This window comes from Stigmatopora argus, chromosome 1 (assembly GCF_051989625.1).
Source record: "Stigmatopora argus isolate UIUO_Sarg chromosome 1, RoL_Sarg_1.0, whole genome shotgun sequence".
Lineage (NCBI taxonomy): Eukaryota > Metazoa > Chordata > Actinopteri > Syngnathiformes > Syngnathidae > Stigmatopora > Stigmatopora argus.
This window is the reverse complement of record NC_135387.1, coordinates 28,414,695-28,486,783: the sequence shown is the minus strand read 5'-3', so window position 1 is coordinate 28,486,783 and position 72,089 is coordinate 28,414,695. Positions and strand designations below refer to the sequence as shown.

The 72,089-nt window shown below is 39.2% G+C and overlaps 1 protein-coding gene across 2 annotated transcripts; it reads right to left on the bottom strand.

The window, feature by feature from the left end:
* Positions 1-14,513: 14,513 nt before the first annotated feature.
* On the bottom strand, positions 14,514-66,253 carry LOC144085529 (vitamin D3 receptor A). Of its 2 annotated transcripts, none has more exons than XM_077614893.1 (10): positions 66,181-66,253; positions 65,291-65,467; positions 39,191-39,338; positions 38,289-38,419; positions 29,120-29,304; positions 27,370-27,469; positions 26,071-26,251; positions 19,397-19,548; positions 17,894-18,010; positions 14,514-16,144 (listed from the first exon to the last, which is right to left on the bottom strand). In XM_077614893.1, exons 3-10 carry the CDS (start codon positions 39,334-39,336, stop codon positions 15,891-15,893), a joined length of 1,266 nt encoding a protein of 421 aa, XP_077471019.1. In that variant the 5' UTR covers positions 39,337-39,338; positions 65,291-65,467; positions 66,181-66,253; the 3' UTR covers positions 14,514-15,890. The 2 variants fall into 2 exon arrangements, with proteins under 2 accessions (XP_077471019.1, XP_077471028.1); XM_077614902.1 differs by having other exon boundaries at positions 14,515-16,144; positions 26,071-26,248.
* Between the last annotated feature and the right edge of the window lie 5,836 nt (positions 66,254-72,089).

The window sequence follows — 72,089 nt, the reverse complement described above, 5'->3', positions numbered from 1 at the left end:
ACGAGCAAAAATCTGACTTTGACCCTGAATTGTGATAGCATGCTAACATCTTTCGCCCAGAATACGCAGAGAAAATCCATGCTAGCACAAGAAGAAATCTGACTTTGACCCAAAATCCCGATAGCATGCTAACAGCTGTCGCACAACAGTCCCTACCATTACCCTCTCTGCAAATTCCTCTCAATTCCTCCCGATTTTTCCGCTGTAGTGCTTTTTATAACCTCCGCAGGCTTTTTTTCCCTCATAAACGCCGGTTATTTAAAGCCACGCCGCGTTTATTTGGCCTTTTACTCAGGTGTCATTTTGATTCCAACCAACTGCTGAGCTTTTTTCGCTTTCATTGTTGTTCGAAGATGAAGTGGGAGGCGGCCGAACCCAGGCGGAGGCCGCGGAGGAGCGTCTGGGGTTTGGCTGGCGGTTCCCTTGCGGTAATATTTAATAACAAACATTAAAAATACCACAAAAATCCCTCACCGCATTCCCACGCTCCCAATGTCCACTTTGAGTGCGGCCAGGCCACCCCGCCCGTGTACGACCTCTGGACGGGTTGACCGCGTTTTGCATTGCGCGTATGTAAACCCTGGGAGTATTTATACACGCGACGGGGGTCAAAACGCATAACGCAGGGAGGGACGGCTCATGTTTGGACGCCATTGAAAGCACGCGGCGAGTGGCGAGTGGCGAGATGACCCCACAAAGTGGGGAAAGCGTTAAAGGAAGACATTTGGTAAAAGGATTCCGCAGCTTCGTTCTTGATTGATAGCGACAATTACACTGTGTGTGTGTATGTGTGTGCGTGTGTGTGTGTGTGTTCGTCATGTCGCCAGCGGCTTTCTGACCTCGTCTCGAGGTTTACTGATCGCAGCCAGAGATTCTTTTCCAAAAGCCTTCCCTCCCTCCCCTTCGTGTTTCTTATGTGCGTCAGCAATGATACCGCAACCCCCCCCCCTCCCGCGTCCCATGATCCTCTTTGGTTTTCCAACATCCCCACCCTTGGCTTTTGGGACCCCACCCTTTGCTCACTTTAAAGATTGTTATGTAAACAGGCAGCCTTGTTTCTTAGGCCGTTTAGTGTAAATAGCACACAATTTGTGCTGGGGCCCACTCTGGGTGGGCAAACTACGGCCCGCGGGCCATATGCGGCCCGTTAGGCTTTTTAATCCGGTCCGCTGACGTTGTCTAAATTACAGTGGTACCTCGTGATAAAACATGCTCGTGATACAACATGCTCATGTTACAACGAAAATTTCGTTTGAATAATTCGCTCGCGATATAATTAAAATTTCGAGATGTGACGAAGCCAGGTGGCCATGACATGAGAGGCTGTTTATCATTGTAGCGCACTGTCATTTTTTTGCCGCATCTCTTTCGTGTATAACTACTATATCTACGAGGACTGAATGATTTATTCAGACGAGTTTCGACCAGGAAACGCACAACGCGCATGCGAGTGAGGCACGGCTAAATGCGTTCTTTTCGAAGGGACCAGCATGCATGTTTTGGGGATGTGGGAGGAAATTGGAGTACCCGGAGAGAACCAACCCAGTGCTAGAGCCTATCCCAGCTAACTACGGGCACGGGAAATTGGTGGAGCACCCGGCAAAAACCCACGGAAGATGGGGGGAATATGCTAACTCCAGTGAGGAGGAGCCAGACCTGGGCTCGAACCCTCGATCTCAGAAATGTGAGGCCGTTCAGAGTATTCAGGGTGTTGTCCCCCCCCCCCCCCCCCCCAGCCCGGTGCCCGTAGTTGGATAGGGATAGGCTCCAGCACCCCATGTGACCATAATGAAGATAAGCGGTATGGAAAACAAATGAACATTTTATTTTTATGTAGTTATAAATAAACATACAAAGCAATAAAATGTTAATTTAAAAAACTAAATGAAATTAAAATGAATGAAAAGAAAAACACTATTTACGGTTATGTTTTTGTCATTTATTGTAATGCACATTTGCATTCGCAAAGTGTCTTTCATTGATTCAATTTGTGTACCGCTAATCCTCACTAGGGTTGCAAAGCGTCATTCATTCATTCATTTTGCGTACCGATTATCCTCACAAGGGTTAAAGGAATCAAAAATCAAGTTTCCTCTGTTACAGAGTTACGACATACTGTAGCATTCCAGTAAATGTGAATGCGTCACAATGAGCTGGATGTGCGTGTGCAGTGTGTGTGTGTGTGTGTGTGTGTGTGTGTGTGTGTGTGTGTGTGTATGTGTGTGTTGGGCGTGTGTGTTCACGTCCGTGCATGCCTCCAGTGTATTTCTCAACAATCATGCAGAAATGTGACTAGGAGAAGACTTGATGTGCCATCTTCTGTCACAATTAGGATGCTAAACTCGATTTTGGGAGTGCATCCAAGCAGAAGTGCACGTTTTATTAATTTTTTTAACATTTTGATAGGGAAAACAATACAATTTGAGTACATCCTGTCAATCGTGACCGGACGTTTGGTCGCCCGGACCCAAACGTCCGGCGACCAAACGTCCGGCGACCAAACGTCCGGCGACCAAACGTCCGGCGACCAAACGTCCGGCGACCAAACGTCCGGCGACCAAACGTCCGGCGACTAAACAAGGTAAAACAACACAGTCTATGCATGCATAAAAGCCAACAATGGCCATGAGCAGTTTCACTGAGCCGACATGTGAGTGTAGAAGAGTTTGTATGTACATGCGCTGTCCCTTTAAGAAGCTACGTCAGTCAGGGTCTTAACAAGTTCTCCAACAAAAAACAATAAAAGTCCGGGAAATTTGGAGCTTTTCTTTAGCCTAATAAGTAATAGGGCATTAAGTATGACTAAATAGTAATTTGCAGTTTGTATTTAGGGAATTTGAGCAACAATTTTAAATGGTAATTATCAATAACCTTCCGGGCGACCAAACGTCCAGCGACCAAAAGTCCGGCGTCCAAAAGTCCGGCAACCAAACGTCCGAGTACCCTTGTCAATACCTCCATCAAGTTGTTCGAGGGTTGTGTGTTTGGGTTTAGAGGAAAAGTGGGGAAGGTGGGTTACTCTTGCTGTTTTGTGGGCTGTTGAGGGGGCCTGAGAAATATTCATACATTCATTCCTTCAATTTCTGACCCGCTTCATCCTCACTAGGGTCGCAGGGGATGCTGGAGCCCATCCCAGCCGAGGTGGGGGACACCCTGAATGAACCAATCACACTCATACCTAGGTGCAATTTAGAGTGTCCAATCAGACTACCATGCATGTTTTTGGAAAGTGGGAGGAAACCGGACTACCGAGAGAAAACCCACGCAAGCCCGGGGAGAACATGTAAACGCCATTTAAGTGTATTATAGGCTAACCAACAACATGTGAACTGCATTTTAAGAAGTGGGTTTAATCATTGTGCCAATTCCAATTTTTCATTTTCATAACTTCTCATTGAAATTCTTTAAATAAGAAAAATGGGCCTGTTGGCACGGTGGATGAGTGTGTAGCGCATCCGGCTCACATTTCTGAGATCAGGGGTTGAATCCCCGCTCACTTCTTTCACCTTCCTGTGGGGAGTTTGCATGTTCTTCCCGTGCCTTTGTGGGTTTTCTCCCACATCCCAAAAATATGCATGCTAGGCTAGCTGGTTGAACACTCTAAATTGCCTAAACCTAGCTATGATTGGTTGTCCGTCTCATTGTGTCCAAGTGCCGACCAAAGAGAAGGAGTGGCGTGAAAAGTAAGTTGCTGGGATCAAAAGGGGGAGGGAAAAAACAACTTAGTTTTATGGCACCAAGATGTCCATTTCAAAGATGTCAATAACGCCATAATTCTAGCTTTAAAAGCAGTGTCGGACTGGAGCGCCCTCTGCTGGTCAATTATTTTTAACAAATGAACAATTTACCCAATTTTTGCATTGCGTTGCATAGCAACATTTTTTAGATATAATAAAACACTGAAGGACAGAGTCATTTAAAAAAAAATGAAAGCAAGTTCATCAGATTATCGCGATAATAACAATGTTATTAAAAATGCACTTTGGAGAAACATCCCTACTTATTTATGTTGTTGACTACTTATTTATTATTACTTATTAGTTATTGTTATTTATTAAGTATTTATTTGTCTGTTTCGGATTATCGCGATAATAAGTGTTATTAAAAATGCACTTTTGGAGAAACATCCCTACTTATTTATGTTGTTAACTACTTTATTATTAGTAATTATTTATTGTTACTATTTATTAATTATTTATTTGTCTGTTTCTTATTATCGCAATAATAACAATGTTATTAAAAATGCACTTTTGGAGAAACATCCCTACTTATTTATGTTAACTTCTTTATTATTATTTATTTGTCTTTTTCTTATTATTGCGATAATAACAATGTTATTAAAAATGCCCTTTTGGAGAAACATCCCTACTTATTTATGTTAACCCCCTTCTTTATTATTATTTATTGTTATTATTTATTAATTATTTATGTCTTTTTCTTATTATCGCGATAATAACAATGTTATTAAAAATGCACTTTTGGAGAAACATCCCTACTTATTTATGTTAACTTCTTTATTATTAGTTATTATTTATTGTTATTATTTATAAATAATTTATTTGTCTTTTTCTTATTATCACGATAACAAGTTATTAAAAATGCACTTTGGGAGAAACATCCCTACTTATTTATGTTAACTTCTTTATTATTAATTATTATTTATTGTTATTATTTATTAATTATTTATTTGTCTTTTTCTTATTATCACGATAATGACAATGTTATTAAAAATGCACTTTTTGAGAAACATCCCTACTTATGTTGTTAACTACTTCATTATTAGTTATTGTTATGATTTATTAATTACATTTGTCTGTTTGATCGTTGTCGTTATTTGTGCACTTTATGGTGAAGCTTTAAATCTCATTATACTTGTATAATTACAAAAAATGATCAAAAAACATGGCAGAATTCAACAAAATCCTCAAAAAAAAACTGTCATGGATTGTTTATGACCATTTTGTAAAGCTGCTTTATTTGTGATTTGCTCCAAACATATCAGTATGTTCCTTTACTAGTTACAATGCATGGCAAAGTACAATGGACCAAAGGCAGGGACAAAAGCAACAACAAAAAAGCAGGAAGCCAGAGTAATAGAATTGCTATATGTACAAAGTACTTCCTGTTACCATACGTACTGTCGTCAAAAAAAAAATGGAGGCATAGATAGCAATGGCGTGTGGATGAAACGAGGTCTGGCGGGTTTTACTGCACGGGTGGACTTATCTTGGGATGCGACAACTGCGTTACAACTGGGGTACTGCTGGGAAGGGGAAGGTCAAAGGTCGCATTTAGCAGAGCTTACCAATGAGAAACTTGGTCAGGGGTGGCCAACAACTTTGACACAAAGAGACTACATTTGAAAATGTGAGAGTTAAAGAGTCACACTATGTAAAAAAAAGCCAATCTGCCAAATTGAAGAAAAAGAAATATAATTTATAATTTGTTTTTAATGGGCCCTCATCAATTTGAGTGTCTTTTAAGTGAGAATAAAGAGAAATATGAAATGAGGCAAAGAGCCAAAGTACAGTAATCCCTCGAATATCACGGACAATGGACCCAAGAAAATAAAGGACTTGGACTAAAACTCCCATTTACCTTTTTGAATTTTTTTTTTTACATTTATAACACTGAGTGCAGTATTTAAAGTAGTTACATTTTTTAAATATATACATTATATTTAGATATATGAACTAAAACTTCCATTTACTTTTTGATTTATTTATTTATATCAATGTGAGTGCAGTATTTAAAGTACTTACATTTTTAAATATATACATTATATTTAGATATATGCACTAAAACTTCCATTTACTTTTTTTTGTATTTATATCACTGTGAGTGCAGTATTTAAAGTACTTACATTTTTAAATATATACATTAGATTTAGCTATATGTACTTAATCACTGAGTGCGGTATTTAAAGTACTTACATTTTTAAATATATACATTATATTTAGCTATATGGACTAAAATCCCCATCTACCTTTTTTATTTTCTAAAATTATATCACTGTGAGTACAGTAATTAAAGTACTTACATTTTTAAATATATACATCAGATTTAGATATATGAACTAAAATTCCCATTTACCTTTTTTACTTTTTAAAAAAAATTATATCACTGAGTGCAGTATTTAAAGTACTTACATTTTTAAATATATACATTATATTTAGATATATGAACTAAAACTTCCATTTACCTTTTTTTATTTTTAATGTAAATCACTGTGAATAGTATTTAAAGTACTTATTTACTACATAGTATTTACTATATAGTACTTATTTTTAAATACATACATTATATTGAGATATTAAAATATTACAGTGTTTCAACACGCTGTAATATTTAATATACACTTTGATAATTGTCCTTGTGTACGTACTTGTATTTTTGTATAGGCGCAAAAACATTTATTTTGGTAGTAATAATGCGGGTAATCCTACTTTGCGGTTTTTCGTTTATCGCAGCCATGGCTGGTCTACATTAACCACGATATTTGAGGGATTACTGTAGATTACTGTAGCGACATATGCTAAGAAGCAAAGAGTCTTCTTCATTTTGACTGTGAGCCGTATGTGGCTCGTGAGCCACGTGCTGGCCACCCCTGAACTTAGTCATTTTTTTGTCATCAGGTGAAATTGCGGTTACATATACACACATCTGAAGCAGGTTTTCACAAAACATGTAGCGGGCCGTGCAAGACTCCCAGGCGCGAAATTAGCATTGACGTTAGCACGACAAAAGCGACGTCGTGGTGCGTCAAAAAAGCCCTGATATTGTCCCAAAATAAGGCTGTGGGTTGTAGGCACACCGAGGTACGACTGAGCTGAGCAATTATGTGCATCGGTTGAATGTTTGCTTGTTTATTTTTCGTTTAAAAAAAACGGACATGGAGCCAATAGCTATAGAGATTGTACAAAAAAAATATGAATAAACGTACAAGTGCATCGTTGGCAAAAAACTGCTGGTGAGAGAGAAACAAGTACACTGTGATGTTCTGCATTTGAACAGGTGTAGGCGTGGCCTAAACAGGCGTGGCCTAAACGGGCGTGGCCTAAACGTGCGTGGAATAAAAGCGAGCTAGCGCGTTTCGGTCCAAAAGAGGTAGCGAGACAAGAACTACAGCCATTGGTTACAATTTGCTGCTTAAAAGTTGGGGCAGATGATCACTGCCGGGTTTCCCAGTTAAATGAATTGGACGTTCATTAGCGTTGACGACAGCTAATGAGTTATAACATCTTAAAAATAAGATCTGTATATTTTTTAAATCCTCTTGAAGTCGCAAATAGGCCCAATTTACGGTCACGTGACATCTTTAATGGCGTTTATAAACTGTACAGTTAATCGTTCTTAAATAAATACGTTGTTTTTCATTTTTTTGAAAGCAGCAGTCAGATTTTTTTTTAACACAGACGGGGAAAAGGAATAAACGTTAAAGATCGGAGTCATGCTTTGGGAACATGTTTTTTAAAAAAGGCTAACGGAGAAGGTGTCTTGTTAGCCGTTAGCATGCGAGAATGGGGGGAAATTTTACAAGTGTGTTTTTCACAGTGGAAAAAAAGCACAAAAAAGGCGTGTGTATCGTTGTTAGAAAATAGGAATCTAAATTTCACAATTCAAAAGCAAAGTTTGAAGAAGAATAGGCGCTAAATTAGCATTGGGGAACCCTTAGCCAAGAAGGCTAACGTCTAGCTCGTCCCTCAAATTGCCTGTTTTTTTAATTTTATTTTTTTACCATTTTAAGACAGTATGAAACGTCTTTTGTTTAAGTAGAGCTGCGTACCTGCATATTTATTATTTCACATCAAGACAACATTATGAGCAAAAAAATGTGTTTCAAGAAATGTTATTACTGTACATGATTATTAGCGCTTGCTGGTCTTTTACTTTTTCAGGTTAGTATTTTTTTTTGTTTACATTCACCTAATAAAGTAGCTTTCGAGATATCAGCACCATATTCAACTTTTCCTTTTTCTCGTTATATCTATTTTTGTGATGTTATTTTCCGACCATCTTTTTTAAAAAAAATTGCAATTGTTTGTTTTTCCCTTCAAAGTATTATTTTAGCCATGACGGCTTTTCCGTGCCTTGTATTGGTTAAAAAAATATATGCAGACTTCTCGTATAGAATAGTCAAAAACCCTTGAGTGAAATACTTAATACCACTTGAAATGTGAAATAGTACAATTATTCAAACCACAGTACTGCTATACTCATTTGAAAAATGTATTGAGTGTTCAAGGCAATGTTTATGAATTTTATTTTATTTTTTCAGATCTCAGCCATGTCTTTTAAGGTGCCAAAATGAGTATTTTTCTCCCTCCAATTGATTTTTTTTATTTATTTTTGAGTCTTTTATATTGAAATTTAACTCAATTTTAATTTAATTTTATCATACCTGTCAACCTCAGCCAATTGCAATGATTCTCCTTATAAAGCGATAATAAAATTTACTCACATATGGCAGATCTAAAAAAATTCCCCAATGTGGACGGCGCGCCCAATAAATTGGTGCGCCTTGTGTATGCAATAAATTCAAGATTCTGTAGATGTCACTGTATGACGCTGACAGCTTGACATTGCTTGCTGACTCGCTATATTTATATAGTAAAAAGGCGGGTGCGCATATATCATGCTTAAAGCATGACAATATTAGTTTTTGTCTGCTACCAGTGACCGAGATGATCCGGATTAGAGCCGAAATGGGTAAAACCAGATTGGTTTTACAAAAAAAAAAACGTACTTCCAAAAAATCCCGCACACGGCATACACAATTTGAAATGATAAAAAAAAATCGTATAAGTTGACAGGTATGCTTTATCAGATTCATTTGGACTTTTTGATAGAAGCCGATGTTCGCGGCAAGGAATTTATGTTTAATCCTTACGGAGAACTTCAATTTTGTAAAGAAAAAAATCTGGCAAATTAAGACATTCGTCACGCGGATCGACCCATCCGAATTCGGAGGTTCTCAAAATTCATAAATGTAGTGAGATTTGTAAGCTTATCTTGTGAGTGTGATATGTTGAGGTAAATAAAAAAAATCATCCAGCATTAAAAAAAGGCTCAAAAAGAGAAAATGACTGCAAAAAATACTGTATACTGAATGTAGTATGTGCTGAAGGGAGAGGTAGTATGTATGCGTGTCTGGTTAACGCAGAAACAAGTGATGATCCGGTAATGAGGATGAAGCCGGAGAAACAGGGGGCGAGAGTGAAAAACATCTAAACAATGCGGCTCACTGCGACCAGTCGAATGGCAACTGGCCAAAAAACGGTCATCCGGGACAAGAGTGTTTCATGTTTGGTTCCCTTCTAAGCTATTGACACCAAAAGTCATCTGTACACGTTTGAGGTATCCGGTTTTGGTGGTGTATAGTGAGAGGTTTTTGGTAAGGGTGCCTAAACGACCTTAGTTGGCTTTCTTTAGTCCCAGTGAGCTTGTAAACCAGTTTCCGGCCCCAAAGTTGACCCTCGCAGTGAACTGATCTATTTCGTTTTTAATTTGCGATTCATTTGCTCAGTGCTGCCACTAGCAGGTCGTTGTTGGAACTGCAGCAGAAATGATGAGAGGAGGGGAAAGCTTGAATGTGGGTGGTGGAGTTTTGGTTGTGTTTCATGTACTTGATATTTTGGTGAGATCAGTTGAATTTTTGGAAAATGGGTGTGCAGTAAAACCTCGTTTATTGCGGTTAATTGATTGCGAGACTGGTCGGAGTGGGCGAATAACTGTGATTAAAAAGTGTTTTTTTATGATGTCTATTTAATAGGATTTAGAGCACATGTGTCAAAGTGGCGGCCCGGGGGCCAAATCTGGCCCGCCGCATCATTTTGTGTGGCCCGGGAAAGTAAATCATGAGTGCCGACTTTCTGTTTTAGGATCAAATTAAAATGAAGAGTATAGTCTGACACGCCTAATTTAGACTTTTAAAACCCGCTCTGTACTATGAGTTACATCCCAAAGGTAGACAGTGCCCTCTAGTGGCCAGTTAAATACTCTCAATTGTGACATGCGTAATTCATGTTTGTATTATTGTTCCTACAGTAAAATACTTCGGCCAATTGCTCCCCTTGTTAATGATTGCAATTCCCCTTATTAAGCGCTAATAAACTGCTAACACAATATTTACTCATCTAAATTTTACCTCAATCAATCGGTGAGCCTTTTTGTATACACCAAATTCGAGATTCAGGAGCTGTTGCTGACAGCTCGACTGTTAGGGTACATTGCTTGCTGACGCGCTATATTTATATCGAGAAAAAGTGACATATCATACTCAAAACATGACACTATTAGCAATCGACATGACGTTTTCGTCTGCTACCAGTGACCGAGACGATCTGGATTAGAGCCGAAATGGGTAAAACCAGATCACGGACAAAAGTTGTTATACGGCGTACACAATTTGAAATGGTCAAAAAAACGTATAAGTTGACTCGGACGTTTCGTCGAAAGACGTTTGGTCCCCGAATGTTTGGTCGACCGGACGTTTGGTAGAACGGACGTTTGGTCGCCGGGTTGTTACTGTTGAAACCAGCTCTCAAAATTATAATCATGAGAGAGAGATTGAGTTTAATATCTAAATATCTAATATCAAAATATCAACAGTAAACTCTGTCATAATTTGACAGCGAGCGAACCCGGCGACCAATCGTCCGTTCGACCAAACGTCCGGTCGACCAAACGTCCGTTCAACCAAACGTTCGTTCTACCAAACGTTTGTTCTACCAAACGTTCGTTCTACCAAATGCCCGGTCGACCAAACGTTCGTTCTACCAAATGTCTGGTCGACCAAACGTCCGGGGACCAAACGTCTTTCGACGAAACGTCCGGTCACAGTAGCGAGGTTTTACTGTTCTCCATTTTGATTGTGAGTGGGTGTAAAAGCCAAATTTGTGAAATAATATGGCAAAACTTCTTAATTTCTGACTCTTATTCTGCTACCGAGGGACCAAAGAAAGCCAGGCGTAAAAGCACCCCAAGTAAGGCTACTGAGGTGGTCGGAGTAGGCGAAGGGCTCGACGGTTTTGGGCTTCTTTGATCGGGCTCCGAACGCCCCAAAAAGTACAAGATTTCATTTCCCTGCCTCCCCCAAAAAGTCGAGCTGATCCTTTTTTCTGAAACGTGATGTTTTGTTTTCCTGCAATGTCAACAAGTTAGTAAGACATCGTCACACTTTGGGTCCAACAGGCGACCGGTTATGTAGCCAATCGATAATCCCTCCCGATTTTCCATCCAAGGCCTTGTCAGGGTCCGTCTAAAGGGTTAGCGGGGTTTAGTTCTGGTCTCATTCGGGTATCGTTCGTTTGTTTTCACAGCTGAGCCGATGTTTGTCGTCGGGTTAAAGCTGCGGTGAGTTTGTCGACTGCGGTAATGGTTCCTGAAGATGAAGAGGCGGTTGTCGGTTGGTTAACGCAGTTACGTTGAGGCAGTGGGAGTTGACCGTTACGCCACTGGTTGATATGGCTAGCTTTAAGTCCTGTAAGGATGTATGATGGTAGAAAAAAACGGGTCGTTGAGGTCCCCGAAAAAAGCCACGTACGTTTTGCTTAAGCACATGAAAAAGGCTCCAGGAGTCAGAAATCCATGAAAATTCCCAGCCGGAAAAAAAAGCTATGGCTAGCTCGGGAATGCGGATTAGCTAGCGCAAGCGAGAAAGAACTTCCACAAAGTACGTGTCTGCTGACTTGAAAGAGCATAAATTGTGTCGGAATTCCACACGTGGGGAAAGTTCGGGTTGGAAACTCGGAAATGAAACTTGCATTTTCATTTCCTTCTTCGTATAATCTGCCGACGTGAACATTTTTTTTTTATGTACAGGGCAGACTGAGCAAGTGGTATTTACAAAGCTTGTCCACAAGGGGGAGCGCTAGGCCTGCCAAGATGTTTTTTTTTTTTAATCGCTCGCAAATGCACACAAGTCCTTTTTTTCTTACTTTCCGTTTTCATCGTAAATAAATTGATACACAACGTTAGCTCTTGAGTTAAGTCCAGGTGAATGGAAATGTTCTTTGTAGGGCACAATGGATTTGACGTCTAGCGCCATCTATGGCACTGAAAAATAAGCTTTCAGTCAGTTTTTCTGGTTTAAACTGGATGGCAATCGTTGAATCGTTAAATTGAATTAAGAAGGAAAAAGATACATTTATAAGGGCTTTAGCAAAAATGTTTCCATTCATTTTGATTTCATTTATTGGATTTTAAATATATTTTTTGTTCATTTATTTTTATATTTTTTTATATTTGGTAAAAATACAAAAATAGAAAATGACTAATTGATTTTTTTAAATTTATTTGCGCAGTGTTTTGGATTATTCTTATATTAGTATTATTTGATGCAGATTCCTCTTTATTTTGCATAGTTTTTGAATTATTTTTCATATTAGCTAGTTTCACATATTGGAACATTTTAGTGCAGTTCAGCATACGTCACATTGCCCCTAGTGGTGGCCTCCTGTGTCTGCAGTTATTTTGCTACATATTGTTATTTCTGGGCTGTTTTTAAGTGTACATCCACTTTGTTAAAAATATGACTTTGGAAAATATTTGCATGATACAACATTTTTTTTTAATTAAACAAAAAAATAGGATTTAATTTAAGCACCCTAACAATTTCTATTCTTGATTAGAATCAATAATTTAAATAATATAGCATTATAATTGACACATAGCAGACGTCACATTTTAGGTCATTTAGCCCACACTTCTATGCAAAATTTTATTTAAATTTTATTCTGCATGAACCAAAGTGGGAAGTCTACACATGGTCTTGATGTTTTTTTTATTTTTTTTTTAAAGTTTTGTGGGTTTTTTTAATTTCCAAAAATAGTCATTTCTCCATACATTTGGGTTTGTCATAAATTTCCTGATATTTGTCATTATGGAATTTTTCCATTGCTTAAAAGCTAGTTGTTGGCATGAAAATAATTGGATTTGCTCTCCTAAAATTTAAGGTTTATGCACACTGCACTTAGATTATTATTATTTAATTTTTTTGAAGTCTGGAGGCCTGGACTAATAGGATTAAAATAACGATTTGTAGCTTACAGTGACTGTTATCTGGTACGATTTGAAATCACAGTGATTCAAAGAGCTTCAAAAACGTTGTCTTCTGATTGTAAGCTTACATATGGTCAAAAGCGCGTACACGCCATCGGATCCAACTTTTTTTTCCCTGAGTTAACAGCGAGCAACGATCCGCTGCTCTCTTAGCAGCCCAACTAAAACCTGGTGGGGGTTTTTTGGCGCCTCGCCGCCATCCACCACGTCATGATGTCGTCTTTGTCCGTCTACAAACTTCACAGGCCCCAAAAAAAAAAATTTTTTTTTTTTACAATAATAGAGAATTCCAGGGCCCGACCTCACGCCCCCTTGTGGTCCACCAAAATATTGTCCTACTCTTCACACATCGGTATGGGACTCCCTACAGTGCATTTGTCTTGTCAATGCGGGTTTAAAATAAGACACGGAGAAGAGAAGGGGCCTTCAAATCATATAAAGCTGGCTTTCCCAAACGCGGTCAGTTTTTTTTTTTGGAAGGGATTGTCAGAGTATAATCTTTTTTTTCCCGCATAAATACGTGCAAAATATTCCTGGACTTTTGGGGACAAATTTCTTGTACGAGTACACGTGGGGTATAACTATTTCAAAGGGGGCACCACAGAGTTGTTTTTGTTGAGATAACTTTTTGTTGTTGTTGTTATTTGTGCACTTCTCTACTTATATGTTGTTGACTACCGTATTTTCTCGCATATTAGCCGCCCCTGTGTATAAGGCGCACCCCAAGAATTGCCTTAAAATTGTTAAATTTTGCAATTTCTTGCGTATAAGGCGCACCCCAAGAATTGCCTTAAAATTGTTGAATTTTGCAATTTCTTGCGTATAAGGCGCACCCCAAGAATTGCCTTAAAATTGTTGAATTTTGCAATTTCTTGCGTATAAGGCGCACCCAAAGAATTGCCTTAAAATTGTTGAATTTTGCAATTTCTTGCGTATAAGGCGCGTCCCAAGAATTGCCTTAAAATTGTTGAATTTGGCAATTTCTTGCGTATAAGGCGCAACCCAAGAATTGCCTTCAAATTGTTGATTTTTGCATTTTCTTGCGTATAAGGCGCACCCCAAGAATTGCCTTAAAATTGTTGAATTTTGCCATTTCTTGCGTATAAGGTGCACCCCAAGAATTCCCTTAAAATTGTTAAATTTTGCAATTTCTTGCGTATAAGGCGCACCCCAAGAATTGCCTTAAAATTGTTGAATTTTGCAATTTCTTGCGTATAAGGCGCGTCCCAAGAATTGCCTTAAAATTGTTGAATTTGGCAATTTCTTGCGTATAAGGCGCACCCCAAAAATTGCCTTTAAATTGTTGAATTTTGCCATTTCTTGTGTATAAGGCGCACCCCAAGAATTGCCTTAAAATTGTTGAATTTTGCAATTTCTTGCGCATAAGGCGCACCCTAAGAAATGCCTTAAAATTGCTGAATTTTGCAATTTCTTGCGTATAAGGCGCACCCCAAGAATTGCCTTAAAATTGTTAAATTTTGCAATTTCTTGCGTATAAGGCGCACCCCAAGAATTGCCTTAAAATTGTTGAATTTTGCAATTTCTTGCGTAAAAGGCGCACCCCAAGAATTGCCTTAAAATGGTTGAATTTTGCAATTTCTCGCATATAAGCCACCCCCTGATTCACAATTTTCACCTCCATATTCAGGTTTTAATAGGGAGTACAAATGTGTTACTTTGTGGGAAAATCTCATCGCACAAGTAAGCGAGTTTTTTCACATTTTATGCAAGATATTTTTTTCTTGAATTTCATTTATAGACGTCAAAATATATTTTGTTTAGCGTTTTATCTGTTTATATTTTCTCCATTTTGAAATAAATGACCGTATTGGCCTTATTAATTCAGGTCAACATTTTTTGGGGTTACAAATACGGCTTATATGCGAGAAAATACGGTACTTATTTATTATTTGTTGATTATTGTTATTTCTGCAGTTGGTGACGAAGCTTTAAATCTCATTATACTTGTATAATGACAATAAAAGCATTGAATTCAATTATTTTCATGATTTGACGAGCTAAAATCGAGTGTGGGGTGACGCTAAAATAGTTTTCGTCTAACGAGACAAAGTCGAACACATTTTGAAGTGAGTACAATATAGCTAAGACCGATAAAGCATTTTTGTATAAAACAACAACTGGTGTACCATTTCCCAAAAGGTTGAGGGTTCCTCGCAGACCAAATTTGGGAAAGCCAGCTAGAAATGGACACAAGATCAACAATGAGCTTCCTCTGAAGCAACCTACCGTCTTAAATATATATACACAATACTTTTGTGTTTCTCTATAGTTCAGCTTATACATTATTTATATAGCATGATACATTCCTGGGGAAATTCCCTTTTGATTGAACAGCAAGGAATTCCAAGTGGGGCTCTCCAAGCAGACAGCTTTTTTTCTCCTCCTCCATTTTCCTTTGTTTTTTTTTTCACTGCTCCATTTCCATCAATTCTGAAAGGCTTTTTTCCCCTCTTGGTTCACCCGAAGATCTGCAGAACTGCGCGTATTCTTTACAGATTGCTGTCGTTTATATGTCTGGGCCCGTGTGATCATTGTGGATGGATAAAAAGCCTTTGTATTATTTTCCAGTTGAGTATGTGGACGACGGCATAAGATGGCGGCGTCCGTCCGTCCGAGGCATTTCGTTAAATTAATGTTTCGGGGGCGATTAAAAGCCAGGATCCACGGCAACGGTCAATTCTGAGCTTCATGCATCTCGCCGGCCTACGTGAGGAACGCGGCGTGCATCAAGACCGATCGAAGGCGGGGCTTTTCCAGGGGGTGATGGGAAGGGAGGGTAAAAGATGGAGGCGATCGGAACGTCCCTGCTACGAAACCTCGCCCCCAAAGACCTCCAGGACCAGCGGGGTGAGCTGCATGCTGTGCTCGGGCTGGAAGGAGAGAGAACGGTACTGCTTGGAGTGCTCCTCGTTCAGGCTGCGTAAGTCGGCCAGCTTCTGAATCATCTTGGCGTAAAGAAGGCGCCCGCCGGGGTGGTTGACTCGGATGTAGGCCTGGAGCGTCTCCGACATGTGGTCCTGGAGCTGCTCCACGCGTCCGTGGTCCTGCACGCCGGGACGATCTGTCACGGGGAGGGAGGAGCATAGGTGAACAGTGCGATTGGTCAGTCGAGGCGGGGTGCGGGGAACTGAGATTTTCCTTATAACTTATTTTGTGTACCGTATTTTCACGACTATAATGGCGCATTGCATTTAAAGCCGCAGTGTCAGTAACGAGTGCTATTTCTGTATTTGACACACACAAAGGACGCACCGTTTTTAAAGACGTAGCCAGTCATGGCAAAACATACACCAGCTTGAACATATGGACACACGCTAAAAACACGTTTTTAAGAAGCCAACGGAAGTAAAACTGAGTTCGGTTGTACTTTATTTAGCCATTTTACAATGTACTCACATCATCATCACAAATCCATCAAAGTCCTCATTTTCTGTGTCCGAATTGAACAATTGTCCAAATGAGTCATCGAAAACGCTGAGTTTTATACGTTCGTCCAGGCGGCCACAATCCATTCGCAAATAGTAGCTAGCTAGTAGCTAGCGTAACTATTCCGGCGCTGCCTGCCACGTTTCGTAAAGCTGTGTTGATGTCGATGTCCAGGCCACAATCCATTGGGTGTATTGACAAAAGAACTATATATCACAGCAGTCACTGCGCAGTACTTTTTCTACGGGAAAATAGTAGAGTCGGGGGCTGCTTGCCGTAGTTGTGAGAGCTTTAGAGGATGGTGTACCCTATCGACTGATTTATTTTATTTTATCGTGATAACAATTTTAGTATTGGTCCATATATAAAGCGCACTGGATTATAAGGCGCCCTGTCTATTTTGGAGAAAATTTAAGACTTTTAAGTGCGCCTTATAGTCGTGAAAATACGGTATTCAGAGCTCCCAACTTCTCCGGAATCTCAGGAGTTTACTCCGGAGGAGCAACTCAAAATCAGGATGCACCAGTGCAGGCAACTGGCAAATTCTGAACACATGTCGCCCTGACAAAACATTTAATCGGACACCTGGTAAAACAAACTACCGGTATGAACACAATTCTGAAATGGAATTTAAAATTCTCTAAAGTCTAATTCATCGTCATAATATTAAAAAAAATTTGAAGTCTGATTCATCATCCCCAGACTCATCGAACAATTGATTCCATTCTTCTTAACTGAGGTTAGCCCTCCCTGGGCGGCTGCCCCGCTAACATTTCTCTGGAGCAACTATTTTTATTTTACCCTCCCCTATAAACTTGCCGAAGGCTATTTGGAGAGGGCTGGCTTTTGTTAACAAAAAAATAAATAAATAAATGTAAAAAAAGGTGATTATATCCCCCTGGCCCTGGTAGAATGGGCTCTCGTGCGCCATCTGGCAGACAAAGACAGGTTTTACGTCTCCCATTATAACAGCTGCGGAGGGGACTTTTTCACCGGCGGAGGGCAGTTTTTCCCCGGGATTTGGTCATATTTTGAAATAAATGACCGTATTAGCCGCCTTGTCTTGCATCATGGCGCCATGACGTCATGACGCCATGGTGTTATGGCGTTGTCAACTTCCAGTTTCTTGCATGTCGACTTATTAGAGTCGTACCCTCGATTCAGTCATCATTTTTTTTGTCCGACAAACGTGGCTTATGTGAGTAAATATGGCATGTTTCCTACGGGGACTTCAAGTCCACCAGGTGTCAGTATTCAGCAACACTGTCAATGTTTCGAAACGATACATGATGCCTCTTAAACCCATCACTAGGCTCGAATAATGTCAAGACATGATGAACATTAAAAGATTAAAAAAAAAAGAGGACTGTGAACAAAAAGGTACCTGGCGAGAGCAAGCAGATGGCCATGAGCAACACGTGCTCCTCCTCATGAAGATTGAGTTTCTTCAGGCCAACCTGGAACTTGACCAATGGCTCCAACAGCTCCAGAGTGTGACCCGCTACAAAGCATGACAACAATACTGACGTTATTGCACAAAAACAAGATTCCAAGCATGAAATCTCTCACGTATGCAAACACACTACGTCACCTTTTGCAAAAATCATACCATTGTAGCAATATTTAAGATAAAACCACCTTGCCAAATAAAAGTTCAGAAAATGATTGGTAAGCTCCACGTTTGTCTGATACGCTCTTGTAGATGACTTCACCTGCACAAACCTCTTCGTGTGTACTCAGTTCTTGAGTTAATACAAATAAGTACCGTATTTTCACGACTATAAGGCGCACTGCATTATAAGGCGCACCCTCAATGAATTTTTTAATTTGTTTTCCATATATAAAGCACACTGGATTATAAGGCGCCCTGTCTATTTTGGAGAAAATTTAAGACTTTTAAGTGCGCCTTATGGTCGTGAAAATACGGTACTTTATTTTCGTTTATGGCCGGCGTTTTTGAATCCTCTCCATTGACTTTGTTGCGCTGGTGTAAAAAATGCAAATATAAAAAAATAAGTTGATTTATTTTGCAGTAATTCCATCCAAAATATATATATATATATATATAAACAAAATATATAAAATATATATATATATATATATATATATATATATATATATATATATAAGTGTATATATATATATATATATATATATATATATATATTTTTTTTTTTTAAAGAGTAAAACTTTACTATTATCTTACTCACAGACTAACATATTCCAGGTGTGTACTTCTTAAATTTTGATAATAACTGACAACTAATGGAAAGGTTGAGTTTGTCAGAAAATTGGAATATTGTGGGTTAATGAGCCGCACTCTCGTCAGATAATGAATTCAAACCACCTGTAAAGGCCTTTTAACCGTCTTTTTAGCCTTGGGATTTTTTTAAAACGAATGCTTTTCCCCTTAAGAAAAAAAATGGATATCTACGAACTAAAAAAGGAACATTTTCATGTATTATTCAATCATTTTCTAAACTCTTTATCCTCACAAGGATCACAGAGGGTGCTGGAACCTATCCCAGCTGACACCCTGAATCGTTGGCCAGACAATCGCAGGGCACAAGGACAACCAATCATAGCTAGGGGCAATTTAGAGTGTTCAACTAATTAGCCTAGCATTTGTTGGGGTTGTGGGAGCAAACTGGAGCACCTGGAGAAAACCCTTGCAAGCCCGGGGAGAACATGCAAACTCCACACAGTGAGGACCAACCTGGGATCGAACCCTCGACCCCAGAACTGTAGAGCCGACACGCTAACCACTCGCGCGCCACATTTTCATGTATGATTACATTTCAATTTTGAGCGTGGCTCTCAAGGAATAACATTTGAAAATACGGATTGTTTATGATTCTCTCCCGACGGCCGAGGTAGAGAAACTAACCCTTGGTGACATCGTTGATGCAGTATTTGAAGTCCGGCCCCCCACAGCTCCAGGACATGTCTTCAAGATTGAAAGACTGATTGGAGCGCAGCATGATTATCTCGATGGCACTCGACTTCAGCAGGGCGATCTGATCTTCTGCCGTTAGTTCTCTGCATCACACACACAGTCACATGGTCCGTTAGGACAGGGGTGTCAAAGACATTTTTGTCGTGAGCCATATATTTATAACCATGTGAATTTAATTCTAAAACATGTTGACACACCAGTTTGACACCCGTGCATTAAGGCTCGAGTCCTGTAGCTCTAGAAATACATGAATATGTCCCCAAAAAGCCAACCATTGGCAGCATGAATGATTGCTCTTCATACAGCACTGAGCCATCTGGAACACCCTGGGAACTACGTGAGGATGCTCTTCATTGACTACAGCTCAGCCTTCAATACCATAAAACCGGACATTCTGACTAACAAACTCTCCCACCTTGGACTATCCTCTTCAATCTGCTGCTGGATAAAGGACTTCTTGACCAACCGCCCACAGACTGTTAGACTTGGTCCCCACCTCTCTTCCTCCATTACACTAAGCACTGGCTCCCCTCAAGGCTGTGTACTGAGTCCTCTTCTGTACTCCCTGTACACCCACCCACCAGTCTAACGCCATCATCAAACTTTCGCAAACACGGCACAGATCTGGCCCCACTCCTCATAAATGGAGTATGTGTAGACAGGGTCCAGTCCTTTAAATTCCTGGGGGTCCACGTCACGGACAAGCTCTCATGGTCTACAAACACCACGGCAGTGGTGAAGAAGGCTCAGACACGACTCCATTTCCTCAGGGTGCTCAGGAAGAACAACTTGGGCTCCAATCTTCTGAGAACCTTCTATAGAACCACTGTAGAGAGCATCCTGGCGTACGGCATCACAGTGTGGTACGCTGGAAGCACGGCGGCAGACAAAAAGGCCATGCAGAAAGTGATTAACACTGCCCAGAGGATTGTCGGCTGCTCTCTGCCCTCACTTGAAGACATTGCCAGCCCGCGTTACCTCAGCAGAGCCAAGCACATCATAGGGGACCCTTACCACCCTGGTCACAATCTGTTCCAGCTGCTGCCCTCTGGCAGACGCTATAGGTCCCACAAAGCTCGGACAAATAGGCTTAAGGATAGCTTTTTCCCCACATCCATCAGACATCTAAACTCGCGCTAACATACACACATTCCCTTCTGCGGCATATGAATAGATGTTTGGTTGGTGATCTGCCGCCTCCTAGCTGACTTGAAGGAAGGTAAGTGGCAGACAGTGTGCGGTAATCGAGAGGTAAGCGACCTGTATGTAATCGCGAGGTAAGCGACCTGTATCCACAACAGCGGAATGACAAATTACAAGTCCGTAACTTACACTTATTTAGGTCTTTTGCCGACTAAACGTAGCTTATGGAGAAGCACCATCAATTTCGTCACACGCAGTTTCTGCGTGTGATGACAAGTAGGCTTTTTTGTGTTGTGGTAATGACGACATGGCCTATGTCCGATTATTATTATTATATTATTATTATTATTATTAATACTTGCAAAAATATATCCGTCAACTAAGCTTTACCCACCAGTATCCTTTTTAAATCAATCACTACACGACATGACGACCTCACCATCTGAACATTTCAATTGGGATTCCACCTGAGTCTATACAAAGCCCAGTCCATTTCCACGACAACGGCTTTTCAAAAAGAGATCCGTGATCCCCTTCCCAAGCAAAGCCAAGGAAAAAAACATTTATTGAAACAATTTACAGTGGTACCTCTACATACGAGCTTAATTAGTTCCGGGGCAGAGCTCGTATGTCGATCTTCTCGTAACTCGAACGAACGTTTCCCATAGAAATGAACTAAAAACAAATTAATTCGTTTTAACCCTCTGAAAAAACACCAAAAACCGGATATTGGATTGGAAAAAATGTTTTATTTCTTCTAATTCTCCATCTATTAACAAAGTAACACATAACTAGTGGTTTAATAATAATAAAATGTGTTTAATAGAACTAAAATTAGACGAATTTCGCCGACGGGAGAGAGAGACGCACAAAGAGGGCGGGGTTTTGGGGGGACTTTCCACGACAACGCACTCGTAACCGAACAAACAAATTTAAATTAACTTGGATTAATATATACAAACACACTCGTACGTTTAATGTAACTTTACACAAAAGTGAATTCTAATTTTTTTGTTTTAATTTTTACCTTCGTTCTGGCCGGGTTAGCTGTTTGCCACGCCTCCACCCTCACGTTCGCTATCGTTGGGCTGTGTTTGCTGTTGTATTCCCTTCAAAATATTCCGAAAATGATGCACACAAATGTCCTCACAATAGGATAACGCACGACCACTTGCCAACGAGAAGCAGTCTTGAATGAGCGATCGCGGGAGCTAACAGGCTAAGGAAGGAATAACAGCCTACCCACGTATTGATTGTAGGTAATGAAGTTTTATTCTGATAAAGGGTGCCATTGGCGATCGGTGTTGTGTGCACGAGTATACTTCATTACCCAGAATGCCCTCTTTTTGCCCGCGCTTGCGCGTTGTGCATTTTCTGGTCGAAACCCGTCTGAATAAATCGTTCAGTGCTCGTAGATATCTGTTATACACGAAAGAGATGCGGCAAAAAAAGACAGTGCGCTACATTGATAAACAGCCTCTCATGTCATGGCCACTTGGCTTTCTTGCATCTCGAAATTGTTCTCGTATCTAGAGCGAATTATTTGCTCGAAATTTTCCTCGTATCTTGAGCATCTCATAGGTAGAGCTGCTCGTATGTAGAGGTACCACTGTATAAGCAAGCTCTCAAAGTATTGGACAGAGAGCCAAAAACGCACCACCACTGTCAGATATTAAAAAAACACAAACACCTGAACTGGAACAATACTATTAAATATGCAGATGCCACCTTAGTTTACAAAATCTTCCAACACAAAGCTGCTCCTCCACTGCAAGATTTTCTACCAAAAAATTCCAACATAACAACAAGGGCTGGCTCTAGAGGTGACTGTGTAGTTCCCTTCGAAAAGAGCACATTTATCCGTGCTTCACTTACTTGGAACTCAATGCTACCAATTAGCATATGTAAACTCCCGTCTCTGAAGCTCTTGGCCAATCATCTTAAAGCCTGGCTTTTAGACAAACAAAATTGCCATCAGAACGCTGTCTAAAACTGTGCGTGTCTAGTATGTGTCATCGTTTATCTTCGACCTACACAAGGGACTAAAGATGGAAAATAGCCATCGCCTACAATCTTACACATGTACATATAAGTTCATTAACATGAATATAAATATGTTCATTTATATATGCGGTCCCTAACTAAATGCATCAAACTCACCAAGAAAAACACCAAAAATCCCACCAGCTAATCAACTCTCTATGATGCCACGCATGGACCATATGGTACAAGACATCGAATTAATGGTTCCCCCTGCTGGTTGAGCTCCATTTAGTCAACTAATTGACTTCCATGCCCGCCCCTGCTAACAAGATCTTAATTTATTTGTTTTCCATCTTCAAAGAGGAAAATGAAAATAAATAAAAAGCTATCTTTTCCTCTGTGCGCCAACAGTTTGACTAATGCATTCATGACGTACGAAAGACCAACACCGAAAATAAATCTGAATATGAAGTTGCCTGGACATAATGAATTCATCCTGTGCGTCGTCATAACCACTTTGGTGCACACTATGCTTCGTTCCGTCTTATTTCCATTCGGCGTACGCGTCGCTCGGCTCAGTGGGCGTTCCGCTAGACTATATCATTATGTAAAGGCCTTGTTTGTCCGGAAATCATTACGGAGCCTCTCCTTACAGATGCAAAACAAATGTTGGTGGGCCGTTAAAAGTATTTCAAGGGGATTTGACATCATTTATAATAGGACTTTCCAACATTCCAACCATTGACAGCATGAATGATTATAGGCCTGTTGCACTCACGCCTGTGATCATGAAGTGCTTTGAAAAGTTGCTAGCCCGCCATATCAGGAATACGATCCCTCCCTCAATTGACCCTCACCAGTTTGCTTATAGAGCAAACAGGTCCACTGAGGATGCTATTGCCATTGCTCTTCATACAGCACTGAGCCACCTGGAACACCATGGGAACTACGCGAGGATGCTCTTCATTGACTATAGCTTTAGCCTTCAACACCATAAAACCGGACATTCTGACTGACAAACTCTCCCACCTTGGACTATCCTCTTCAATCTGCTGCTGGATAAAGAACTTCTTGACCAACTGACCACAAACTGTTAGACTTGGTCCCCACCTCTCTTCCTCCATTACACTGAGCACTGGCTCCCCTCAAGGCTGTGTACTGAGTCCTCTTCTGTACTCCCTGTACACATACGACTGTACACCCACCCACCAGTCTAACGCCATCATCAAATTCGGGATGAGTCGGCTTACAGAGATGAGGTCAACAAATTGTCTTCGTGGTGCTCGGTGAACAATCTCACACTGAACACCACGAAAACTAAAGAAATAATCCTGGACTTTCGTAAACACGGCACAGATCTGGCCCCACTCCTCATAAATGGAGTATGTGTAGACAGGGACCAGTCCTTTAAATTCCTGGGGGTCCACGTCACGGACAAGCTCTCATGGTCTACAAACATCACGGCAGTGGTGAAGAAGGCTCAGAAACGACTGCATTTCCTCAGGGTACTTAGGAAGAACAACTTGGGGACCAAGCTTCTGATAACCTTCTATAGAACCACTGTAGAGAGCATCCTGGCGCACGGCATCACAGTGTGGTACGCTGGAAGCACGGCGGCAGACAAAAAGGCCATGCAGAAAGTGATTAACACTGCCCAGAGGATTGTCGGCTGCTCTCTGCCCTCACTGGAAGACATTGCCAGCCCTCGTTACCTCAGCAGAGCCAGGAACATCATAGGGGACCCATACCACCCTGGTCACAATCTGTTCTAGCTGCTGCCCTCTGGCAGACGCTATAGGTCCCACAAAGTACGGACAAATAGGCTTAAGGACAGTTTTTGCCCACATCCATCAGAATTCTAAATTTGCGGTAACATAACACACATTCCCTTCTGCGGTAATATGAAAAGATTTTTGGGTGGTGATCTGCCTCCTACTAGCTGACTGAAGGTAAGTGAAAGACAGTGAGAGGTAAGCGACCTGTATCCATAACAGCAGAATGCCAAATTACAAATCCGTAACTATCACTTATTTAGGTCTTTTGCCGAGTAAACGCAGCTTATGGAGAAGCACCACCAATTTCGTCACACGCAGTTTCTGGGTGTGATGACAAGTAGGCTTTTTGTGTTGTTGATAATGACGACAGGGCCCATGTCCGATTATTATTATTACTTTGGCACCACGGGACTGTAGCATGTATAGAAATCCATACCTGTCAACCTCGGCCAATTGCCCCCCTTATTAAAAATTAAAATTCCCCTTATTAAGTGATAATAAACCGTACAAATGCAACGCGGCATATATTTACTCACACAGGGCGCACTTAAAAGTCAACCATTTTCCCCAAAGTGGACGGGGTGCCCAATCAGACGGTACGCCTTTTGTATGCAAAACATTCAAGCTTCTGTAGATGGCGCTGTATGACACTGACCGCTTGACTGTTTGGGTACATTGCTTGCTGACGTGCTATATTTATACAGTGGTACCTCGACATACGAGTGCCCCAACAATTTGAGATACGGGTAAAATTTCGGGGCAAATATTTATCTTGAGACACGAGACAAATTTTGATATACGAGCAGACAGCGGACGCGAGAGGCTGCTCATAAGAACATCATGGACACTGTCTCCCTCCTCGCAACTCCCTCTTTGTAATGTCTCTGCGAGCACTGGGCGGAGCGTTGCATTTTTTCAGTGTTTTTTTCCCGTTAGTCAGTGCTAATAGCGGATATATATCTATATCTATCTATATCTATATAGAGTATATACTACTACTCGTTTGCAAGTGGTCGTGCGTTATTCTATTGTGAGGACATTTGTGTGCATCATTTGGGGAATATTTTGAAGGCAAGACAAAAGCAAACAACCCTCGATAGGTTGCATCTGAAAGTCAGGGTGGAGGCGGGGCAAATAGAGCCAACCCGGGAGAAGAAAGGTATACAAATTTAAAACAAATTTAGCATTTGCTTTAGTGTAAGGTTAGATTAAAGTTATTTTTGAGTGTGTCTGCATCGTAATCCAAGTTCATTTTAATATGTTTATGTTATGTTACGAGCGCGTTTCTATGGGAAACGTTCATTTGAGTTACGAGTAAATCGACATACGAGCTCAGTCCTGGAACGAATTAAGCTCGTACCTCGATATAGTGAAAGGGGCGGTAATAACTGACATATTATGCTCAAAGCATGACAATATTAGCAATCGACAATGACGTTTAGGTCTGCTACCTGTGACCGAGACGATCCGAATTAGAGCCGAAAATTGGACGAGATCGTTTTTTACAAAAAACGTACCTAAAAAAAAAAATCCTGTACTAAAGTTGTTATACAGCGTAGACAATTTGAAATGATCAAAAAACGTATAAAATCCGGGGAAAAGGTATGAGTTGACTGGTATGGAAATATCACAAAAGACCTTAACATGTTGGTTTGTGTTTGTTGGTGCAAAATTGTGACAAAAAACTGGATGTGCGAGATGTACCTGAAGCCTGGGATCATCTTGGCAAAACCTATGACCTTCTGGATGCTGTAGGATACCAAGTCAGCCAGATGGGGCAGCATTGACAACTTGCTGTCTTCCTCGCTGGAGTCTGGACTGCTCGCACCATCCTGGTACATCATGAGCAGGTTGCTGAAGTTCATCTTGTTGTCCAGTGACTCTGCTTGAGAAGGGGAGACAATGAAGAGGCCAAGCAGAAGGAAATGATTAAAAACAGGCAGTTGGAACCAATAGAAAAAGCGGCGATCTATTGAGCGGATCAGCAAGGACAAACATATTCTTGCTGTTTTTACTGATTGCAATTGAAACAAATATGGCTGACCAAAACTGAGGACTAATGAATTTGGACCTTCTTCAATCCAGGCTGACTGTACAGACGCTCCCCTACTTACGAACGAGTTAAGTTCCGAGCGATTGTTCATAAGTTGAATTTGTTTGTAAGTTGATTCAGTGCTATATTTTGTATTATAATTTATGTTTAAGGCCTATATAAGTATATTGAAGGTTTATACAAGTGCATTTGTATGTTTAAGGCTTGTATAAGTAACATGCATTGGTTTGTACTGAAAAAAACATTTAATAAAATGGAGAGAATATGTACAGTACTGTATAGAGACAGAGAGAGATTTATGTAGTATTAGAAACTGGCCGAAAAAAGCGATCTAACGACAATTGCACAGTTTTCTTATTTTTTTCATCATAAATGATGCGGTAGCACTGTGTGGCATCATTCAATTGATTTGCAAACTTTGTGCAACGTTCAATATTTGGGTCCTGCTGCTCGATCTTTCTGTTTATAAATGGTAATGACGGTCGAACGATTGAAGTTATATGCCCGTGAAACAATCACCACTCTCACGCGCATCAGCTTCGTTATTATTGCCACTCGTTTCAAATGAAATGGCTTGCCTCTTCCTTGCAACTCCCTCAATAGAAGCCTTTCACTTTTTACCAACCATATTCAATAATGGATGCACGAGATATTTAATGATACAAATGAAAAAGGTTCTTTGCCCACTGGAGATACGTTCACGCACTTCCGCATTGCAACGAATTGGACAAAAGAAGGTAGATGCTGGGTGAGCTGAGCCCTCACAGCGCCAGGCGTATTAGCGGCGGAAGGAAGCACTACTCCGAAAAAAATACAAAATTGGACTTACGAACATTTTTCGACTTAAACGCAATTTGCAGACATGTTCGTATGTACCGTTGTTCGTAAATTGAATGTTCGTAAGTAGGGGAGCGTCTGTAATTCCAAACATTGCGCTCTCCAAAACTTACCAGGCGAATGATTGAAGGAGTCGGAGGACGCATCGGACAGAGAGTGAAGCGAGGCGGCTCTGCTGGCGCTGCGTGTTACCGGACCTTCGCGCACTGGAGGCTACGTGGAAAAACACAAACACGACATTTTGATCTAATTCCTCTATAATGGAATCAGGTACGAGGACCTGATGTCATTCTTTTTGTTATCCAAATAGTGTTTGGCTTCATCTTAGTCAACTGAATGCGATTAAATGATTGTTAATGTCAAGTCGAGAAGAATTAGTGGCAAACAAAAGGCCACTTTTTCTAATTCGCCATCTATTAACAAAGTAACAAATAACTAGTCGTTTGATAGTACTAAACTGTGTTTAATACTAATAAAATTTAACATTTCGCAGAGGGGAGAGTACTTTTTGCACGGCAACACGCTCGTAACATAACAAATTAAAAAGAACTTGGATTACGATGCAGACACACTCAAAAATAAGTTTAATCTAACCTTACACTAAACTTAATTCTAATTTTGTTTGAAATTTGTATACCTTTCTTCTCCTGGGTTGGCTCTATTGGCCTTGCCTCCACCCTGACTTTCAGATTCAACCTCTCGAGGGTTGTTTGCTTTTGTCTTCCCTTCAAAATATTCCCAAAATGATGCACACAAATGTCCTCACAATAGGATAATGCACGACCACTTGCCAACGAGAAGTAGTATATACACTCCTCTCCAATGTTCCCTCTAAGCTGCGCGCGTGCGCAATTGCGCACTACTCTCATCTTCTCTGCGCACAGCAAATCATATGGAGCGCAAAAAATAAAATCCCAATTATTATTATTTTTTTAGCTGTGGGGGCGACGCTCGAACCACTCATCCGCCGGGCCGCCCATTCATAGATATTAATCATTACATTTTATCACTACTAAATTATTTATGTGTAGTAGACATGCACCTGCTTATGGCAGGTGTGATACTGGTGTGTGCCCATAGCGAGCAATGATGATGTTGCTCACACCGGTACTCAGTGTGCTCAGGGAGGTTGTCTTTCTGCCCAGACAAACAAAAAATTAGAGGGAACATTGCTCCTCTCGTAACTCTAGTATTAGCGATAACTACGCCATTCGCACTGACTAACGGGGAAAAAAAACACTGAAAAAATGCAAGCTCCGCCCAGTGCTCGCAGAGGCATTAGACAAGGGAGTTGCGGGGCGAGAGACAGTGGCCATGATGTTCTTATGAGCAGCCTCTCGCATCCGCTGTCTGCTCGTGTATCAAAATTTGTCTCGTATCTCAAGATAAATATATGCCCGAATTTTTACTTGTATCTCAAATTGCTTGTATGTCGGGGGGACTCGTATGTCGAAGTTCCACTGTAAAGAAAAAAAAATATTGGAGAAAAAGAAAAAAAATGGAGAAAAAAAACGTGCAGTCCGTAATATTGACGACGCAATCACCGATTGAGGGTCACGGCTCCAAAACTGGAAAAGGAAGTAACCTTGAGAAGAACATCGTTGAATAGAGCTGTGTACGGAGTGTGTGTGATTCATGTGACTGTGACTCATGCTTACCCTGAAGGCCAGATGCTTTTCTACATTGGCCGCAGCATTCTTTACAAATGAACAAAGTGAATCGTTTGTGTAAGGAGAGTTCCATTCTAAAACTCTAGTGACAGTTCTTTAAATTCTATAAGGTGTAATTAGAGGATACTTTGGGTAATGACTGACCTGAAATGGCTTGCATTAGTAAGAGAAGAATATTTAGCGGTGGCCTCACCCTAAAGCGTGAGAAGTCTGTATAAGAGGCATCGTAAGTCTTGTGGTGAGCCTCCACCAAGGAAGAGATGATCTGCGACTGCTCTTCGTTGAGACGAGGCCTCGACGCTTCCTTGGCTGCCTCCTCCTCCTTCCTTTTCAGTATCATTTCCTTCTTCCTCTGGACTTCTTCATCGGTCAGGATGACTAAAATGCAAGAAGAAAATATCATTTGTCTTTTTGTTTTGTTTCTTAAGTAAAAATGTTTTTAGAAATTGGTTACGTTACACCACAGGTGTCAAAGTGGCGGCCCGGGGGCCAAATCTGACCCGCCGCATCATTTTATGTGGCCCGACTAAGTAAATCATGAGTGCCGACTTTCTGTTTTAGGATCAAATTAAAATGAAGAGTATAGATGTATATTAAATTTCCTGTTTTCCCCCTTTTTAAATCAATAATTGTAATTTTTTTAATCTATTTTTTCTGTGTTTTTAGTTCAAAAATCATTTTGTAAAATCGAAAAATATATTTAAAAAAAGCTAAAATAAACATTGTTTTATATCTATAAAAAACTGAATATTCAGGGCTTTTAATCCATTTATATAAAAAAATCTAAATATTATATCTAAAATGGTCCGGCCCACATGAAATCGAGTTGACGTTAACGTAGCTCGCGAACCAACCCGAGTCTGACACCCCTGCGTTACACAATTCTTGTTGCGATTCAAAAGCTGTCTCAAACGTAAATAAACAAGCAAGTGAACTTCCACTCCTTTTCACTAGTTGGCAGCACCCTGCGGCCACAGGTTTCAATCTGCCATATTTTCTCACAAATTGACCGCCTCTGCGTATAAGCCGTACCCTTAAAATTGCCTTAAAATCGTTGAATTTTACGATTTCTCTCGTATAAGACGCCCCCCGACTCGCAATTTTCAGCTCAGTATTCATGGTTTTAATAGGGAGTAAAAATGTGTTACTTTGAAGGGAAAATCTTTATAAAAATGATCGCATGTGGTATTTCTGATCAAAAAGATCGTCTGCTGGATTGCACATTCCCAAAGGGTGTTTGTTGCCTACACTTAGACAAATTCAAAAAGGAAGTCATGTGAGCAGTACAACCAGGAAGTGTGTCCATAGCGATCTCGTTTGTCATCCCTAGGTAAGATGGCGGCACCCTGAGCGAGCAATAGCAGGCACAAGTGAGTTTTTTCGCGTTTTATGCAAAATATATTTTTCTTGAATTTCATTCATAGACGTCAAAATTAAATTTGTCAAGCGTCATTTGTGTATCGGGATTAATTGGGATCAAATCGAAACGTGACATGAATTTTGTGTTTTTAAGTATTCAGATTTAGGTTTGAGTTGTTTGTTTTAACTCGTTTCGAATATCCCTGCATGTGGCTCGTACAGCTGGCGTTGGATGTATAAGTGCCCTTTGCATTATTCACGCAGAAGGAAGATGGTCGAATAGTTTGAACAGTGTTTCGGGTTACTATTTTGAGTTGGGCAAGATGAAGGGCTCTCTGGAGAAACGGCTAACGTGCTAGCGTGCCGTTTCCGCATGGCACACAGTATTATGTTACTCTGGAATCTTATATGCATGCAAACTGAAATATATTCCAAGAAAAGAAGAGTGCTTGATAAAGTCTCATTGCATTGGGAGAACTTACCGTATGTATTCGAGTATAACGCGCACATAATTTGTGACTAAAAATTGGTATACAGTTTTTTTAGTTATTTTTTCTAAGTGTGAGCACCGGCCAATGGAATGGGCTCTTGAGCCCCATCTGGCGGACAAAGACAGGTTGTACCTGTCCCAATTTAACGGCCGCCGAAGGGACTTTTTCAACGGGATTCATGTATAACGCGCACCCGAACTTTGCTTCAGTTATTTGGTCAAAAATTTTGTGCATTATACTTGAATAAATACGGTAAGTAACTACTTTGACAGATGTATTATTTGCCTATTGATTCATCTTAATCAACACATTTTTGCAGTAAAATAGGTCATAAGTTTTTAACTTCGTATCCGTGATTCCTGAAGTGGAGCACTGTATCTTACAAAATATTTATATATTAAAATATTATTTAAATATACACATTAATATCATAATATTAATATTTACATTTTTTCTTCCTGAATATGGCTTTTATATGGACAATGTTTTAAATAGCCAAATGTCCTAAACACAACGCAGGAATTTTATCATAGTGGAGGAATTTGTTCTCAACAAACTAATCAGTCATTCTTTCATTTTCTGAACCGGTTATCTTCACAAGGGTCACAGGGGTGCCGGAGCCAATGCCAACGAACTACAGACACCAGGCGGAGGACACCCCGAATCTCTCAACGATCACTCTTGGCTAGATACCCTTGGGTGAAAGATCCAACCAAACAAGATTATCCTATTAATACAAATATGAAACATAACTTCGTCCAAGTCCTTCCAGTGGATCTGACCCACCCAACGTGCGTCTGTCTCCGTGAATTACTAACACGCTTCACCCCCCAAAGCGTAACGTCACATGAGGTGTTTCCACTGTCACGAGGCTACACTTCCTTATTAATCCATTCACGAGTCTATCACCCCCTCCGGCTTTTGTCACCAGTGATTACGATTATACGCGCATGTACTGTACAGCTGTACTAAATCGTCAACAGCTTGGTGTGAGAACACTGGCTGCATTTCCAAAACACGGATAGACGAGGAATGCCTGGAATCGTTTTCTCAGGCAGAAACGAGATAAACAGAACCCATCGTCAAAAATCGAGTCCTCTCTGCAATGAATTTTGCTACGAAAATGTACCGTGGCAGTGTCGAAGTTGGAGTTGAAGCCATTAGCTTGCCAATAATAAGCCGAAGCGACTTGAGGGATACTAACGACTATCATTATTAGCAAAAAGCCATTAGCTACTAGCCCACATCTCAGTCTCCATTCCTCGATCCTAACAAATTCAGTTTCTTGGTCAAAACATGATCCTAATTGCCCAACATTCATTTTCTGAAGCGCCTTATCCTCAGAAGGATCACAGGGGGTGCTGGAGCATATCCCAACTGACTTCGGGCCAGAAGCGGTGGACACCCTGAATGGGACAGGGTACTCGGACGATTCGCCAAAAGACGTTTCGCCGACGGACGTTTGGCCGACGGACAGTTCGCCAAACGGACGTTTCGCCGAAACGGGATTCGCGCGCTCGCCCCGCCCCCGGATCGTGTGTGTACATGTTTTTCAACCTACTACTTTAAACGCAAGGATAAAATAAAAAATATAAAAAATTGGCAGCACATTGTAGTACATACTTGTATTTCGAAATATGTCCAGCGGGGGGCAGTACATGCCCTTGTTATTCCTAAATGAATGTTATCTGTAACGGGCTGTATGTGGCCCACGGGCCGAGGTTGAAAAAAATGTACACACGATCCAGGGGCGGGGCGAGCGCGCAAATCCCGTTTCGGCGAAACATCCGTTCGGCGAACTGTCCGTCGGCCAAACGTCTTTCGGCGAATCGTCCGGTCACTGGTGGCCAGCCAATTGCAGAGTAAGACAAACAACCAATCCCTCATAACTGGGAGCAATTTACAGTCTTCAACCAGCTCGCTTAGCATGTTTTGGGAGTGTGGGGGAAAACCAGAGTACCCAGAGAAAACCCACGCAGGACCCCAAAGCTGTTAGGCCGACGTGCTAATCACTCAAGCGCTGCGCCGCTTGTTGCCTAACAGTTTTGCCATTCTCCTAAGTAAACATAAACAACATTAGCCTGTCGAGGTCAATAGGTAACAGACATTGCTTAGTGGACAATGCTAGCAGAAATAGCCACTCCTGGGCTTATTGGCTCTGTAGTCCCTTTTACGGACAAATGCACTCACCCCGGAATTCCTAGTATTATCCTTTTGATTCACTGCCACGGTCAGTGTGTCTGCCTGCACGGTTCAGTGTGAGCTGGCGACCCATCGAGCGCTGAACGGCGTGGCCAGACAGATGGAGAAGAACGCCCAAAAAGAGCAAAGCCTTATGGCGATGAGAGCATTGTCTGTTTTGGTTTTAACTGACTTCATGATTTAATGTGACTTTTATACACCATTTTATTTGTGGTTTTATTTCTGCTGTATTTCATTTGATGTAAAGCACACTGAATTACCGTATTTTCTCGCATATCGACCACCTCTGCGTATAAGCTGTAGCCTTGATATTGCCTTAAAATCGTTGAATTTTACGATTTTTCTTGTATAAGACGCCCCCGATTCACAATTTTCAGCTCAATATTCATGGTTTTAATAGGGAGTACAAATGTGTTACTTTGAAGGGAAAATCTTTAAAAAAAACATTGCACATGGTATTTCTGAGATACTGTATAAATCGATTGCTGGATTGCACATTCCTAAAGGGTGTTGCCTGCACGTAGACCAGGGGTGTCAGACGTGGGTTGGTTCGCAGGCCGCATTAACGTTAACTCCATTTCATGTGGGCCGGACCATTTTAGATATAATATTTAGATTTTTTTAAATAAATGGATTAAAAGAACTGGAAGCCCAGAATATTCAATTTTTTTTATAGATCTAAAACAATGTTTATTTTAGCTTTTTTTATGTATATTTTTAGAGTTTACAAAATGATTTTTGAACTAAAAACACAGAAAAAAATGATAAAAAATTACAATCATTGATTTAAAAAGGGGGAAAATCAGGGAATTTAATATACATCTATACTCATATTTTAATTTGATCCTAAAACAGAAAGTCGGCACTCATGATTTACTTTCCCGGGCCACACAAAATGATGCGGCGGGCCAGATTTGGCCCCCGGGCCGCCACTTTGACACACGTGACGTAGACAACTTCATAAAAGGAAGTCACGTGACCAGTAAAACCAGGAAGTGTGTCCATAGCGGTCTAGTTAGTCATGCCTAGGTAAGATAGCGGCGCCCTGAGCGAACAATGCCAGGTACAAGTGAGTTTTTTTCATGTTTTATGCAAGACACAGTTTGTTTGTTTTTCTTGAATTAGATTTTTAGACGTCAAAATAAAATTTGTTAAGGGTTTCATCTGTTTATCTTTTCTCAATGTTGAAATAAATGACCGTATTGCCCACATTCTCTTGCGTTATGGCGTCTTGTCTCCGTCACCCTGCAGTTTCGTGCATGTCAAGTCTAATTTGTGCACATATAGGCCGTGTCGTACCCTTGATTCAGTCATCTTTTTTTTTAGTTAGAAATACGGCGTACATGCGAGAAAATACAGTATTTAAATTGTTAAATTTTGCTATTCATATAATATATTTGCCCTGCCTTACATTCATATGAAGTAAACATTGGATTTGTTGGCTCAAGACAAGCAATTCTACTTGCGGCAAACAATTTTAACCTTCATTTTTTGTTGTTGTTGTTGTTATAATGTTACTATTTTAATCAAGAATCTGAATTCTGGTCTTTAATAGAAATAGTTGAAAATGGATAACTAAATCACAGGCAAGTAATATAAAAACAAAAACAAACCTTTACAGACTAACAAGTAATTCTTATTTTTCTCTCAAGTCCTGTTATTCTTACTAAACAGTCTCTAAACAACTATATTTAAAGTGACTTTTGAATGACGCCACTCTGGACTCGGGAAGCACAAAAGCAACGTTACATAACCACATAATGTGGATGTCAAAAACAAGAACATTAAAAGCATTAAAAAAGGCCCCTGAAAGAATCTAGCCGTCCGTCTATCTTATTTAGTTTTTCATCTCTTTTAACCTGTCATAATTAATTAGGCTTTCACTGCCTAACCAAATTCACCCATGCCAACGGCACACACTAAAACTTGTGCAGTTGGCAGCATTGAAAAGGCACAGTTTGATCAGTGTTTGCCTATTTTAAGGACAACTTTGAGCCAAATGGTTTCTAGCAAAGACCGAGCTCAAGACGGCATTGTTTGGAAAGTGCCGGACAAAAACCAAACCCACATCTTGAGGAAGCCAAGAACCTGGCAAAATAAATGTTTACTTTTTGTAAAGGGACTAATTGGATGCGGTAATGCTCTGTCCTCGACAAGAGAGCTTCATGGGAGGGCCACTGTGGAGGAGGAAAACAACATTTGGAAAAAGAAAAGGGGAAAAAAAACTGGGGGTGGGAGTGACATTTTGTCAAACGACACGTAAAATAAATAATAAAACCGGCAGAAATGTTGACAGTTTTTATTTTTATAAATTTGCCTTCAAACCGAACGTTGCTGTGCAATATGAAATAATTAAAATAATTAACTCAAGACTTATTCACCATTGGCAAGCAGACTATTTTCAGCCTTTCAAAAATAAACTGTAAATTTACCTCATAAATGGCCATTTACAAAAAAAATAAAATAAACAAAGTTGGATGAACTTAACCCAGTTTAAGCCAATATAACAAGTTTTAGAATTTTGCAACGTTTTCATAATATTTACATAAAATGGGGAAACACCTTGATATCAAGTAAGAAAAATATTACTGGCTGTCCGCAAAAGGACAGTGGGTTAAGGACATTTTTCAATGAGTATTAATAGTCGTAATAATCGGTAACTATGAGGCATTTAAAAAAAGGAAAGAAAATGGCTTGGAGAATTCACTTGGATCTTTTAGTCGATTGGCTCGGTGTTGTCCTGCATCTCATAATCTGTTATTTTGACTGTGTTATTGTCCTTTTGCATTCATTTAGCCTCGATTGCCAACATGCTAAAAACACATTTCCCCATCATCCTCTTCTCCTGAGCGTTGGTCTGGAACTAGCGTTCATCTCGCAACAGCGCCACCGTTTTCCTGGTGGTCGTGTGGTGCAATTACAGTTTATAACTCTTGAATTTTTCTCAAAAGTTTTTAATATTGTCGTTCAAAAAAAATATTTCACGGTAATTATTATCGTTTTATCGCCCAGCTCTACTACAACGTTTTCAATTTATTATGCGGGACTGCAAGCAATTTCACTAGTACGGAAATATATTGTTGTTCTGAAAATCTGGGGTGCCGAGTCCAAATCTGACCATAGTTTTATTTCTGCAAGGTCTAGTTTTGTGTTTTTTTTCACAATTCAAGATTTATTGCATAGCAATATTTTGAACAAAGTGGGTATATAATCAATATGATCTGATCCAAGTGGTCCGCCCAAAAACTCCTGAAACGTTTACATCTGTTCACGCAATCTGAGCTGTTTTGATTCCCAATGTTGTTTTCCTCCGAGATGAAAGCCCACCAACAGATAAATGGCCCACGAACTTGGCTTTGTTGCGATTCTTCCTTCCCGAAAACAATGTTCACAAGGAGTTGAAAACAACAACGTTGAAACTTTTGGCAAGCTCCATCGCATAACTACGCACATCAAAACTAAAGCAGAAACGTTGATGCTAAAAATGAGCGTTTAAAAAAAATAAATTCACCACAATAACCGCAGCGTTTCTCATTTTCTGCCCACCATCAGGACACTGTGAAATACTGAGAAAGGACATGGTGCCAATGCATTGCTGGGAAGCCAAGAAGACGCCACAAAATGTATAAAACTTCACCACATCTCGTATTGACAGATGTCAGCACGCAATTGTTTTTCGAAGGCCTGGCGGTACGTATTGTGGCTTCACCCGGACGCTTTGCTTCGCTTCCCATTCGTCATATTCTCTTAACGTCACTACTTGTCACGGCAAGTTCTAAACTTAGCCCAAGTCGCACCTCGTCTTCAGAGACTGTTGTAAATTCATTAGCTTTAGCCAGAGACGCTTAAACAAAGATTTCCCACATTTCCTAGCTCTTACTGTCATGGCAAATCAGGTCCATTTTCACACTCCACTTGATTCTATTGATGTTATCTTCATGGCTCCCTCCCACTGAATGTCTTTAACTTTTTGATTAAACCCCATGCAGGAAGGAAACTCTTTTCCTAACCCGAAGCGTTTCACTGAGCTGACATCCTAACCACAATACAAACCCTCACCAGAGAGTGATTTGTAGGCAAAAAAATAATGTATTTACCGTATTTTGCCGTTTAAATTACCCCCCTCCCCCATTTAATATACCTGGGTATATTAAACGGCAGGGGTATATTAAACGGCAGGGGTATATTAAATGGCGCACAAACGGGAGGCTCAAAAAAGCAAAAATCATTTAATATACCCGTACCAGAGTATATTAAACGGCAAAATACGGTAACAACAACACTTTAACTCTAACACAAACAACAACACTCTAATACTAACACTACCGTATTTTGCTGTTTAATATACCCCCCATTTAATATACCTGGGTATTTTTTTTAAATTATTTTTCGGAGCTGGACAAAAGTGCCGGGAGAAGAGGCAACGCTTCTGACCAACCATTCCATCATGGGATAAGATGGAAGAGCTGTTGGCGCTTACCAGCAACGGAGTCGAGGGGCTCTACTCTGCTACTGTTGTCTTCAGCTCCAGACTACTGAGGAACTGTGCGGATAAGCAACTCTGCATATTCTCTACCTCGGTCACAGTCTGCAGAATTTCCCCATCTTGTGGAAGACTGTGTGTGGTTACCAGTTTTTTGTCCAACTTTACGTCTTTTGAGTCTGTATCCGTTTTTGCTACCGCAACCAAAATGGCGCCGTTCAAGTGGCAGCCGGTGGCGGTAGCTCCGTCCACGCTTGCTCGTTTTGTGTTTTTGCTGCTTTTCTGTCTTAATGATTTGATTTGGTGATTCTTAATGATCCCATTTACCTTGATTTGCTTTGTACTTTGTGCTTTTGCTTTGTTGTTCTGCGGCCTTTGCGACTGTACTGTCTAACATACAACTATGCCTTTTCTTGCTACTGTCACAATGAAATTTCCCGAACACGGGATGAATAAAGTTATCCAATCCAAACGGGAGGCTCAAAAAAGCAAAAATCATTTAATATAACCAGGTATATTAAACGGCAAAATACGGTAGCAACAACACTGTAATTCTAACACTAACAACAACACTAACACTAACAACAACAACAACAACAACACTAACACTACCGTATTTTGCAGTTTAATATACCCCCCACCCCCATTTAATATACCCGGGTATATTAAACGGCAGGGGTATATTAAATGGCGCACAAACAGGAGGCTCAAAAAAGCAAAAATCATTTAATATACCCGGGTATATTAAATAGCAAAATACGGTAAATATTTGTTACGTCCTCTGCCCCCCAAAAATTAATGTGTCAACAAGTCAGAGTTCTGCTCACATTCTTTCATCATGCCAATGTCAATGCAGCGCTTGAGTCGGCAGGCCTGGCAGTGACGTCGGTTATCTTTGGTGATGGTGCAGCTTCCATTGAATGGGCAGGTAAAAGCGGCTTTACGCTTCATACTTCGCCTGTAAACAGAGTAAAACATGAGATGAGTTACACTCCAAAACAGACCATTACTGAGACTGAAAAGCATTCCTGGCAACTTATACATTTTTCCTGTATTTTATACGTTTTTTGATCATTTCAAATTGTGTACGCCGTATGACAACTTTTGTACAGGATTTTTTAAGTACGTTTTTTTGTAAAACCGATCTCGTTTTACCCGTTTCGGCTCTAATTCGGATCAACAAGCAATGTACCCAAATAGCCAAGCTGTCAGCGTCAAACAGCGACATCTACAGAATCCCGAATTTAGTGCATACTGATTAGGCACCCCGTCCACTTTGGAGAAAATTTTATACTATTAAGTGCGCCCTATGTGAGTAAATATGTGCTGCACTGCATTTGTACTTTTTTATTGCTTAATTAGAGGAATTGCAATCATTTATAATGGGAGCAATTCACCGAGGTTGATAAGTATGGAAAATTGTTCAGAAATAAGGTTCAAATTGAATTATAAATCAATTAAATCAAGTGTGTGTCATTACCGACATCTTTGATTGCAATAATACCAGTCGTGTATGGTGATATTCAACACCCATATCACGCCTTCTAAAATTGTACAGGGATCAACATAACCTCTATTTAAATGAATCCCAGCAGAAAGAAATTTGAAACACAATATTTCCCAGAAGTAATTAAAAAAATAGCTGTTATCAGGCATTTTCTAAAATCCTATTTTTTTCGAGATTAAAAGAGAAAGGTATGATACGAGTACATCTATTCTCATGACTTACCTGAAGAAGCCTTTACAACCCTCACAGGTCATCGCATTGAAGTGGAAGCCAGTGGCCTTGTCGCCACAAACCCCACAAATCCGTGGGGCATTGCGATCAAACTCATCTGGTCCCCCCAACGACGTAGTAACCGTCATGGGCTCCATCACTTTAGAAATACAGAGAGAAAAAAACAAAAATATAAAATCAATTCAGAATTCTTCATCCCATTGACAACAGAGCAGCTCACATAATTCAATTTGAATGTCAACAAAGCAATAAATATTAAAAAGTGAACATTTCTACCAGTACTTTTCTGGCAAACATATAAGTACATAGTATGTGCTTGGTCGTTGTTGGGTTCTTTTATAAAAATGTATTGGCACAGTACTGTATTTTCCCGTTCCGGGATGGAGCTCGTATGTCGAGCTTTTCGTAACTCGAGCGAATGTTTCCCATTGAAATGAAATAAAAACAAATTAATTCGTCCCAACCCTCTGAAAAAACACCCAAAACAGGATATTGGATTGGAAAAAAGTTTTATTTCTTCTAATTCGCCATCTTTTAACAAAGTAACACATAACTAGTGGTTTAATAGTGATAAAATGTATTTAATAGTATATTAAAATTGGGCAGATTTCGCGGAGGGTACAGAGAGGGACAGAAGGAGAGGGGAGGGGGGGTATCTTTCCACGATAACGCACTCGTAACTGAACAAACTAATTTAAATTAACTTGGATTAATATATACAGACACACTCAAGCATACGTTTAATGTAAATTTACACAAAACTGAATTCTAATTTTGTTGTAATTTTTTTTACCTTCGTTCTGGGCGGGTTAGCTGTTTGCCACGCCTCCACCCTCACGTTCGCTATCGATGGGCTGTTTGCTGTTGTATTCCCTTCAAAATATTCCGAAAATGATGCACACATGTCCTCCCAATAGGATAACGCACTACCACTTGCCAACGAGAAGTAGTCTTGAATGAGCGATCGCGGGAGCTAACAGGCTAAGGAAGGAAAAACGCAACAGCTCAGCCTACCCATGTATTGATTGTGGGTAATGAAGTTTTATTCTGAGAAAGAATGCCATTGGATATCGGTGTTGTGTGCACGAGTATACTTCATTACCCAGAAAGCCCTCTTTTTTCCCGCGCATGCGCGTTGTGTTTCCTGGTCGAAACTCGTCTGAATAAATCGTTCAGTGCTCGTAGATATGTTATACACGAAAGAGGTGCGGCAAAAAAAGACAGTGCGCTACAATGATAAACAGCCTCTCATGTCATGGCCACCTGGCTTTCTCGCATCTCGAAATGTTTCTCGTATCTAGGGCGAATTATTTGATCGAAATTTTCATCGTATCTCGAGCATCTCGTAGGTAGAGCTGCTCGTAGGTCGAGGTACCACTATACAAAGTAACTGAATATAAAACCAACATACGCAGGCGGTTCTGCTGAAAATTTGGGAAAATTGAGCCATCAAATACTATAGACTAATTTGCTTCACTAATTGTTTCCTTAGAATAAATCCGGACCTTTCTGGAATAAACATCAGAACTCAATCCAAGGGCACAAAGAAAGGGAAAGTCAAAAGGGGAATATTAGCAAAAGTTTTTCCAACATTTCCGGCTGAATAAAACGATCTTGGCACAGAGCGGGCAACATCATAAATAATCCATGTTCGTGACTAAGAGGAGTCATGTGAGGAGAAAATGAGCAAATGGGAGCAAAGAGAGGAGGTGAATTCACGCTATGTACTTGCGTGACCAGCAGTCACGTGCCCACAGCATGCAAGCGACATGCATTACAGCCTCCGCTGAGGCATGTTAAATCAGGACAAAAGCATAAAAGCAAATGGTAGCGAGGATGAAGAAAAATAAGCCATCTCGTGGATTAGCAATCAAGCTACTTTAACTTTAGCGAGCAGGCCGTTCTGAGGAAAAACAATTAGTATTCAAATAATTGTATTTTTTTCCTCGGTACTCTAATCAAATCAAAACAAAAGCCTTTATTGTCATCATACACAGCTGCGTATAACGAAATTGGTGGTGGTACTCCACAAAGTGCGTTTTCCCAGTAAAAACATAAGTAATATAAAAAGTCACGTCTACAGTCGTAGATAGGAAATTTTCAGTTGCCTTTGATTTACTAATTCCGGCCCAACATGAAAAATACAAAATCCTAGTTACGAAATCCCCCAAAATGTAAGAGTATTTAAGCCCCAACAAGTTGGTATATTGCAGCTATTCTTTTAAAAGACAAGAATTGTAGTTGGGAATTTTAAATACAACCAAAGTAAAAAATGACGAGTGGAAGAAAAAAATGTTAAATGCATGAAAAATACAACGCACCTTATCTTTGAAGCTATAGTAGCTTTTTATGCAATTTAACTTCTCAACCACAATACTTCCTCATCCCCTAACAACAGTTACATTTCATAGTGTTCTCTTTTTGAAGGCTTTATTTGTGAGGTTCCACTGCGTAATGGAGTTAGTTCCATGAGAGCATTTAAAATATAGTATTTAAAAGATTTTTTTGGGGATTTCACAAATGTTTCCTTCTCATTTGGCCACTTTTTTTTTACACGTCTCTTCCAGTTAGTGTATATAAATATGTGTATATATATATATATACACAGGTTTATACATATATAATATATAAATATATATATACACATATATATACATATATATATACGTATATGTATATATGTATATATATACACATATATATATACACACATATAATATATAAATATATATATACATATATACGTATATGTATATGTATAGGTGTGTGTATATATGTGTACAGACGCTCCCCTACTTACGAACATTCAACTTACGAACAACGGTACATACGAACATGTCTGCAAATTGCGTTTAAGTCCAAAAATGTTCGCAAGTCCAATTTTGTATTTCGCGTCTTTTTCAGAGTAGTACTTCTTTCCGCCGCTAATACCGACGCCTGGCGCTGTGAGAGCTCAGCTCACCCAGCATCTACCTTCCGCATTGCAACGAAGAAGAAGTGCGTGAATGTATCTCCAGTGTGCAAAGAACCTTTTTCATTTGTATCATTAAATATCTCATGCATCCAATATTGAATATGGTTGGTAAAAAGCTAAAGGCTTCTATTGAGGGAGTTGCAAGGAAGAGGCAAGCCATTTCATTTGAAACCAGTGGCAATAATAACGAAGCTTGATGCGCGTCAGAAAGTGGTGAGCGTTGCACATTCAGTACCATTTATAAACAGAAAGATCGAGCAGCAGGACCCAAATATTGAACGTTGCACAAAGTTTGCAAATCAATTGAATGATGCCATACAGTGCTACTGCATCATTTATGATGAAAAAAAGAAGAAAACTGTGCAATCGTCATTAGGTCGCTTCTTTTGGCCAGTTTCTAATACATAAATCTATCTCTCTCTCTACAGTACTGTACATATTCTCTCCATTTTATTAAATTTTTTTTTTTTCAGTACAAACCAATGCGTGTTACTTATACAAGCCTTAAACATACAAATGCACTTATATAAACCTTCAATATACTTATATAGGCCTTAAACATAAATTATAATACAAAATATAGCACTAAATCAACTTACAAACAAATTCAACTTATGAACAATCGCTCGGAACCAATTGCGTTCGTAAGTTGAGGAGTGTCTGTATATGTATATATATGTATATATATGTGCATATATATATGTATATATATGTATATATACATATATAATATATAAATATATATACACATATATACGTATATGTATATATATATATATGTGTGTGTGTATATATATGTATATGTATATATGTATGTGTATATATATATGTGTGTATATGTATATATATATATATATGTATATATATATATATATATATATATATATATATATATATGTATGTGTATATATATATATATATATATACATACATACACACACACATATATACAGATTCTACCTCAGTACTACGGTGGTGTGGCATTCAAGTGCTCAGAAATGGCACCTCTATGGTTGCACAATTATCTTCTCTTCAATTTCACACTTAATCAGCATGTAAGGCTTATTCTTGAGTTTAGCATGGAAAAATAATCATGTCGAATCAAAGCGGTAGGACATCTGGTTGTGAAACGCCCTTACATTATTTGACTGTCTGTTTAAAATGTTCCGTAACAGTTGAGGCCCAATACCGTATAGCGAGAGCTTAGTATAGGAAGGCAGCAGAGAAAACGGAACAAATAGCAAAAGGGAAGTAGGCCCCATAGGTGGCACAACGGGGAGCATGGCCTACTTTTACCACCAGCTAGCTGCTTTCCAGAGTGGCCTCAGTTGGAGCTCGTCACAATAAAAGCTATACACAATAGCCTGAAAATCTTACCATTAATTTATAGATACTGCTATACAGTGGTACCTTGAGATACGAGCTTAATGCATTCCGGGACTGAGCTAGTATGTGGATTTACTCTTATCTCAAATTAACGTTTCCCATAGAAATGAACTAAAAACAAATTAATTCGTTCCAACTCGCTGAAAAAACATATTTTTTTCTAATTCGCCATTTATTAAGAATAACAAATAACTGTTGGTTATATTGTTTAATAGTCCTAAAATTATTTATTTTGTAGAGGTGAGACTTTTTGCACAGCAACGTGCTCTTAACATAACAAACAAATTTAAATGCACTTGGATTACGATACAGACATTCAAAAATAAATGTAAGCTAACCTAACACTGAACTTAATTCTAATTTTGTTTGACATTTTGATACCTTTCTTTTCCCGGGTTGACTCTATTGGCCCCGCCTCCACCCTGACTTACAGATGCAACCTATCGAGGGTTGTTTGCTTTTGTCTTCCCTTCAAAATATTCTGAAAAATAATGCACACAAATGTCCTCACAATAGGATAACGCATGACCACTTTCCAACGAGAAGTAGTATTCACTCCTATCGTATTAGCGATTGCTCCGCCATTCGCACTGACTAACAGGAAAAAAAACACTGAAAAAATGCAAGGCTCCGCCCAGTACTCGTAGAGACATTACACGAGGGAGTTGCGGGTAGAGAGACAGTGTCCATGATATTCTTATGAGCAGCCTCTCGCGTCCGCTGTCTGCTCTTATATCAAAATTTGTCTCGTATCTCAAGATAAATATTTGCTCAAAATTTTACTCGTATCTCAAATTGCTCGTATGTCGGTGCACTCATACGTCGAGGTATTACTGTATACAAATTTGACCCCATAAATTGTTACGTCAACGGGCAGTTAGGAAAAGGTTTTCATTGTAATGTAGTACATCTAAAATTCCACCTGTAAATGTCATCCATAAAGTCCTTAATTCCAATCAGGTTATCGAAGGAAGGACATCCAAATTAAGATGTACAACAGATTGCAATAAAATGTGAACTTCGTAAATCTGGAAGATCTCGTTGACAGCACACCAGGATGGAGATCAGATGTCAGCAGGCAGCAAACTACACTTCTGACCTTCTTAACCAAGACTGTTTAAGAACAGCAACAGGAGAAGTGATTTCCATCTTGCCATGTCGAAAATTAGATGCGTCATTTTAATTTATAGGGGGAGATACTACTACCAATCATTTATTTACTCTAGATATAATTAAAACCTCACTTACAACTATTCCTGCTGGATGTTTAATTTGTACACCCTTGAAAAAGTTTGGGGCTTTCACCAACTAAATTGACAGCTTCAAACATTTTCTGTAGTACAGCGAATACAAAAAAATAATAATTTTGCTTTAAATATGTGCCTGATATCCCAAACAATACATAGACTCTTTAGCACCTGTTAATTGTCTTTTTCTACTTTTGCTGATTAAACTCATTGAATTATTGGAAGAAAAATCATTGTAAAATGCTAATTGTCGTGTAATAATGAAATTTAGGTCTAAAAATGTCATCTCCAGTTCAAAATAATTATAATTTAATAAATCAGATGAAATATCAGCAAAGTAAAAACAATTATTTAAATGTTTATGTTCATTAATATGTTTTTTTCCTTTTATTAAATAGCTCAAACTCAAACACAATTATAATTGTAATTTATGTAATGTTTATTTTTCCATAACAGGGCAGATGCCACCAAAAAAAATGACTGTCCATCTTAATCATTTTAAAAATGAAACTTTTAAAATATCCTTCTGCAAAAAGAAAACTGCTATGTGGCTTTATTTGTGTTGACATGCCAAAGGACCAAAAAAAAAGAAAAAAGAAATGCAAGTGGGTGAATTATTAACCTGATAAACAGAGAAAACATACGCAGAGCTACTTATATTTGGCACCAAGTCAGTGTGGAGGCGGGGCAAATAGAGCAAACCCGGGAGAAGAAAGGTATAAACATGTCAAACAAAATTAGAATTAAGTTTAGTGTTAGGTTCGATTAAACTTATTTTTGAATGTGGCTGCATTGTAATCCAAGTTCATTTCAATTTGTTTATGTTATGTTACAAGCGCGTTGCCGTGCAAAAAAACACCCCCCTCTCTCCCCTCCACGAAATCCATCTAATTTTAGTACAATTAAACACATTTTATTACTATTAGAGCACTAGTTATTTGTTACTTTGTTAATAAATAGCGAATTAGAACAAATAAAAATGTTTTTCCAATCCAATATCCCGTTATGGGTGTTTTTTCAGAGGGTTGGAACGAATTAATTTGTTTTTAATTCATTTCAATGGGAAACGTTCGTTTGAGTTACGAGAAAATCGACATACGAGCTCAGTCTCGGAACGCATTAAGCTCGTATCTTGAGGTACCACTGTACAGGCAAAAAGTGAAAAAAAAACTATTAACCAGTTGGACATTTTTCCAAATTGGGGCAAATGCAGGAGTAGATTTTTTTGGTTTACATTTATTTATTAGATTTTTTTTATTTTTTTCATATAGCTCACCTACTTTGTGAAGGAAGTTACATACACATGCATTTTCAAGACCTTTTTTTGCCTGGTCTTGACAAGTGAGGCCCCAGGCCTGTAATAGAAAACTCATAGCGTGTGTAATAGAATACGTGACAATCCATCATTTTTTTGCTTGTTTTTTTACATACTCTCGATCTAAATGAAGACACTATGTGCATTTTGACACAGCAATATGGCATACCCCACACTGACAAATAGTTGCATGGTGATGTCCAGATTTGTTTTGACCAGCAAAAAATACTTCAGTCATACATAAATATCACATTTTTATTTTTTTATTTTTTTTGTAAGACTCTGATTTTTTTCAATTCTCTTTAAATGAATACATTTACAAGCTCCAACAGGGGGGAGTGTTACGGAATAAAAATTATATCGTAATAATGTGTCTCTGTCGTTTAATATATAGATCTATAATCCAAAACATGTATTTTTTAATTTATCCTTTTCGCTTAACATCCTAATTTGAACATTTACTCTCCAGCAAAATCCCTGACACATGGTGAACCCTCAGGAAACTATGTCAATAATATATTATATATTCATACACGTATATAGTAAGACCAAGCACAAGCTTTCCGATGTTCTTCTTCTATTAATGCCCAGTTAGTAACAACATAATGTTCTAATAGCTCCATTCATCCTTTTAAATCCCATATTTTCAGGAGGGCTCACTGGTAGCATGTTTTTTTTTCATGTGACGTGTGTGTGCGTGTGTGATTGTCAAATTTCATATTGAAAATGCACTCGCTGTTGACACGATTTCAGGTGTTGCATATTTGCCATTGGAAAATATCAAAAACGCTTATAATTGTTTCTAAAAGTACAAAAACAGAACTTCAAAGGTCTTATTTTGATTTCACAAGAGAAATATGAAAATGAAATACAGTAATCCCTCGAATATTGCGGTCAATCTGGACCAAACATGGCCGCGATAATTGAAAAAATGTGAAGTAGGGTCACCCCTATTAAAAATTAAATTTAAAAAATCTCCTGTGCTGAGTTCTAGTAGCAAGAGTGGCTTCTGGTTAAGAGTTTGAACTTTAAAAAAATAAAAATAATATATTTTTTTTCTACAGTGCTGAGTCCTAGTAGCAAGCGGAAGACTGGACTTGCTTCCACTTGCGAGTTTCAGCATGGATTTTCACATTTTTATGAACTTAAAATAATAATAATAATAATAATAATAAAAGATAAAAATAAATTTCCCCAGAAAAAAATCTGCGATGTTTTGAAGCCACGAAAGTTCAACCGTGAAAAGGTGAGGGATTACTGTACATTCAAATTCTAACAATTTGGAGTATTTAAATGTATTCTTAAAAAAAATAGCTCAATTTTCTTCTTTAATCCATTCATTGTTGATGAATTATTGCATTAAGAAAGTATTCTTTTACCAAGTGTATGTACTCATGTTCAAGCACTTTCCTAATGCTAAAGTTAGACAGAAAGTTCACATGAAAAATGAACATTTCCTACCATTACTTAGAAGCCATTAAAGTGAGAAAATAACAGTGGAAAACAACAGTGCCTCACAGAAAATGTGACTCATCTTGCTCTATTCCACCATCACATCATTCACTCTCTCCCACATTTGTCCAGTTACCGGATAAAGAACATCCTGAACACAAAAACACTTTGCTTCCCAAACAAAATGCTCAGCTTTCTGTGGTGAGACGGACTAATATTTTTTTAAAAAAAATTAGTACCCATGTATATATAATTCCAAAATATAAGATGTAGGGAAAAAAATAAACCTTTCATAAAATTGAGCAAAAAAAAACAAAACTGATGCCTTTACCAGATCATTTTGCACAACAAATTAATATTCATTGCACCAAGCTGTGGCGATACGATAAACAATGCAATGGAACAAATGCGGCATAAATATGAAGGAGCCGCCATGTTTATTCACGACAGGACCAACAGCATGGGAGATTTTTTTTGTGCCTAGTACGCATTAAAAACAAACTATGCTTGCGTCTCAGAAAAGAGAATTTGCGTTGACCATTTTAAAAATGCAATAAAAAAAGCTGTGCATTGAGATGGACCTATTTATTGATTAAACATGTCCCTTCCAAAAAATGAAACATTATCTGCATTTAATCAGATTTTAATCATGTTTTTTTGATAGAATGCACCCCTAAAATGTGGTTAATAATGTGGCAAAAAGAAACAAAGAAGAAAAAGAGATTTTAAACTATTTTGAGTCAGTTATGGTCAGTATGAAGATATAGAGTACCATATTTTCACGACTATAAGGCGCACCGCATTATAAGGCGCACCCTCAATGAATGACACATTTTAATTTTTTTTCCATATATAAAGCACACTGGATTATATTTTGGAGGAAATTTAAGACTTTTAAGTGCGCCTTATAGTCGTGAAAATATGATAAACTTTCTATTGACATTTTACTATCAACAGAATTATCATAATTAGGCCTGTCCCTATAATGCATATTTTGTGAAAAAAAATTGCCAATTTACTAGATTTATGGGACAACCAATCGGCTTCAACATTTCTCTATCCCCACGCAATAGTTCACCAATTGGCTCCCCCTGCCAAAAGTATGTAAGTAATGCATGTAAGACAATGAAAAATAGCAACACCTAATCAACAGACAACACCATTGGTTCCAATAATGTTAATTCAATTATTATTAAATGGTGTAACTCCGTCCTAAAATTCAAAACCACTAGTCAAAAATAGTCGATAATTCAATACCTTTACATTTAAGCAAAAATATGTATGCTTTTGCACTTGGTTACACGGAATAGTTTTGAGTGCAATAACAGGTCCGTTTAATTTTAATTCAAAATAAAGTGAGTAAGGGAAAAGATCGTAATTGTAATATTTTTCACCACATAAATAAAATGTATATTATGACATCATGCTATAAAATGACCCATATTGGGATATTTTCTGTATTGTCGCACAGTTTTGATCATCATGAGAAATATCACACAAATGGCTATTATTTCACGAATTGTATGATTTGAAAAGGAAATAAAACCAAGGACAAACAAACAACAAACACTTTCCGCACCGTGAAAAACACCCGATGAACAAGGTAGACGAAACCTAACAATTTGTAAATCCCTGCTGAAGCCATTACGCCAACATCTGTTTAACATGATTTTTTTCTCTCCCATGAGAGTAGTTTGGTTCACCACATTTGAAAAGTCAACAGCTTCAACTTGGTGACCATTGCAGCCGTGAACACTTAAAGAACGGATGCTTGGTTGCACTAACATACCTGTCAACTCAGACGTTTTCCCATATTTTATGTTTCTTGATCATTTCAAATTGTGTACGCCGTATAACAACTTTTGTACATGATTTTTTTAAGCAAGTTTTTTTTGTAAAACCGATCTCGTTTTACCTATTTCCGATCTAATCTGGATCATCTCGCTCACTGGTAGCAGACGAAAACATCGATTGCTAATATTGTCATGCTTTGAGCATGATATGTCAATCGTGTATGCCTTTTCACTATATAAATATAGCGCGTCAGCAAGCAATGTACCCACACAGTCAAGCTGTCAGCGTCAAACAGCGACATCTACAGAATCTTGAATGTACTGCACCGACTGATTGAGCACCCCGTCCACTTTGGAGAAAATTTTAGACTTTTACGTACGCCCTATGTGAGTAAATATGTGCCGCGTTGCTTTTGTACATTTTTAATTGAACAATAAGGGGAATTGCAATCATTAATAAGGGGAACAATTGGTCGAGGTTGACAGGTATGCACTAAATTACTATGTTGCCATGGACGGAGAACAAAAAAGTTTCTGTTGCTCATATTATCTTCCAAATGTAAATTCTGTAACAATCAACGTTACACAAGCAGAATCTAATAAACGAAGACAAACGTAATAGTTGAACAGACCAAGCTCTACCGCACAGTGACGGACGACTGAATTTTACAACAATAGCAGAGCGTACTGCTTTGTGAATGACCGACACATACTGTAGAAAGGTGTAAAAAAAAAAAAAAAGTGAGAACAATCAAGCGTGAAAAACTGTGGCCTTCAAAATATGCCATCCGTAAAGACCACAAAACAAATTTCTCGCTCGTGTACGGGCAAAAAAAGTATTATGTAGTGGTCTTGGTTGGCTGCAGTTGCTATGAAAACCACGGTCAAAAAATAAAAAAATAAAAAACCATCAAGGACGAAAGATGACGTGTCATACAAGATGCCGACTGCACTTCTTCTCGGTTTTCATGTGGGCCGGACCATTTTAGATATAATATTTAGATTTTTTTTCATGAATGGATTAAAAGCACTGAATATTCCGTTTTTTATAGCTCTAATACAATGTTTATTTTAGCTTTTTTTATATATTTTTAGATTTTAAAAAATGATTTTTGAACTAAAAACAGAAAAAATGATTAAAAATTTACAATTATTGATTTAAAAGAGGAAAATCAGGAAATTTAATATACATCTATACTTTTCATTTTAATTTGATCCTAAAACAGAAAGACAGCACTCATGATTTACTTTCTCGGGCCACACAAAATGATAAGGCGGGCCAGATTTGGCCCCCTGGCCGCCACTTTGACACCTGTGACTAACGGTATCCTTACGTTATGTGGTTCTCGGTACTTTTTTTAATGCGTCGATTCTACTTTTTCATAGCGATTTAATATGTATTGGGCGGCCCGGTGTTGCGAGTGGTTAGCGTGTGGGCCTCATAGCTCTAGGGTCCTGGGTTCAAGTCCAGGTCGATCCACCTGTGTGGAGTTTGCATGTTCTCCCCGGGCCTGCGTGGGTTTCCTCCGGGTACTCCGGTTTCCTCCCACATTCCAAAAACATGCATGCTAGGCTGATTGGACACTCTAAATTGCCCCTAGCTACGAGTGATTGTTTGTATGTCTCATTGTGCCCTGCCATTGGCTGGCCACCAATTCAGGGTGTCCCCCGCCTCTGGCCCGGAGCCAGCTGGGATAGGCTCCAGCACCCCTGCGACCCTAATGAGGATGAAGCGGTTCGGCAAATGAGAGAAGAGACATGTACACATGCATATACACACATAAATATCTATATATACATACATACAGATAGACATCTGTTTTCTTTAAAACCTAAATATATCTAAAGATGTACAACACGTAAGGCTTTTCAAATTCTTGGAAATTTTAAGGAACTGCAAAGTAAAAAAGAACAAGGAAAAATAAAAAAAAACTGAAAAAAAACCCAACAACAACAAGCCTCAAATTTGATTCAGCCTGTGTCCTTCCCAACCTCTTTGTGTTGGCGTGTTGAGGCCCGCTTTAAGGGTTTTTCACTCCGCAGTAAACCCTCTTTCCTGAACACGCTCCATTTCATTCCCCATTCGCTCTTTCCCGATGCTACCGTTAGAGCGGCGAGCCCACCGAGGAGATTGGTTCGAACACAGCAGGTCTCCGGCGTGAGGCTCCGCCCATTGCTTTTTAGGACAATTAGCCACCCGCAAGGGATTCAAACGGCCGAAGGGCTCATCTGCATACATCTGCAAACGGTTAACTATGCTACTATATCCTGCATCATTTCCTAACGGTTTCTCATGGTTAGATCGTGTTGGCTGTTTCGGTGATTCCGAATCGGTTCAAAAGTGGGGGGGGGGGCACTTTTTGCACGGCAACGCGCTCGTAATATAACAAACAAATTTAAATGAACTTGGATTACGATGCAGACACACTCAAAAATAAGTTTCATCTAACCTAACACTTAACTTAATTCTAATTTTGTTTGACATTTTGATACCTTTCTTCTCCCGGGTTGGCTCTTTTTGCCCCGCCTCCACCCTGACTTTCAGATGCAACCTATCGAGGGTTGTTTGCTTTTGTCTTCCCTTCAAAATATTCCCAAAATGATGCACACAAATGTCCTCACAATAGGATAACGCACGACCACTTGCCAAGGAGAACTAGTATACTCCTCTCGTATTAGCGATTGCTCCGCCATTCGCACTGACTAACGGGGGGAAAAAAACACTGAAAAAAATGCAACGCTCCGCCCAGTGCTCGTGTAGAAACATTACACGAGGGAGTTGCAGGGAGAGAGACAGTGGCCATGATGTTCTTATGAGCAGCCTCTCGCGTACGCAGTCTGCTCTTATATCAAAATTTGTCTCTTATCTCAAGGCAAATATTTGTTCAAAATTTTACTCGTATCTCAAATTGCTCGTATGTCGGGGCACTCGTATGTCGAGGTACCATTGTATATGTATATATACACACAAATATATCATGTCATCCAATTGCAAAGTGTTAGTATTTTCTGCTCACTAATTACTGTAAGAAATTCGCAGATTTAACAAAAAGTTTAAGAAAGTAAGCTAATTAAAAAAATAATTACAAAAAAAAGATCCTCCTACAGGGGAAGGTCTTGTTTTTAAACATCTGTGGATTTAAGTTTGTTTCATTTTAATTTATTATTTTAGAAAGAATTTAAAAAACAACACAAAATGGTCATACTCAAAGCGATAATTTGGGCAAGTTAAACAAACAAAGTAATAATTTTCCTTTATTGCCACAGTGTCAACGGAAAAAAGTTGCAATATTGAGAGCACACGTACGCTGAGTGGCGGGCAAATGAACCATCGGAGCTTTTAGTGAAGTAGTAAAACATGGTTTATGTCACATCAAGTTAATTAAAAAGCCCTAGTTGAGCGAGTACTCATGAGAGGTTGACATTTTTGGGGAATGGCACAAGACCTTTGGAATGAGAGTGAATTTCACTATGACTCACAGCAGCGCTAGAAGAAGGACTTATGACAACAAATTCACAGAACCGGCGTCAAAATTGTGGGATTTTTAATTCACAAATACCATAAAATGACAGTACAAATGTTTCCAGCTTGCAACTAGTATAGCACAATAGGTCCCGCTATCATGTCCAATTTTGCTACTAGCACTTTTTTCCTGATCGACATATCTATTGATTTTTATTTGCTTTCTGACCCTTACCCTGCATGTCTTAAAGGGCTACACACACAAATGTGACAGAAACTGATGTAAAGACTGAAATGAGATAGGACACATCAACAAGGGCTGGCTCTAGAGGTGACTGTGTAGTTTCCTGGAACTCAATACCAATTAGCATTCGTGAACTCCCGTCTCTGAACCTCTTGGCCAATCATCTTTAAGCCTGGCTGTTAGACGAACAATATTGCGATCACAATGCTATCTAAAACTGTGCTACTTGTGTGTGTGTGTGTGTGTGTGTGTGTGTGTGTGTGTGTGTGTGTGTGTGTGTGTGTGTGTGTAGTACGTGTCATCGTTTATCTTCAACCTAAACAAGGGACTAAAGATGGAAATTAGCCAGCTACAATCTTACATTGGATTGGATAACTTTATTCATCCCGTATTCGGGAAATTTCGTTGTCACAGTAGCCAGAGGGTGAGGATGCAGAAATAGGAAAGGCATTTTAGACATAAATAGATAGGTAATAAGTAAGTTAATAAATAAATACATGAATAAATATATAAATAAAGTGGTACCTCAAGATGTCGAGTTACTCGTAACTCAAATAAATGTTTCCCATAGGAATGAACTAAAGACAAATTAATTCGTTCCCGGGTTGGCTCTATTTGCCCCGCCTCCAACCTGACTTTCAGATGCAACCTATCGAGGGTTGTTTGTTGGTCTTCCCTTCAAAATATTCCCAAAATGATGCACACCAAAGTCCTCACAATAGGATAACGCATGACCACTTGGCAACGAGAAGTAGTATATACTCCTCTCGTATTAGCGAACAAGCTCCGCCATTCGCACTGACTAATGGAAAAAAAACACTGAAAAAATGCAACGTTCGTAGAGACATTAAACGAGGCAGTTGCGACCAGAAAGACAGTGGCCATGATATTCTTATGAGCAGCCTCTCGCGTCCGCTGTCTGCTCGTATATCAAAATATGTCTCATATCTCAAGATAAATATTTGCCCCAAATTTTACTCGTATCTCAAATTGCTCGTATGTCGAGGTATCACTGTATACATGTTCATTTAAATGAATATGTTCATTAGTATGTGCTGTCCCTTATTAAATAAATCAAACCCAAACACTTTTTGCCAGAGCAGAATTGAGGCACTTGATGCACGTATTACACTAAAGTCCCAATTTTGGTATTACGACGGCACTCCTTGCAACTGCATGATAAATTCACGGATGTGGGATTCTGTGTAATTTTGGCTCAGCCTGAGAAGGGAATGAGATGAATCCCTGTGGCAGCATGTGGGAGCGGCACTCAACGTCTACTCCTGTGCCAAGCTACATCCAACTAGTCCAATTAAACAAAATACCCCAAAAAAAGAATAACTAAAAATTTCAATTAAAAGGTTTGGCAGGCGGCCGAGTAGTTAACACGTCAGCCTCACAGTTTTGGGGTCGAGGGTTTGATCTGAGGTCAGTCCTTACTCTGTTGCATGTTCTCCCAGGCTTGCGTGGGTTTTCTCCGGGTACTCCGATTTCCTCCCATATCCCAAAAATTTGCATGCTAGGCTAGCTGGTTCATTCATTCGTTCGTTTTCTAAACCGATTTATCGAGTCGCGGGGGTGCTGGAGCCTATCCCAGCTGACTACGGGCTAGAAGCGGTGGCCAACCAATCCCAACGCACAAGGAGACGGACAACCAGTCACACTAACACCTAGGGGCAATTTGGAGTGTCCAATCAGCCTATCATACATGTCTTTGGAATGTGGGAGGAAACCGGAGTACCCAGAGGAAACCCACGCAGGCCAAGGGAGAACATACAAACTCCACACAGGTGGACCGACCTGGATTCGAACCCGAAGTATGATTGGTTGTCCTTTGTCTACTCACGCCCTACGATTGGCTGGCCACAAGGTGTCCCCCGCTGGGTACCCAAAGACATCCGGGATAGGGTCAAGCACCCTTGAGGATAAGCGGTTCAGAAAATTAACGAACATTTATCATTCCATGAAAGAAAACTGAGCAAAAATGCCACCATTTCTGTAAAGTCGTCCATTCTGGGCACACGATTTCGCATCGAAGGAACTCAGTAAGACAAAAGAGTGAAATATTAAGATGAATAAATGTAATATTGCCTGTGAAATTCAAAACCATGGCACAAGACAGCAATGGTGCTTTACGGGCACACTGTGTATACTGTTAAGCGTGCTAAAGAGGTTTTTGTGGTGAAACGCATTCTTGGACTGGTGGGAACGGAGCCGCCAACTGGAGCTCTTCCGTTAAAGCTACTCTAAGCGGTCTGCGTGGTCTTTGGCATTGTTCGCCACTAGTCGTCGGCTCCGAGTGGAAGCCGAAGATTTTACAAGTCCTTCACGCATGTCAGCCCGTGTACTTAAATGGTTAGATGAGCCGCTATTTCGGTTTATCTCACCGAGCCCCTTAGAGCGCTTGAAAAGAGACCTAATCCCACCAGCCACAACACTGGAGCTTTAGCTACATTTATGTTGTTACCACACCACCGCCTCCCATACGGAATCCATTAGAAACTGTTCGGAGAGGATTTAGCAGTCACATGTGAATGCAATAATGCTGAATATTATTGCTTTCTCCATTTCCTTATTGCTCAATTATTATTCTCAACGTGGCCTATCTTAGACATCAAAACTTGCGAGTGGACAAATATGTCTGGAGTGGGCGTATGCATTTTACGCATTCTGCTTGGGTAAGGAAGAGAACAAGTGGAAGTTTAAAAAAAAAACAAGAGAAAGGATTTGATATAAACCTGGTCTGGATTTAGTGTTTGCCTCTTTTTATCAGTAGAAGCCTAACCCGACTTAAACCCTATCAAAAAGAACAAACAAAAGAAAGGACTTGATATAAAGCTGGTCTGGACTTTCGTGCATGTCAAGTCTAATTTGTGCGCATATAAGCCATACCCTTGATTTGATATAAACCTGGTCTGGATTTAGTGTTTGCCTCATGTTATTAGTAGAAGGCAAACCCGACTTAAACCCTATCGAAAAGAAAAAAAACAAGAGAAAGGACTTGATATAGAACTGGTCTGGACTTAGTGTTTGCCTCTTTTTATCACTAGAAGCCTAACCCGACTTAAACCCTATCAAAAAGAACAAACAAAAGAAAGGACTTGATATAAAGCTGGTCTGGACTTTCGTACATGTCAAGTCTAATTTGTGCGCATATAAGCCGTACCCTTGAGTTGATATAAACCTGGTCTGGACTTAGTGTTTGTCTCGTTTTATCACTAGAAGCCTAACCCAACTTAAACCCAATCGAAAAGAAAAAAAACTTCATATAAAGCTGGTCTGGACTTTTGTGCATGTCAGGTCTAATTTGTGCGCATATAAGACGCACCCTTGATTTGATATCAACCTGATCTGGACTTAGTGTTTGCCTCATTTTATCAGTCAAAGCCTAACCCGACTTAAACCCTATCAAAAAGAAAAAAACAAAAGAAAAAAACTTGATATAAACCTGGTCTGGACTTTCGCGCAAGTCAAGGCTAATTTGTGCGCGTATAAGCCCTACCCTTGATTTGATATAAACCTGGTCTGGACTTAGTGTTTGCCTCTTTTTATCAGTCGAAGCCTAACCCGACTTAAACCCTATCGAAAAGAAAATAACAAAAGAAGAAACTTAATATAAAGCTGGTCTGGACTTTTGTGCATGTCAAGTCTAATTTGCGCGCATATAAGCCGTACCCTTGAGTTAATATAAACCTGGTCTGGATTTAGTGTTTGCCTCTTTTTATTAGTATCAGTCTAACCAAACTTATACCCAATCGGAAAGAAAAAAACTAAAGAAAGGACTTGATATAAAGCTGGTCTGGACTTTCGTGCAAGTCAAGTCTAATTTGTACGCATATAAGCCGCACCCTTGATTTGATATAAACCTGGTCTGGATTTATTGTTTGCCTCGATTTATCAGTAGAAGCCTAACCTGACTTAAACCTTATCGAAAAGAAAAAAAACAAAAGAAAAAAACTTAATATAAAGCTGGTCTGGACTTTCATGCATGTCAAGTCTAATTTGTGCGCATATAAGCCGTACCCTTGACTTGATATAAACCTGGTCTGGACTTATTGTTTTCCTCATTTTATCAGTCGGAGCCTAACCTGACTTAAACCCTACTGCGATGTTTATTGAGGGTGCCACAAATAACTGCATCTGAATGAAAATAGATGTGGTTTATCTGTGACCACAGCTCTTACACTCATCTGTCATTGAAAGTCTGACCACTTCCCCTTTTACCTTGACTCTTGACTCTTGAACGCTGCAGGAGGGTTTCCATTTCCCGCATAATGGTTTGTAACTTAATCAAAGAAAACACGGCCGTGGAAGCCAAAAAAGGTTTTTCCACCGTTTTCCCCAATTTCTCACTTATACGCTCTTGCATATAGCACGCCGCTTTTGTGTCGGTCCAAACACGCATCACAAGTACCCGATAATGTGCGATACCTCAGGCCAAGATTTGAGGTTTTTAACCGTCCACAAATCTCAAGTGACGACAGCGTACGCTAATGTTCAAGATCAAAGGGATTAGCACTAAATCTATTATTACTTTTATCGTCATTCACTATGAACTACATAAAGGAATGCATTTTACATTTTGTGACAACCCGGTTCTTTTATATTAAATTTATGTGCCACCAGAAATTTGCATTTAAGCGGCTAGTTTTTGACCGTTCAATTGAAAAACTGAATGTCATAATTTGATCATGAATCGTCAAATTTGGATGAGAATTGCAATCAACTTCAAAACTAATGTAAAATTGTCACATTCAATTCACTCGCATATTAGCCGTCTCATATAAGCCACACCCTTAAAATTACCTTAAAATTGTTGATTTTGACAATTTCTCTCGTATAAGCCGCCCCCTGATTCATAATTTTCAACCCCATATTCATGGTTTTAATAGGGGGTACAACCATGTTACTTTGAAGGGAAAATCTTGAGAAAAATCATCGCACGTGGTATTTCTGAGATACACTATGAATCGAAAGGATCGTCTAGTGCACATGTGGTGTCAAAGTGGCGGCCCGGGGGCCAAATCTGGCCAGCCGCATCATTTTGTGTGGCCCGGGAAAGTAAATCATGAGTGCCGACTTTCTGTTTTAGGATCAAATTAAAATGAAGAGTATAGATGTATAATAAATTTCCTGATTTTTCCCCTTTTAAATCAATAATTGTCATTTTTTAATCTTTTTTCTGTGTTTTTAGTTCAAAAATCCTTTTGTAAAATCTAAAAATATTTTTAAAAAAAAGTTAAAATAAACATTGGTTTGGATCTATAAAAAAACTGAATATTCAGGGCTTTTAATCCAGTTCTTTGAATCCATTTATTAAAAAAAATCTAAATATAATATCTAAAATGGTCCGGCACACGTGAAATCAAGTTGACGTTAAAGCAGCCCGCGAACCAACCCGAGTCTGACACCCTTGGTCTAGTGGATTGTACAATCCTAAAGGGTCTTGCCTGCACGTAGATAAATTCGAAAAGGAAGTCATGTGACCAGTACAACCAGGAAGTGTGTCCGTAGCGGTCTAGTTTGTCATCCCTAGTTAAGTTGGCAGCGCCCTCAACGAACAATGACAAACACAAGTGAGTTTTTGACGCTTTATGCAAGATACTTTTTTTTCGGGAATTTCATTCATAGACGTCAAAATAAATTTTGTTTAGCGTTTTATCTGTTTATCTTTTCTCTATATTGAAATAAATGACCATGTCGGCCGCATTGTCTTTCGTTATGGCGTTTGGTTTTTGTCACCTTGCAGTTTCGTTTATAACAAGTCTAATTTATGCGCATATAAGCCGTACCCTTGATTCAGTCATCATTTTTTTGAGCGACAAATATTATAATAATATAAATAAAAACGGTATTTGTCAGAGGTCAAGTCTGTCAATATTGGGATGTGAATGAATGTTGTAATGTTCACATTAATGAAAATGCAATGGAACCACCATTAGCGTCAATTTTGACTAACCAGGGCTTGGCCATGACATGCAAACATCAAATCAAATAGTTTGTGGCTCATGTTGCAAAGTAGGGTGACCTACACAACACAAGAGCCAAAACTGGAACTTGTTTAAATCAAGCACTTGTCTGCTAAACAATGCGTATGGCTTGCTACTAAATTTCATACACCATTTCAAAAAATAATAATTTAAAAAACACTAAATCCCATCCCAAAAATGTTATATTTTAATCTGAGCAACCAAACACCAGGCAGCAAGTCTTTCAAAGCCAATTAATTCCATTCAGAGCTTCCAAAGAATGATAATTTCCACAATCCCCAAAAGGCTCAAGCATTAATTAATTTCCACAACTACTCATCCTTTCAAACTGGCTGACAAAGACACAATCAATCCTTTCACCAGGATTTCTGGGGATATTTGCAACATAAGTTAAGAGTTGTATATACAGACGCTCCCCTACTTACGAACATTCAACTTACGAACAACGGTACATACGAACATGTCATATTGAATATGGTTGGTAAAAAGCGAAAGGCTTCTATTAAGGGAGTTGCAAGGAAGAGGCAAGCCATTTCATTTGAAACGAGTGGCAATAATAACGAAGCTTGATGCGCGTGAGAGGGGTGAGCGTTTCACGGGCATACAACTTGAATCGTTCGACCGTCAGTACCATTTATAAACAGAAAGATCGAGCAGCAGGACCCAAATATTGAACGTTGCACAAAGTTTGCAAATCAATTGAATGATGCCATACAGTGCTACCGCATCATTTATGATGAAAAAAAGAAGAAAACTGTGCAATCGTCGTTAGATCGCTTCTTTCGGCCAGTTTCTAGTAAATCTCTTTCTCTCTCTCTATACAGTACTGTACATATTCTCTCTATTTTATTAAATGTTTATTTCAGTACAAACCAATGCGTTTTACTTATACAAGCCTTAAACATACAAATACACTTATAAACCTTCAATATACTTATATAGGCCTTAAACATAAATTATAATACAAAATATAGCACTGAATCAACTTACAAACAAATTCAACTTATGAACAATCGCTCGGAACCTAACTCGTTCGTAAGTAGGGGAGCCTCTGTATTGCATTGAAAGTGTTTTGAAATAACGTGATTGAAAATAAATAAACCAAGTAATGAAGTAATTTACTCATTTACCTCATTTAAATAGCTCATAATTTGCCTTGCGTTAATTTAAAATGGAAATTGGATCATCATTGCACCCTCATTATATCCAAATACCTGTACTACTCATTTGCATATATTACAGATATTTAAAAAAACATTGTTTATAAATCCAATGCTCAAACATTAAAGTTACAGAATGACTATGCTGTCATTAAACAGGTTACTGTCTCTTAAGAAAATCATTAACACAACACATACCTGTCAACCTCGGGCAATCGCTCATCTTATTAATGATTGCAATTCCCCCTATTAAGCGATAATAAACCGTACAATTGCAACGTGGCACATACTTACTCAACTTTCGTGTATAACAGATATCTACGAGCACTGAACGATTTATTCAGACGAGTTTCTCCTACGCATCGACCAGGAAACGCACAACGCTCATCCGCGGGCAAAAAGAGGGCTTTCTGGGTAATGAAGTATACTCGTGCACACAACACCGATAGCCAATGGCACCCTTTCTCAGAATAAAACTTCATTATCCACAATCAATACGCGGGTAGGCTGTTATTCCTTCCTTAGCCTGTTAGCTCCCGCGATCGCTCATTCAAGACTACTTCTCGTTGGCAAGTGGCCGTGCGTTATCCTATTGTGAGGACATCTGTGCGCATCATTTTCGGAATATTTTGAAGGGAATACAACAGCAAACAGCCCATCGATAGCGAACGTGAGGGTGGAGGCGTGGCAAACAGCTAAACCGCCCAGAACGAAGGTAAAAAAATAAATAATTAGAATTCAGTTTTGTGTAAAGTTACATTAAATGTATGTTTGACTGTCTGTATATATTAATCCAAGTTAATTTACATTTGTTTGTTCCGTTAAGAGTGCGTTATCGTCGAAAGATACCCCTCTCTTTCTGTTCCTCTCTGTAACCTCCGCGAAATCCGCCCAATTTTAGTTATATTAAACACATTTTAGTACTATTAAACCACTCGTTATGTATTACTTTTTCAATATATGGCAAATTAGAAGAAATAAAACATTTTTTTCCAATCCAATATCCTGTTTTTGGTGTTTTTTCAGAGGGTTGGAACGAATTAATTTGTTTTCCATTCATTTCAATGGGAAATGTCCGCTCGAGTTACGAAAAGCTCGACATACGAACTCAGTACCAGAACGGATTAAGATCGTATGTCAAGGTACCACTGTACTTAAAAATATCCTGTACAAAAGTTGTTATACAGCGTACACAATTTGAAATGATTAAAAAAAAAAACGTATGACAACATCACTGCAATCCAATCACACTCTTCTGATTTTGTGCACATGTGCACAACACACTACTGGCAATGATGTTAAATATCACGGCTATCCATGGTTTTTACAACCTGCCTGGAAGTCCGCAAAGCCCAGAGCTCCTGAGCAACATGAATCTTTCCATTCCAACAACCTTGGCAACAGTCCGAGCCAGTGTTCGGAGCCAGTTCAGTTCTGGTTCAATAGTGAACTTACTGTGAACCAATTTGGCTTTCCACGCTCCGCGGAGCGCTAACAAGCCGAGCGCCGTGTCATTGTTTAAGTGCTGAAACTAATTGTAATGCAAATGCGCTCTAATGTGCAAACGTGTCACTGTTCGCACCTCCTGTAACGTCAGAAAATACCCAACTAGAATTTTCTTTTTGTCCATTGGCGGGGAATTTGAAAGCAGTTGAATAAAATGAAGGCAGATAAAAGACTGTACGTTTATTAGTTATTTAATAATGATACAATCGATTGCTAAATGGATGAAAAAATAAGTGGGTTTTTTTTATTTAAAGACATTCTTGAAAAAAAAGATTATAGTAAACTGAAAAACAATAGTAACTCTCTGATTTTTATGTATTTTCCTCAATCTTTCATTGAGGACGATTTGAATTCGATGCACGTAAAATACCGTATTTTACGCACTATAAGGCTCAAGTCAAAGACTTCATTTTCACAAAAGCCAAGTGTGCCGCATAATCCAATGAGCAATGGCGGTGAGTTTTTTCACATTTTATGAAAGATACTGTTTATTTTGTTCTTGAATTTCATTCATAGACGTCAAAATAAATTTTGTTAAGCATTTTATCCATTTATCGTTCCTCTATTTTGAAATGAATGACCTTATCGGACGCATTATTTTGTGTTAGGATGTTTTATCTTTGTCACCTTGCAGTTTCGTGCATGTCAAGTTTAATTTATGCGCATATAAGCCGTACTCTTGGTTCAGTCATCATTTTTTTGCGACAAATACGGCCTATATGCAAGAAAAAAACAGTAGTTGATGCATTACACAACGAACAACTACAGCTCCATTTATTGGATGTATAAAACAATCTTTAACTACTACTACTGCATTTTACAAGCCAATGCGCCTTATAGTGCGGAAAATACGGTATATTCGCAGGCCACACAAAATGACGTGGCGGGCCAAATCTGGGCCCCAAGCCTTAACTTTGACACCTGTGATATTAATTTAGTCATTATTTTTCCTATTAGCAAAAAAACAAAGTCAAGTTGGATTGCAGCAGAATTGTTTTATGGTTTTTTTTAATGTTTCTAAAGATAATTCAACCTAATAATGCAGGCGTGTCAGACTCAGGTTGGTTCGGGGCCACTTTAACGTCAATTCGATTTCATGTGGGCCGGACCATTTTAGAAATAATATTTAGATTTTTTTTTTTTAAATTGATTAAAAGCCCTGATTATTCAGTTTTTATTGATCTAAAACAATGTTTATTTTAGCTTTTTTATATTTTTAGGTTTTACAAAATGATTTTTGAACTAAAAACAGAAAAAAATGGATTAAAAAATTACAATTATTGATTTAAAAGGGGGGAAATCAGGAAATTGAATATATATCTATTCTCTTCATTTTAATTTGATCCTAAAACAGAAAGTCGGCACTCATGATTTACTTTACCGGGCCACACAAAATGATTCGGCGGGCCAGATTTGGCCCCCGGGCCGCCACTTTGACACATGTCTACTAATGAATTAGTTAACGACATTTCAATTTACAGCTGATGAAATATCGGAATAAAAAAGCGGCACCAAAAACAATGTCAATTAACAATACTTTTTATTTTATTTTATCAGAAGGTCAATAACAGCTGTAAAAAAATGCTAATTGATTAAAAGGTCATAAAAAGAAAAGAAAAATAACTACTGGAATAAACAAATTTAAAAAAAAGACAATTTCAAAGACTATTTCAAAGCAGTAAAACCGTGTTTTTGTACTGTCACACTAGTGGAATAGCATTGCCACATTACTTCTCTTTAAGACCCTGTAAAGTGATAAAAAAAGGTCTTGTAAATTTCACACACCGCAGAGAAATGTAGTGTTAAAAAGTCAAGCCAAGCATATAAAATAAACCTAAAAATATCGTAAAATAAATCCAGCCTGCCTCCTACTTACACAACTGTGTGCGTATCCACTGAAATGAACCTGTCAATCAAATACACGTACCTTCCTCAGCAGCCAATCGGATGAGAAAGGTAGTCTAGGCAACAAGGGAGCAGGCTCCGCCTATTTATGGGTCAAATGTGCGTCGCCAGTTTACCGGAAATACAAATTAAATATGCACAAATAGGCCAAGTGTCTCCTCATATGTAAATGAAAACGTATTTATATAATATATTATAATATAAAGCTATTCAGGCTTGTGTAAAAGGATGGTATCTATTAAAAAAAAATTTAAAAAATGATTTTTTGAAAAATCATTCCAGGTTTGAGCATTTATTGGAAAATTTCTTAGTTGTTCTCAAAGCAATTTCAACAAAAAATACAATTTATTGATATTGGCCAAGGAAAAAAAAGCAAATTTCAACCAAACAAAATTTGGGAAGGGATGTATTAGTGCAACAAATATTACAATATTTAATAAAGTAAATTTTCATGCTCCTCCAGATTACAAAATATATATATATCTTTAGAGCAAAACATTTATGCAGAGAATAAAATTCCTACAAATGGGTAGTTAGCAATTCACTAACGTTCACTGGCTACGTTTACATCGAGAAATTAATTCGGGTTAAAAAAACTAATTTATTTATTATTTATTGATTACATATTTGTCTGTTTCTTTGTTTGTTGTTGTTATTTGTGCACTTTGTAGTGAAGCTTTCAATTTAATTATACTTGCATAATGGCAATAAAAGAATTCAATTCAATTCAATTGACTTAAAGCTCATTTAAAAAAAAATTGGCCAATAAGAGTGGTAGTTTATGGAAAAAATATATATATACATCCTAAAATTTAGAAAAAAAAAGTGTTCACCAGCAGACTGAACTGGTTTGGAACAGAAGCAAATACATTACTGGCGATGTTAAAAAAAATCCTAAAATGGTTTGAAATACAAAAAAAATGGGCGAAATAGCGGTAAAGTGAAGTAGAAAGGGGCGGAGCAACATTTTGATGACACAGCGGTCCCAAGAAATTCTTAATACAATCTCTAGTACATTTGATTTTTCAATCAACATTTTCATCAGAACAAAAAAAAACATCAACACATCATGATTTTAATCCAATTACAGATCATAAGATTTTTTTTTCCATTTAAACGTAACCACTTGAGTACAAAATTCATCATTGCTAAGCTCCTCCCCCCAAATGAACTCTTCCAGTGCCAATGACGACAACACACGTCCATCACTCTCCCATTCGTCCACAATCCACATCAATTTGTCACAAGTAGACATCCACTCCATTTGAACTAGAAAGGTTTATCAGCGAATGAAAAAACCTATAACTGCCATCCCTCCCAGTTCAAATAATTGGACATCCACAAACCATAACACCCTCATTTTCCTCACTCTTCGAGTCGCAACGGCGGCCACGTAACCGGTTATTATTGTTTCCCATTCGCAGCGATTCCCACATCGGCGCACAAACACACACGTGTGGAATGTGGAGGGAAGCGATACAACAAAACCACCAGACGCACACACACAAAACATCACAGCGCGCGAGTGTGTATCTGCAATGCGAAATATCACGTGTGGCTCTCCCTTCGGGGTGGAAACAGAACAAAACAGGGAGGTTGGTGATGCTGGTGGGATTGTGGAAGTGGAAGGCCGGCATGGGTATGAAAGTCTCTTACCTGATGTGGCATATCCACGTTCACTGTGTGTGTACACTCACTGGTGGAGGAAGAGGAGGAGGAGGAGGAGGAGGAGGAAGGGGCAAAAATGTTGTGGTGGCCAAATTTTCCGAGCCAGATGAAAGCGATGGTTTAAGGAATTCTGCCTGAAAAACTTTTCCTGGGGATAAAACCAAACTGCGAACAGAGAAGAAAAAAAGGGGGTGTGAATCACACAGAGTAACGGAGTCGTGGTGGTCGGGGTAGGTTTGAGGGGAGGGGGGGTCCGGGATTCTGACACGAATGCCAAAAAAACAAAAACGTCACACGCGGAAACGTAAAAAAAACCACAACACGTGAACGCATCCATAGAAGTTGAATGCTTCACCTTTGACATCCAATCATGCGGCGTATAGTGGACGGACTCAAAAGAAGGCTTGTACCGTTAACTAAAACGCGTTTTTAGTATTTTAAAGTGAACCATTTTTGGTCAAAAACACACCGTGGTGCTCTAAAAGCGCATGGATTTTTTTAAATTTTATTTTTTTACGCATTTCGGCGGCACGCACGCGACGTGAAGGGGGCTAGCCCTAAACAATCGTCCGCGATAATCGCGATTTTGGGTGTTTCGGTGGAGCGATGTAGTTCAATGACCATTCGACAATGGGAAAAAAAACACGTTGTCTGACTGCGTGTATTGTCTCCGCAAGCGGCGGCGTGTCAAAATATAGCAGCCCGCTGCGAGAGGGGCAGCAACAACAACAGCTAGCACACTTTTCCCTGGCCCGAAATCGACTTGTGAAAAACAGCCGAAGAGGAGAAAAGAAGTAAACGTCAATGCGATCTTAGCGTGGACGAACCCCATTTTACCGGACGGCGTAAAGGACGTTTTAAAGTGTGAAATAACTTACATTTGTCAATCCGAAGGGGCGCATTAGTCCAGTCTAGTGGTACGTAATGTGCCTGCACCAGCGCTTCTTTACTGTCCCGCCCACTGTGCAGCGCCAGACGACATATCTATACATATCTATAATCTGCAGGCGTCCAATCACGGCGCTTCACTCCAGAACCAACTCTTCTCCCATTGGTCGAGGGAGTGGTCAATCTTGGTTGCCTAGCCAGCTGTCTCCGTGCCGTATAGGGGTGTGTCGTGACGTCACGTTCAGCCTGTTCTGCAGAAACGATTTAAAACAAAAAGATCCCAAAACACAATGACTTCAAAGCGGCTTTACATTCGTTTTTTATATTAAAAATGGACTACTTTGAACAGTTATTTTTGGTCATTAGAAAAAAAAGAAAAAGCATTAAAACCTGCCATCCCAATACTTTTTTTGATCATGTTGGACACACTACACTATATCAAAGGTTACTGTCTTGATGATATAATGTTTTATATCACATAAATCTTTTATAATTAGAACTAGGAGCGGCCCGGCAGCATGATATCGTTCGCACGCCAGCCTCACAGCTCTGGGGTCCTGGGTTCAAATCCAAGTCTGTCCACCTGTGTGGAGTTTGCATGTTCTCTCTGGGCCTGTGTGGGTTTTCGGTTTTCTACGGGTGCCCTGGTTCCCTCCCACATTCCAAAAACATGCATACTAGGCTGGTTGGACACTCTACATTACCCCTATATATGATTTGTTGTCCTTTGTCTCTTTGTGTCCTGCCATCAGCTGGCCACCAGCTGGGATAGGCTCCAGCACCCCGTGCAACCCTAGTGAGGATAAAGCAGTTCAGAAAATGAATGAATGAATGAATAATTATAATTTATCATATACATATATATATATATATATATATATATATATATATATATATACATATATATATATATATATATATATATATATATATATATATGTATATATATAGATATAAACCCCCTAAATCGGTGATCAGCCAATCACAGGGCACGAGGAGACGGACATCCAATCATAACTAGGTGCAATTTAGAGTGGTCAATTACCTAGCCTAGCTTGCAAAAACAGAGTAGACGTACATTGGGGCCTTAAGATTCACCAAATTATTCAATCATTCATTTTCTGTACCGCTTATCCTCACAAGGGTCGCGGGCAATGTTCCCTAAGATGCGCGCGTGCGCAATTGCGCACTACTCTCGTCTTTTCTGCGCACAGCAAATCATATGGAGCGCACAAAATAAAATCCCAATATTTTTTTAATGTATTTTTTAATTTTTTATTTTTTTTTAGCTGTGAGGCCGACACGCGAACCACTCATCCGCCGGGCCGCCCATTCATATATATTAATCATTACATTATTACTAAATCATTTATGAGTAGTAGACATGCACCTGCTTATGGCAGGTGTGATACTGGTGTGTGCCCATAGCGAGCAATGATGATGTTGCTCACACCGGTACTCAGTGTGCTCAGGGAGGTTGTCTTTCTGCCCAGACAAACAAAAAATTAGAGGGAACATTGGTCGCGGGGGTGCTGGAGCTTATCCCCGCTGACTTTTGTGCAAAAGGTGTGGGACCCCCTGAATCTGTGGAGTTCCCTCCGAAGCTCTTTCAGCAATAGACTGCGGCACCCTCATTGCAGGAAGGAGTGCTTCCGCAGATCCTTCCTCCCATCAGCTGTCAGGCTCTTTAACAAAACAAATGGCTGAGTGTTAAGACCTACCGTATGCATGCATGTACATCTTTGTGTATGTATATATATATATACATGTGCTTATATATGTATGTGTATGTATGTAAATATATGTGTATGTACACGTATGTGTGTGTATATGTATTTCAGCAACACGCTTATTTATTTATATATTTATTCATGTATTTATTTATTAACTTACTTATTACCTATCTATTTATGTCTAAAATGCCTTTCCTATTTCTGCATCCTCACCCTCTTGCTACTGTGACAACAAAATTTCCCAAATACGGGATGAATAAAGTTATCCATTCCAATCCAATCAGCGGGCAGCCAATCGCAGGCCATAATGAAACAAACAACCAATCACTCATAGCTAGGAACAATTTAGAGTGCTAAATTATCCTAGCATGCTTGTTTTTGGAACATAGGAGAAAACCAGAGTACCCGGATAAAACTCCCACAAGCCCGGGGAAACCACGCTAACTCAACACAGGAGGACCCCACCAGGAGGACCCCACCAGGATCGAGCCCTCGACCTCAGAACCGTGAAGCCGGCGCGCTAATCACACCTCCACCGAACCGTCCTACGTTACTGTACGCTATACATTGACCCCGTCAAGTGTTGGGTTGCGTGATGTGTCTTCGGGGCCTGCGTGCTCATGTGCTGGAATCTAGGCCATCCCTTGTGGCTTTGTGTCTGAGAGGAGGATCAGTCTATATGAGGGGCAGCCTGGGATATGGGCGGGTTTGTGCGGGGAGCATGCGCACACCCACACATATCGTCTCTCATCCCAGGCATGTGTAAATGTCTTTTCCACTGTGTAAATAAAATCGAACATTGGCGGTCCTCGCATTTTCTCGTAGCGCCTTCAACGAATCAATCCAACCCTCAAAAACTATTTTATGGCTATAAAACCTCTACTGCAGCTACAGCTGCAACACATAAAAATAATCAATGCACAAAAATGGGGTAAAATCCACTTCCTAGCAGCATTTAATGATTAAATACAAATATTAGTGCTTTTCAGACATTACAACCGGGCCAGGGGGGTGATTGTCCCGGGAAAAGACAGCGATGGACGTCAATGGCGAAACGGCAAAAATTGCACTAAAATGGGGTAAAATCCACTTCCTAGCAGCATTTAGTGATTAAATACAAACACAGGAGCTTAAATACCAACACGGAGCTTTTCAGATATCAGAACCGGGCCCACAATTGAAATATTATTTAGGAATATAGCCATACTCACCAAAAATCCTTTTTAACTGTACACAATATCCATCCTCCTTTCTTCCTTCCTTCTTTTCTATCGCCATCGAAGCTAATGCTGAAAGTCGAGCCTGTCCTGTCCTATTTCTGGCATAGTTCATCTTGAAAATGGCTTTAAATCAACACGACAATATATTTGCTTGGGCAGCTCTCTCCAAATACAGTTTGGTAGCTCTGGCTAATTACTACCCAATCATAGATGGTGAAAGCGATGATGTATCCCTACGCCTGCGAGAAGGCAATGACGTATCCCTACGCCTGCGACAAGGCGTTGTGGTGTTACCAACTCCAAATCTGATTGGTTAAAGCAACAGTCTTATCGACGCTTGTTTAATGCAGCAGAGCCCGCAGAACTGATTGTGAAGGCCTTGAGGCAGATTTCTGACCCTGGCAACAAATAATGGCTGAAATGTGATTGGTTAAATGCTTCAATATGAAAACACACATCTGGAAGCAGTGCAACCAGGGGGAAAAGCAATGAAAGGAAGCTAACAGACAATTTGGAATTATTTAATAAGTATTGATGGACAAAATATAATAAATGATTCAGATATTTCTTAGGCCAGCAGAGAAGGCCTTGAAGGCCCTGACGGCCCGCCACTGAAATGGAATATAATAGGAATAGTCGACAAGCCGGCTTTAAAGCCAGCACAAACGGCTTCTCTGTGACACAGTCTTCGTGGCTCTCTCCAGAGCTCGAGTCAATCCCCCCCCTGCGCACAATCCCGCAAACAAACACACACACTCTCTCTCCTTGAGTCTTGGAAACAGCTGGAAAAGCAAATAGTCAGGCCGAGAGTTGGCCTGCTTGCTCTCACACATGACTGGACCATTACTTGGATGAATGCGGGCCTCACACCGATTTCCTCAGCCGCGCTCGAAAATGCGGGAGCGCCGCGGCAACGCACATCTGAAGGAACGCCGCGGCCGTGCCGAGCGTGCGGAGGCCACACACGTCGCGGCGGATTTAGTCTTTGTCGTCGGCGTCGTCAACAACTGTCAACAAACCGAATATATTTACCGCAGGGCCGTTGGATTTTTTTCAATGAGGCGTGACGGAATGGGATAACAGTACATAACTGGGTCAGTAAGTCAGGTAATAGTGTAGGACGTAACATTGTTTTTTTGGTTTTTTAATTTCCTGGATTACTGCTTCCTTATCTTTTACCTCATAGCCAAAGTGCAAAAGGACACTGACAATATGTCAACCTCGGTTAATTGCTCCCTTTATTAATGATTGAAATTCCCTTATTAAGTGATTAAAAAACGTACAAATGCAATGCGGCACAAATTTACTCACATAGGGCACACTTAAAAGTCTAAAATTTTCTCCAAAGTGGACAGGGTGCCCAATTAGTATGCAGTAAATTCAAGATTCTGTTAATGTCGCTGTATGACGCTGATATCTTGAGTGTCTGGGTACATTGCTTGCTGACACGCTATATTTATATAGTGAAAAAGCGGATATCATGCTTAAAGGATGATAATATCAGCAGTCGACGACTACATTTTGGTCAGCTACCAGTGACTGAGATGAAACGGATTAGTGCCGAAATAGGTAAAATGAGATCGGTTTTACAAAAAACTTTTTTTTGTAAAAATGAGATCGGTTTTACAAAAAACGTTTTTTTTGTAAAAATGAGATCGGTTTTATAAAAAACGTTTTTTGTAAAACGATATCAGTTTTACAAAAACATTTTTTTGTAAAAATGAGATCGGTTTTACAAAAAAACAGTTTTTGTAAAACCCATCTAATTTTTACCCAAAAAATGTTTTTTTTGTAAAAAAAAACCTCAAATTTTTACAAAAGCGTTTTTTGTAAAAATTAGAGGTTTTTTTTTAAAAACGAGATTAGTTTTACAAAAAAACTTTGTTTTTTTGTAAAAATGAGATCGGTTTTCCAAAAAAACATTTTTTTTGTAAAAAATTAGATTGTTTTTTTGAAAAAAAAAAATTTTGTAAAACGAGATCAGTTTTACAAAAAACGTTTTTTTGTAAAAATGATATCAGTTTTACAAAAAACGTTTTTGTAAAACGAGATCTGTTTTACAAAAAACATTTTAAACGTACTTTTAAAAAATCCCGTACAAAAGTTGTCATACGGCGAACACAATTTGCAACGATGAAAAAAAAACGCATAAAATACAGGAAAAACTTAAAAGTTGCCAGGTACGTAATGACAACAATGACACAAATGACACGTACAATTACAATACATCCTCCTAAGTCAAATGCCCTTCTTGTTTAGAAATGAGCTAGCTTGTTTTGGACTAGGCACCCCAGTGGTTAGCGCGTCGGCCTCGCAGTTCTCGGGTCGAGGGTTTGATCCCAGGTGGGTCCTCACTGTGTAGAGTTTGCATGCTCTCTTGTCTTGCGTATGTTTTCTCCGGGTACTCCGGTTTCCGCCCCCACATGCCAAAAACATGCATGCTAAAAAACTCCAGGGTTAAAAAAACAGAGAATAAAGACGATAAAATGGAATTTCGAGGCAAAAAAGTGTCAAACTGTAAACCATTTATGATTTCTAACTCTAAAAGCTAAATTGTTATTTTTTCTCTCGTTTTTTTAATTTGACGGGCATTTGCAAAATGCTTTGCTTTCTTCTTCTTCTTTTAAATGTCAGCGCATTTATGCTGACGTCATTTGTGACATTCCACCACCAGATTTATTTGAAAGTGCTCCATTATTCAAATAATGTTAAATTTCTCTGATGTCCAATTTTAGTTGTTACCAAAGTCTCAATATTAATGTACAGAACTCCACCTAGTGGTATTTAAAAAAATCACTGCACTGGTATAGTTCAGTTGTATTTAACTTTAAAGATCATTAAATCTGCAATTACTTCTTTCGGTCGCACTGACGATGATCGACGTCCAATCAGGTGGCTCTTTTCAACTTCCAGTTGCGAATATGAATTAGTTTATTATTCGTGGAA

Coding starts and splice junctions, on each gene's coding strand:
- LOC144085529 (XM_077614893.1), bottom strand. CDS start 39,336: ATGGAGCCCATGACGGTTACTACGTCGTTGGGGGGACCAGATGAGTTT. Junction 27,470..29,119: donor CAGACTTCTCACGCTTTAGG/GTGAGGCCACCG, acceptor TTTTCCACGTAG/CCTCCAGTGCGCGAAGGTCC. Junction 26,252..27,369: donor CTCCTTCAATCATTCGCCTG/GTAAGTTTTGGA, acceptor CCCCTTCTCAAG/CAGAGTCACTGGACAACAAG.